Here is a 72,089-nt window from a genome sequence, read left to right on the forward strand (position 1 = left end):
CAGCACATTTTATTCAAAGTGGCTTGCTAGTCCTTTTTGTTGCTGCCAAAAAGACCTGGTAGACACTGACAAGGAAATGAAATATTGTGCAGGCCAAATTTCTGACATTCATTTCCCTCAGACATTAATTTAGTACAAAGGAGAATAATCTGCTGTTCACAAAGAAGAAAAAAAATACCAACACATTTGAAGCCAAATCCTTTCACTTAAAGGTTATATGACTGAACATAATTTTCTCAGGAGGGAATTTTGTTGTTTGAAATGTCTAAGACAAGAATCATCAGAAGAGAGAGTTGGCTGCATCTTGTTTATTGTAGGTCTTTGGGTAGTTAGGGGCACCAGATAAAGGAGAAAATTCCATCTGTTTGGAATCAGAATCAATTTTTGACACAAGCTGTCAAAAAAAAAAAAAAAAAAAAAGGCAGAGGAAGAAGCCGAACTACCCCAGAGGAATATAACATTGCTAAACCAGTTTGAAGGAAAATTAGAAATTATACCTGTATTTAATTAAATGCAGGCCAGAGGAGACAACCAGTTCAGGTCTTTGAAACAAAGTTAGAAATAAATAGACCTTAACCATCAGAGATTATCAAAGTGTTTTTTGAAGGTGAATTACAAAGACAAAGGGAGAAAGAGATGTTGAATATTTTTATAATGTAATTTTTAAATTCAGTCTATTAAAACTTCTTTCTTTAACTAAAATGTAGAGGTTGAATAAGATTAGAGGCATTTTAAATTAATAACAGAGGTGGTAACAAAGAGCTGGTATAAATTGCTGAGGAAAACTGAATGAAGGACCTAGATTACTTACATTAGAAAATTATGTGTCTTTTGGGGTACCTGGATGGCTCAGTGGGTTAAAGCCTCTGCCTTCAGCTCCAGGTCATGATCCCAGGGTCCTGGGATTAAGCCCCACATCGGGCTCTCTGCTCAGCGGGGAGCCTGGTTCCTCCTCTCTCTCTGCCTTCGCCTCTGCCTACTTATGATCTCCATTTGTCAAATAAATAAATAAAATCTTAAAAAAAAAAGAAAATTATGTTTTTAATAGTTAAACAGCAAATTCTTATATAATATTGTCCAAAAAAGCAAAATAAATGTGACTTTATAAACAAACACTTTTGTTGAATATACACAAACACATATATGAGATACAGAATTCTGTTATATTAAACTCTTCTGCAATTTCCTTGATACCAGAACAAATATTCTTATGTTTAAAAAAAGATCTAGTTATATAGATATTTTCTACAGAATTGGGACTTTAGAATAATACATAACATTTTAATTTTAGGGGGTAAATAAAGTCCTATTCATTACAACCGTTCTTTTACATCCAAATTACGAAAGGGAGAGTACTGAAACATGTACCCTTGAGCTAAAGTAACTGGATTCAAATCTTCTGCCTGCCAATTTAGCCACATGTCTTGGGCCTTCTAAACCTTAACCAAGTGAAAAGATCTACCTTATCTCACAGGCTGGTTGCAAGAATTAAATGAGACGATATGTATAAAATGTTTAGCATAATACCTTTTAAAAAATTAAAGCACTAATATGATGATAAAGACCATTTACTATTTATTCCAATGAAAACAATATGAGATTCAAAAACTTCCTATCAATGGAGGAACTGTTATAATTCTGATTTATTTAGTCATTTTAGAATAATAGGAAAAAAAACCCTTCTGTGCATTTCAATTAACTTCTCAGATTTTCAATAGGACTGCCTTTAAAAGACATATAATCTGACAATGAAATTATATCTATTCCCTCAAATACAAAATATTTATTAAGCAGCTAATGTGTGCCAGGAATTCCCTAAGTACTAGTTATGCCACAAGGAACAAAACAGATAAATCTCTTATTCTCATAGAGTACATATATTAGTGGGAGAAAATATATAAACCAGAAATTAGGTAAATACATATCATGTCAGATATTGATAAATACCGCAAAGGTAAATAAAGCAGAAATGGGAAGTAAAGCCAGCTGGGAGGGTGATTTTAGTTTAAAATAAAGTAAAATAAGATAAAATAATTAAAATAATCAATGAAAATAATTTAAAAATTTCAGAAAGACTAGAAAAGACATTTGAGCAAAAAATAGAAAAGGTGAGGAAAAGGTGAGGCAGTAAGCCGTGAGATGGGGGAAGTACTCCCCACATATAGGATACACCAAGTAGATTGGATGTGGGTATAAAAGAAAAAGAGCAATAGAAAAGATTTCAAAGTTTTTGGCCTAAGCAACTAGAAGAATGGTAGAAGGAGGATGTGAAAACATTGACGGATCATTGTGTTTAGAGATTAATACTAAATATTAAGCCTCGAGGTGAACATTAAATGGATTATTAAAGATCCAAGTGGAGATATTAGAAATACAGCTAAAATAAATGGAAAAGTCAGGGAAAATTTTAGGCTGAGAATAAAAATTTGAGAGAAACATATATAGCTAGATAGTTAAGTAGCTAGTTAGAAAAAAAAAAATTAAGTGATCCCTGTCTTTAAATATTTCATTTTTACCTTGTTTTTCATTGAAATCTTTCAAATTCTTGAAAACTCAAGACATATATTTCACTTCTTTGGGAGCTTTCTGTGTCACAGAGTAGTCTGAATTAAGTTTTCCTCTTAGATATAGTATTTGCACATCTCTCTGTCATTACAGTATTACTCTATATTGTAATTAGCTTTTTATTTGGTATTTTCACTCTAGTAGACTGAGAGTTCCCAAAAGGAAGAACTTACATCTTAATCCTCCTTGCAGGCCCAGTGCCTAAAGAAGGTATCTGGCAGATAATTAGTATTCAATTCAAGACTGAATATAGTAGTATTTTACAACTAGAAAAACATTTTCATGAGATTTAATCAGTTAAATATGCAAAACTGGTAAAAGGGGGCTCAACTTTGTACAATGGTAAAGGGTATGAAATCTTTTCTAAACAGTATGAAATTCTACAGAATTTTGAGCAAGCGTTTTAGATTTTACAAGCCAATTCTTATGGTTTGGTTGAGGATGGACTGGAGGGAACACAAGGTAATAATTTACTTGGAGAGATAGCTGAAATTGCCAAAAGGATATGGATGCTGTTACACTGGGGATACAGTTCTATATCCCAGCAGAAAAGAATCTGCAGATCGATGTAGTTAGCCATTAAGGCATTTACTTTGGAAGATTTTAGAATGAGAAAAATTGGCCAGGGACTGATTTACATAAAATAAGTTAAATGCTATGCAAAAATAAGTTTAAATAGAGCTCAAGGAATATAACAAAAAGAGACTCTAGAGATAGAAGAGAATGACCAAAAGAAAGTTTTAGCACAAAAGGAAGATAAAGGAGAAAGAAGTGAACTAATTTTCAGACAGATAAAAACATAAAGAAACAAATTATTGAAATTTGGGAATAAGTTGGTCACTGGAAGTCTTAGAAAGAAGATCTCTTTTTTTTTTTTAAGGTTTTATTTATTTATTTGAGAGAGAGACAGAGAAAGTGTGCAGGAGTAGTAGGTGAGGGGTCAGGGTAGAGGAAGAAGCAGACTCCACACTGAGCTGGGAGCCCCACACAATTATCCAAGCCAAGACCCTGAGATCATGACCTGAGCCAAAGTCAAATGCTTAATGGCCTGAACCACCCAGATGCCCCAAGAAGATTTCTATAGTAATAAATTGAGGGTGAATGGGAAGATTTAGAAAGGAAAAAAAAAAAAACAGTATTTGAATATGGCACACCATTACAATTACAAAGAAAAGAGAGATGGATGTGATATTAATTGAGGGCACGGGGCTTAATTAAAGTTTCTGGATTTTTTTTTTTTTTTTTTTTTTTTTTTTTGTCTATTTAATGATGGGAGCAATATGAGCAGGTGCATTTTCCAAAGGGATTGATCTGTCAGAATCATTTGATACTGTTTTGGATGCTATATTACATTTAGTGACAAAAATAAAAATGTTCATAATTATACTTTACCTGAATTTTGGGCTTCCTCTGGGAAATGAGTAACTCATTTCTGCCATTACCATATGTGGAGGAAATTTCAAAATTTGATGTTTCTGAAATAATTGTCTCTATGTCTCTGGGAATCTGGAATGATACTTGTTTGAATTAATGGGGCATCTGCTTTATAGTTAATTCTATATATTATTTTTCATGACTCCCTAGATAAAACCTGCATTTTTTATACTAAGGTGGTTAATAATGCAACGAAATACTTCTTGGAACTTAAGAAAAGCAAATTTTATTTCAAATGTTTTAATACTCTGTAATCCATAAAATAGTTGCAAAACAAACTCTTTAGAAGAGTATAATCCATTAATCAGATTAATTAGTCCATTGTAGCCAAGGGCTATTCCAGAGCAATATTCGTCTAGCTGTGTGTGTAATCCCTGTAGCTACTTTGAGTACTTCTGATATAGTAGCTTAAACAAATCCCTTCTCACAAATATTTATGTATGTTCAGATGTTCTAAGAGTTTACAAAACAAAACAAAACAAAAAATCTCTCTGACTAGTCAAACTAAAATATAAAGCTAATGTAAATGCACTCCCCCAAATTATTAGTATAACAAAGGCTATTCTAATAATAAGACAACAGATAATCTCTTATCCTATATTTACAAACAACATAGCCATTTAGGCAGAATAAACAATAAAATCAGGTCTGTGTTGTATGTGAGTCTATGTGCTAAAGTAAATAATAATTATGATTTATAACATTCGCCAGTTTCTAAGGAGTTGGTACTAGGAATGAGAGAATTCTTCCTTTTGCTGGAATTCAGTGGTGACCATGAATATTCAGGTTTTTAAGGAGATTTTGGAGTACAATAGATTTCTCTGTGTAACAAATCCAGGAAGCAACTGAGTTTGCAGGGGGAGAATTTAAGGCAAAATATATGGCTACTGAGAGAAATATTGACTATTGAATTGAGAAGGGGTCAAAAAGACAGGAAATATTGATCCATAATGCAGCCATGGGAATTTGGATTGGCAATGCCACCTGGGGAAATGGGAATCAAGATTCAGAGTACTTGGAAAATAGGAAGTGACAGAGGTCCATCTGTTGGCATATATGACACCATGACAGACTTTGGAATGGGTAGAAAGTAGAACAGGTATGTAGATATATTCACACACTTTTTTAAAGATGTTATTTATCTGTCTATTTATTTATTTATTTGAAAGTGACAAAGATAACCAGCAGGAAGAGGGACAGAGAGGGAGAAGCAGGTTCTCCTCTGAGCAGGGAGTCTGATGAGGGACTTGATCCCAGTAGTCTGGGATCATGCATGACCTGAGCTGGAAGCGGATGCTTAACTGACTGAGCCACCCAGGTGCCCCAAAATACAATTTTTTGAAAGTGTGCACTTTATTCAAATTATACCATTTGAAGGCTGACAGTGAACAAGTCCTATGATTGTACTTCATTTTCAATTTATAAAGATGTGGCTTATTTGTCTCTTGCTCTGTTAATGAGACCAACATTAAGATGGAATCCAGGACAAGTATGAAGTGAGTAAGTCATGGCTTCCCCCTGGGTTTTGCATCCTTTATTAGTGTACCAGTGCATTTGAAACAAATGTAAATAACACTTGCCTGAATTACAGGAGACTGGTAATGAGGTCCTGCTTCTTCTAAGCTTTATTTTGAAATTGTCATTCCTATTTTTCCTATGTTAGATTTTCGAAATGAATATAAGTACTCTATAATTTTAATAAATGTTGAGATATATTTTTATTCATCTAAAATATCATTTACCAGAGGGGCGCCTGGGTGGCTCAGTGGGTTAAAGCCTCTGCCTTCAGCTCAGGTCATGATCCCAGGGTCCTGGGATCCAGCCCCGCATCGGGCTCTTTGCTCTGCGGGGAGTCTGCTTCCCTCTCTTTCTGCCTGCCTCTCTGCCTACTTGTGATCTCTCTGTCAAATAAATAAATAAAATCTTTTAAAACAATAAAATAAAATATCATTTACCAGAGCTCCTTTCTACCTGGTTGGATGGGGTGTTGCCTTGTTCGTGAGTCACTGAATAAAGCCAATAGGATCTTTAAAATATGTCCTGTACTTCCTGTGTACTATGTCGAATTTTGTAATGATACTCACATTTCTTCTCTAGACTCTATGGTCTATGAGGGATGTTTTTCTCTCTCTGGTATCTCAGTAACAATCAAAACACCTATAACTATAATTACTACTTAATAAGTATTTATAGATTAAATGGACAAAGAATTATATTAAATACCCATAAATGAATTCTTTTGATAAGGACTTCTACTTTTCTATGGTACCAAAAGAAAGTTTTGTCTTTCCTTAAAACTTATCTAAGCAAATATTTTATATGAAACATTTTACTATAACAAATCATGAAAAAAGTGTAAATATAAATGATAATAATACTTAACATCAATTGGGAATAAACTTTGTATCAGACTCTGTATTATTATTCTCTACAACCCTATGACATAAGTTCTATTTATGTCTTCATATCCATGTGACATATGAGACATTTAAACAGACAAACTGCGCAAGACCACCTGACTAGTGACTGGCAGAAGAGAGATACAATCCCTGGAAGTTTACTTCTGAATCATTTTCTTTTAACTTCTTTTCTAGCCCCTTGTGATTTTCCCCTAAGGAGTTCAAAATGTTTAATACGTGATGGTGTATTTATCCTAGAAAAGTGTGAAAATACTATTCATTAGCTCATGCAACAACTGTTTATAGACCATGTGTTAAATGTACATGCTGTGTTACCCACTAGATATAAGCACCATCAAGAATAGATGGGCTTTGCCCCTGAAGCTGCCTGTCCAGGACCAGAGCCAGTGTAACATGATGACCAGCATTGTTTGTTGGCTCTGGAAAAGCTAGCCCAAGTCCTTCACTCAGTTCCATGATCTTGGGCTAATAACTTAGCCTCTCCCTCCCTTGGTTTTCTCATCCACTAAAATGATCACTCTGTGAGATTAAGTGAGTTAATTAATATAAAATGTCTAGTACAGAGAATTTCAGATAGCAAACACTGACTTCCCTTTGGTAGGAGGCTCAGTGCTAACCAATTTAGGTGCTCTCAAATAAAGGAGCTAAGTTGTCTATGAGCATTGACTGAATAACCTATCCTGGTCTCAGGATAAAGGTGGCAAAGAGCAACATCTATGGCGTGAAAAATTAGTCCAGGAAAGCCAGCCTATGCCTGCCATGAGATAAAATGTGTTACTGTGACTATGACCATAAAAAAGAGAGCAAGATTTCATATGAGAAAAGAATAAATTCTCTAGGGAATCCTTAAACAATGGATGACCTTAGACCAACACATTTCAGAAAGGTATTCAATCAAGAGTTGACCTTTCCCTTCAGTCCACACCAATATGAAACTTTGAGGTTAAATAAAAAATGGAGAGATATATGCAAGTAACATCCTGTTCTAAAACTCTCCAGATAATAGACTTTCCGTACCTGGTTATAGCTATATCAATTTATTTTCCTGTCTATTTCAGTTTTAAAGTTATTATATAAACCAGAAATAAGAGAACAAAAAGATACTATACAAAAACAAGAGAGTAAACAAGGCAAAAACTACAAAAAAATCACTTTTATTCTTCATTTTCATATTGTTCCCATTATCTAAAGAAATTAAGATCTGCCAAAGATTTTTATCAGTTCAGGTGATATCCATAAACATACTGATGCCCATACTATCATTTTATAAAGATAAAGAAAATTATATTTATGTTATTGTGCAGACTCTTTTTAGCCTAATTCTATTAAGGGAGTGTTAAATGGCTATGCTCCTTGCATAGACCATTCAGTAAACAATTGGTTAAACACAGAGGGACAGCTGTTGGCTGAGGTCCTCTTATTAAACCAGAGTAAAAAAAAGAGGAAAACCAAAGAAAGTTTAAACAGTGATTACTGACAGATTGTCAACACTCAAAGACTGTTTTAAGCTAATTGTTCCAGGACACATAGAAGAGCCAGCAGGGGAAGGGCAGCTAGGGAGCTGGCAAGAGTCTCCTTGGCCTTGTAGGAAGATGGGGGAAACAGAAGTGGGTCATAGTGTCATACCATCAAGACATGTTGAGACGTGTACCCTGAAATAGGTTAAATGGACAGTTTCCCTCCCTAAAGACTTTATCACAAGGAGCCAACATGGCCCCCTTTTCCCATGCCAACCACCACAAAGGGATTGTTTCAAAACACAAAGAACTGCAAACCTTTCTAAGGAATGGATAATGTCCACACAACACATTTCTAACATTCTTCAGTTCTTTGAAACCAGGGCCTGAGCCCAGACAAGATTAGGCATTTCTTTGTGTGTATGTGTATTTGTAGGGCTGGGGAGGAATGCACAATAAGTCTTCCTCAGCTCTGTGGAACAGCTTCTTTCCTCATCCAAGACCTTCTAAACTCTAAAGTTTAGAGGCTTGTCTTATGCATCTGAAATGATTAAAATATCTGTATCAACCTTACTCTACCTGCAACAGACATACATGCCAAAACCTGTGCTCCATTTTCCAAACTTGAATTGCAGAGAGGTTCTATATGTTAGATAGATCATATATACTAGAATGTGTATTATTAAATAATTTTACCACTCATTGTGCTTACTATTATACTATTCACCAATTATGACACATGTACAGTAGCTCAGTATTTTAATACTCACTGTACTTGTGGCTGTGCAAACTGACTCTCCCATAGACCTCATATTAATTCTATTTTGTTTGGCTTGTGTTCAGGGCTCCCTATTTGTTTCAGTCTCAGAATAATACTAAAGTAGTTGTTAAAAGTTATGTCTCTGTTGGTAGTTTGGCCCATTACTGCATATACTTTGTAATTTAAGATGATGCTATTAAAGATGCTTGATATTTCCTGCCTTGTACTTGCTTCATCAGCAGAATACATGTTTGACCTAACTATAATAATTCTATCCTTGCTAAATTGTGTTTCAAATAATTGAAAACATATGTGTCTAAGAGGTGACAAGAATTAACTTTATTCTCCAGAAACGTCTTAATTTAATTGCTTTTAAGACCCTTGTCTCATTGGACATATTAAGTTATTTTACTTAATTGCTGTTACAGAGACTCAGCTTCCTTTTAGTATATATTGATGGATTTTCATGTTTCCTCTATGTGACATCTTTTATCAATGTTATCTGTGTCATCATTTATCATTGAAAATTGAAGAATTACAACTCTGTTTTGGAATTTGTAGAAATTAAATATTAACTTTGGTTTATAATTGTGTTAGGAGATGTGAAAAAGAAATAAAAAGCATAGAATTTCAAAATGTTAATTCTAGTTTAGTAGCTTAAATGAATTTTATTGAGAATAAACATGTTTATAAATTTTATATATATGTGTGTGTGTGTGTGTGTGTGTGTGTGTGTGTGTGTGTGTATACACCAAACACATATATGCTTGCATGAAAGATGGCTTTTAAATATTAGACTTAGAAGTTAAGTATTAGGCTTGTGATTATAGACTATTTGAAATTTGTGAGAAGTTTCAAAGTAAGAAACCACTGAATAAAATACTGTGTGTACATGTCTATGTTTTAAAGTTCAAAGTTAAACTGGCTTAACTCTGTAAAAATAAGTCGTATCTGAGATTTGTTGATCAAAAAATGCTGATCCTAGTAAGAAATGCTTTTTAAAACTTCCTAACTATGTTAACTAGTGAAAGAGTGAAGCAAGGGAATTAATATGGCCTTTCCAACAACATGAAGTTCTGATTTTATCCTGAGGGAAATGTGGGGTCAACTGTGGGTTTTGATTCTCACATCATTCATATCTCTGCCAAATGTCATTTCCTCAGAGACATCTTCCCTGACCACATGATCTCAAATGAAAAATTCTGTAGTTCTCCATCTTCTTGTCCTCCTTTGTTTTCCTTCATAGCACTGTTACTGCCTACCATTATTTTATTTATCTATATTTTGTACCTGCTTGCTTAATATCTAACTTTTCCACTTTCCCATTAGAATTTAATCTTCATGTCACCAAGAAATTTATTTTCTTATTTTTGTTGTTATTATTATTCATTCCTATATTCCCAGAGCCCATAGCAGTTACTGGAAAATAAACATTTTTGAAGGAATAAATACTAGTATAATGAACACATGAATTACGTATGATAAGTAACAGTTCATCTATCTAAAAAGCACACAGGCAACATCACCTAAAGTAGATAAAATCTGAAGTATAGATGCATAGTCACAAAACAGTCTAAAATACAAGAGGTATAGTTTTATTCTCTAATGTAAATGCTTTATGAGTATTGAGGGAGACCTTTGCCTTTTCCATAAGGACTTATTTACTTCTAATTACATGTTAATCTGATTTATTTGGTGGTCTTATTTCTAGGCCTACATGAAGTTAGAAAAGCAGAGTATCAGTGAAACAGAAATAGGGTCCACTTTGCAGCCAGAAGAAGATTTTTGGAACTCCAATTAGATCACATTGCTCCCTGCACAGAGTCGAGTCGTGTCCCAGCAAACTTCATATTCTCCTAGAACCTGTGAATATGACCTTACTTGAACATGGGATGTTTGCAGATATATTCAGTTTAAGATAAGGTCATACTGGATTAGGGTGGCTCATAAATCCAATAACTGGTATCCTGATAACAAGAAAGGTTTAGAGACAGACACACAGAGGGAGTCATGTGAAGACAGGGAGAAATAGAAGTGATATGTTACAAGCTGAGAAATGACAAGGATTGGAAACAACTACCAGAAGTTAGGAGGGTATAAGGATAGATTTTATTCAGAGGGAATATGGCTCTGCTGATAACTAGACTTCAGATTTCTAGCATCCAGAACAAGAGAATATATTTCTATTGTTTTAAGTTATTTAGTTTGTGGTTATTACAACAGCTTTAGGAAGCTTATGTAGTTCATTGTTTAAAATGCTTCAGAAGCTTATGATTATATTGGCAACAGTATTGAACAGTACAACATATCATGTGTGCTCAGTAAGTGTTTGAAGGACACAAAATAATCTCACAAAAGTAAAGGAATTGGTAGATATATTAAGATGTGCATCAAGTCAGCAGCAGAGATCCAGGAGTCTTGAGAGGAGGAGGTTCAAATTGCTTTCACTGTCTGTGTTCCTGAGATATATCAGTTAGGATCCATTTGATTTTGGTTACAGAATACCAGACCAAGGTGATCTTTAAATGTGAGTCATATTTATTACAATAGAAAAGTTTTCCATAGTATAGTATTTCCATTATTGGTTGTTCTAGTGACTCAGAGGTATCAGAGTCCTGCTCAAATTCTGTAAAATTTTATGGGCTTTTACCCTCATTGTTTGAAAATGGACGTTGTAATTTTAAGTATTATGTCTTCATTCAAGATGTCAAGAAGGTGATTCTAGGCTTGCATTTGTGTGAATGAGTGTGTGTGTGTGTGTGTGTGTGTATGTGTTAAGTTGAAGAGAAATATTCTATAATCCATCTAGAACCATTTCTTACTCAAATCTCTTTGGCAAGAATTTTATTACATACTTATGCTTTAGCCAATCATTGGCAATGAGAATAAGATTATGAAGTTTGTGTTGTATCCATGAAGACTCACTAAATGGGGCTAGACAGCTACTTGGCTTCTTCTGAAGGATAGTTTCACCTGTGTATTGGTAAAGAGATTGGATTCTGTTAGCAAGAGAGATTTGGGTGTAGCTATTAAGTAGCCACTTAAGTCCACAAACTAATTTTGTGGAGTTTATGGAAGACACAGAGACCATAGCAATATACAAATGTTTTCATAATATGATAATGCATATCATTCTCAGTTTATTCATAATTCTTATTAAAACAATGAAACTCCTCCCAGAAAATTAATCAGCATTTTTGACTTCTGGAATACAGACTTTCACTTCAAGATCTTTTTTTGTACAATAATAACAGAGAACAACATAAGACACAGTGTCCTTATCCTTACATAAGTAAGCCTGCTGGGTGACCAGGGTTTTTTATTTTATTTTATATATGTAATGTTTACTTCATTTCAGAAAGTGGCCAACACATAATAGATATTTATTCCAACATCAATGTAGTTTTCCTTTTCTCAAAAGCCTGTGATTAAAATATTTACAGATTATTTCGCCAAATATATAGGAGTATATTTTAGCTTTAACAGCAATGTTCTTTAATGATTTTGATCTCATAACTATTAACAGGATTAGAGAGGTACTCAAATAAAATTGGATTGGAAAACATGAGATTATAAATTCACTAAGTTAAAAAAAATTAGAATAAAATCATGAGCTGAAAGCTATACTAGGACAATGTGCTTATATGAATGTAACAGTTCAACATCTGAATCATTGCACTGGTCCTTGTCATTACCAATAGGATAAGATCTCAGTTTTCTAGGAGCACCTTGTTGGCACAGTCAGTTAGGCATCTGACTCCTGATTTCAGCTCAGGACATGATCTCATGGGTCATGAGACCGAGACCCATGCTGCACTCCCAGGTCAGTGGAAAATCTGCAGCAGATTTCCCCACTCCACGCCCCTCCCCACAACTTGCTCACTCTCTCTCTTTTTCTCAAAAAAACAAACAAATAAATAAATCTTTAAAAAGCAAGAATATCTGTTTCCTAAAGTTGTTGAGTCCAGAGATGTTGCAAAGCATGTTTCCCAAAGCCTTGGAATTCCTTGGAGTTCTATAAAGTTAGAGTAAAATTAGGGAATCAATAAAATAGGGCTCTAGAGAATCTCCAAACTCCATTCACTGAGGCAAATCAGATTTTTTTGGCTTATACCCAGTAACATGTAAGAGTTAAAAAAGAAGGAAGGAAGGAAGAAAGGAGGAAAGTTGAGTGGAAATCAAGGAGAGGTCGAGGTGTTGTTTGTTGTTGTTTGTTTGTTTGTTTGTTTGCTTTTTAAGAATAAGGACTTTTGTGACAAATAGCTAAGTATTGGTTAGCAAGGTATATCTATCTATCATCTATCTATCTATACACACACATATATAGATATAGATACAATATAGCTGGGGAGTATTTTTATAAGTATATTCTCCTAAAATAGAGATTTGGACACAGAAATTTTATTGGGAAGTAATCTTTGGAATAACACTTTAAAGAAGTGAGGGAAGCAGAATTGGGCAGAGACAAAAGTTGAAAGGCGATGCACTTATAACAAATGCCCCAGCAGATCCCTGGAGAAACTTTAGAGCTGAAATGGTTCTTTGAAAGTGTCTCATTGAGGCAAAGGGCTAGGGTTAGTTCTTCTAGCTCCGCTCATCCTTTGATGCTGGCTGCTCCTGTGCAGGTGCCCTAACCTTGGGTGAGGCAGCTCTTTAAGTGGAGAGAAAGCCTTTGGTCAGCAACAACGACCCAGGCAGTTGGGGGAAGGAGTGTCTTGGTCCTAAAGTTGGAATTAGGGTGTGTGTGTTGGGGGTGTGTGTGTGTGCATCACAGCATTCACTTCATCTGTTATTAGACTTAATTATAGGCTCAGAAAATAAAACAGACTATTTCACTATCCCACCTCCCTACACATGCATATTTGCACAGGGTTACATTCTTTCTTCTCTTTGCTTTTCCCTGGTAGACCTAGCTGAGAAACTCGAGGTTTACTACCTGAGATGGAGTTGAATGGTAATTGTAGAAACATGGAGAGGAGAAAAGAGTAATTAAAATCTCAGTCATGGGGCGTCTGGGTGGCTTAGTGGGTTAAAGCCTCTGCCTTCAGCCCAGGTCACAATCTGGGATCGAGCCCCGCATCAGGCTCTCTGCTCAGTGGGGAGCCTGCTTCCTCCTCTATCTCTGCCTGCCTCTCTGCCTGCTTGTGATCTCTGTCTGCCATATAAATAAATAAAATCTTTTAAAAAATAAATAAAGTCTCAGTCATGTGCTAGGCAAAACAGTTTTGTTTTGTTTTGTTTTCTGTTTTTGCATTTCTACAAGTTTCTTAAACATATTTTCTTAAGGAGCAAACAATATCTGCAAGCCTGCCTGGAGTTCCTTCAGCAATTCTTTGAAACACCTGATTTCACAGACAAGCTACTTGTATTAAAACATTAAAACATTTCCTTTGATTTCCATCTTGGCTCTTAACACAGAGGAGAATTCAAAGCAGCTGATATAATTCTACCAACATAGGTCTAATAATGCCAATTTAAATATTGAGTCACACAAATAAAGGGTTTTCAGATTAAAATACAAGAGGCCCAGTTAAGTTTGAAATTCAGATAAATAACAAGCGTTTTTCTATTATAAGTATGTCTCATGAGCTATTTGGGACATATATCTACTTACCTATTTCAAAATGGTATTTATTTTTACCAAGAATTCAAATTTAAACAGCATGCTATATGCTTATTTGCTAAACCTTGCAGCACTACACAATTAGGAAGTAATACAGGCTGAATGGACCTGGCTTGCAGTTTAAAATCAAGCAGCAAAACCTACAGAGAGAGAGGACTTGACTTTATAATTGAATTATTGCCTAAGCCTCATCTATTATTTAAGAAATGCTGTACCTGAATATTGAACTGTTGTAGCCCATGTTTTGAAGCTTGAGCTAGCTAAGTGCTTCTGGCCATGCTGTCTATAATAAATATATGTCCCAGCAGTCCCTATTAACTTCTTAGTCCATTCAGACTACTACAACAAAGTACTCTAGACTGGGTGGTTTATAAACAATTGAAATGTATTCCTTATATTTCTAGAGCTTAGATGTCTGAGATTAGGGCATCAGTATGGTCAGGTTCTTGTAAGAGTCTTCTTTCAGGGTATTGTTTTTGTTTTGTTTTTAGGCTCCTCTATGTATCCACAAGATGGAAAAAGAACAAGAGAGCTCCCTGGGACCCTTTTTATAATCCTATTCATGAGGGATTCACTCTTATGACCTAATCATCTTACAAAGGTCCAACTCATAGTATCATTACACTGGGGATTCAACATATGAATTTTGGAAGGACATAAGCATTCAGTGCATTGCACTTAGGCCCCCAAAATTTATTTTTATTTTTTAAAAGATTTTATTTTTTTTAATATTTTATTTATTTGACAGAAATCACAAGTAGGCAGAGAGGCAGGCAGAGAGAGGAGGAAGCAGGCTCCGCACTGAGCAGAGAGCCCAATGCAGGGCTCGATCCCAGGACCCTGGGATCATGACCTGAGCCAAGGCAGAGGCTTTAACCCACTGAGCCACCCAGGCGCTCCAGGCCCCCCAAATTTATAACTAACACTCTCTTCTAGCCTTCAATTATGCTTCTTGCCCTGTCCTCTTTGTCTTTGCTGAGTCTCCCAACCCTGCAAGTTGCCTGAGGTCCTCATCTTTGCTTAAAATTCCACATATACCTCTCTGTATAGCTCGCAATCTTGTCTGCACATTGGAATTACCTGGAGAACTTTAGGACACTATTGATGCCTGTGTCCCTTCCTCAACAATTCTGATATAAGTGGTTTGGAATGCCTCCAGCTATCCCTAATGTACAGCCCAGACTGAGGTTGTCCCAGTGATAGAGATGTTGCTAGTCTAGGGAACTACCACTCTATAGCAATAGCTACTCAGCTGAGAGGAAAGCCATGTCAACATACTAGGTAACTTAAAATATCTTTTCTACACCTCAATTCAATTGTAAAATCCTCATTAACCTAGTTTGTACATAGTACCAAAGTGAAAATGCATCATCTTCCACCAAAGCCCAAGGTTCAGGTCAAATATCTAAACTCATCTAAAGCCTATTTTTTCCCCCTCTCCTTTTTCCCTCCACAGGTTCCAAATAATTTGAGGAATAACACAAAGAAAACTCAACTCAGGAACAAAATATTTTTGACAAACATCATGTTAAAGGACCTGAATTTACTTCTTGTACTTGGTCCATGCCTGCTGGGTAAATCACCCTAACTCTCAATTATTAAGTTGGTACATTAACTTCACATATTAAAAACTAAATTAAAAGTCAGTTTTAATTAGGATATTGATTGATGCACATCCAAGATAATCAGATCAGATCACCAGAGTAGTAGTCTGAGTAAAAAAGTTAGTTGGGTTATCTATACATATGATATGCTATGCTATACTATACCATACTATACTACACAATACTAATGCATTTCTAATCAATCTTGGACAACTTAATGGATCCATCTCTACATTAATCCTATAAATGTCAAATTAACTAGAGTACTCATTTAACCTGAAGTAGTCTGCTTACTGCCTTATTCACCATAATAAATAATTTTAAGCTTCCCTAAGGAGTGGGATTATTTAACTTTACTTCTGGCACCTTGACTAGATTGATGATAGTAAATATCAGTTGGATTAATTGTAATGCTATATGACAAATGCCACCACCAAGTCAGAGACATAAGGATACCTCTATGATTTCGTATATTATGGAAAAAATCTAAGAGAAATAATAGAGGTGCCTTCTCAAGAACAGGTACCATCTTATGTAAATGAAGAAGGAACAAAAGATAATGTTTACTCCTTTAGACGATATCAAGTAGTTGGTAGCCCTGGAGATAGACCAGTGCATATATGAGGCTGTGCTGTGAGGTAGGGCTACAGCCCATTTATGAAGTATCTGATAACCATTCTAAGGGACCTTTGTGTTCCTCAAGCAAATGTTACATAAATAGGGATTTCCAAAAGGAAAAATGTATGCATGCTTATTTTTATTGCACTGGTAGACTTCTATGTAACCCAATAAATTTCACTGCCTAAACTTGATCCTGCTCTGATTGATAGCTACATTTAAAGCCACAGATCTAGTAACCAAACTCTCCTTGATCTTTGATCTGTTCATCTGAAAGCAACCTGGATTTGAAAAAAAAAAAAAATAGCTTCTTGTTAGGAGCTTTAGATCTTTCTTTTACTTTCTTAAAGTAAAATAATAATAATAGTAATAATTATAAACAATAAAAATTCTTATGACATATCTAAAAGCTGGCTAGACAAATTATAAGCAGAAAGACTGTAGAGTTTGAGTATAAAACTAGCTCTGCCTTTATCTGATTTACTTCACCTCTTTGTGTATCAATTCCTTCATCTGCAAAATGGGACCATAATAGTTACTTACCTCATAGACCTTGGAAGAATACATGAGTTAATCTATGTTAAGTACTTCATTTGGGGACTGGCAGAGAATAAACACTACATAAAGGGTATCTGCTGTTAATGGCAGTGGCATTTTCTATAGACTTTCTACTTACAATAAGCTTATTCTAATAGTTACTTACATTTCCAATACAATGGACTCTGTACAAGTCAATATTTATGTACTTAACTTTGGATCTAATAATCTCCTGTTTTGTTAGAAATTAAAATTATGATTTTATACTCTATTTGCAAAAGTATTTGATAACAGAAGCCCATTTAGCTGAAGCCAGGAAAGGGAAGGTTGTTCATCTAGGAAAAAATAGTACTTTTCTACATTTAAAAGCAATTTATATTCAGGAAACGTTTGGTTCATGGTAGGCTAAGTCAGATGTTATGTTCAAAGCATGATAAGGATTGGATTTGTTTAGCAGTCTCCCTTGGCCTGCCATGTAGAAACCTCATAGTATTGAATGCATATGATTAGTTGAGAATTGGAACAAAAACATTCTCTCAAAAAATAATTGTAAATTCTATGAGCTTTACTTATAGATACCTTGTGCCTAGTGCAGGGAATCTTAAAAAGAATATTTATGTCACATGGCATTATGTATAATTTTTATAACAGTGATATGATTCTCAAACATTATTTTTTACTTGAATTGCCACCAAATTCAATGTAAAAGTATCTTATATATATATAAATTAACATAATTAATTATGTAGCTATAGTTATGACAGACAAAAATGTACAGAGATATATTATTTATGAAACATCGGCCTTTTTAAAAATATTTATTTATTTATTTATTTGACAGACAGAGATCACAAGTAGGCAGAGAAGCAGGCAGAGAGAGAGAAGGAAGCAGGCTCCCTGCAGATCAAAGAGCCCAATGCAGGGCTGGGTCCCAGGACCCAGAGATCATGACCTGAGCTGAAGGCAGAGGTTTTAACCCACTGAGCCACCCAGGTACCTGAAACATCAGGCTGTTAACCTCCTTATGTTACTTCTAGATTCTTCTTTTTTTTTTTAAGACTTTATTTATTTATTTGACAAAGACCCAGCGAGAGAGGGAACACAAGCAAGGGGAGCAGGAGAGGGAGAAGCAGGCTTCTTGCTCTGCAAGGAGCCTGATGCCGGGCTCATCCCAGGACCCTGAGATCATGCCCTGAGCTGAAGGCAGATGCTTAACAACTGAGCCACCCAGGTAACCCACTTCTAGATTCTTTTAAAGAGAAGGAAAATTAACCTGTATATTTAAAGAAATAATTGATTGAGATTTATTAATTGAGTAAAATGGAAGTATTCATTATTTTCCTATTTCACTTGTGTTTTTCAACATTACTATTGTTAATGAGTGTACTTTTGGTGTAAGAAATGTGGTTTGTTTTCTTTTTTAAATTCAGATGAACTTATGTTTGGAGATCAGAAAACATGTCTAAATGTCATGGATAATTCACACTGGAAGTTGTACTTTAATATCCATTGTTTGTATCTCTGAATTTAGAATGCACCTAGAGGATTCAATGATATTATTTAAATTATGCTTGGAAGTATTCTATGTAAATTAAGGACTGAAAGCTTTAAAATTATTACTACACTCTAGTTTTTTTTTTAATAACAATTTTGTGCTAGTACCATGTCAGAATATATATAGTCTTCAAAGAAGACAGCACTTAGATCTGTTTTTCTCATAAACATATTTTATATTTTGAGAAAAAGAATTCATTTACTGACACAAACATGAGCCAACAAAAAATTATTATGAGTATTCTCGTTTTCAATAAATATCATTTTAGGCTAAAGTAGATTTTGCAAAATTCTAGAGTGTAAATAACAATTCTTAAGTGTAAAAGCAAAAGATATATGGTTTGAGAAGAAAAGCAGAAGTAGAAACATATGATACTTTAAAATAGTTTCTTTGAATTCCAAACATAGTAACTATCTTTCCTTCTTTTGAAAGTCCACATACATTGTGCCTTTCTTACTCTTCTAGGCATATTCCTCAGCAGGAGCTTGCACACATTCTTCTTATTAAGCTCATTAGTATCCTTTCGTATATGATTTGCTAACTAACATGATCTTATGGTGGAAAACCTGTCACAAACAAGTGACTTTCCCTCTGCACTCAGAAATATTTCCAAAGAACCTCTGGTGAATTACATCTAAGTTTCAGACATCCGCTTGCCAAATGCCATCTGTTTTGACATATAAAATTCTCTAGGAACCCTGAGAAGGAGGTAATGAAGGAATCCGACTTGTTTTTCATAACCTTTTATGGTAGTTTTTTTCCTTCTGACTTAAAAAAAGAAATGGTTATCCTTGAAAAGAGACAGACAGACAGTCTGGGAAGATAATGTACAGTGCTTTAGTCATTCCACCCGTATACCTAATTCTTTATCCCTACAGATATTTCTAACCAAATATAGTAGCTTTGGATTTCCTTAAGGGAGACACCAAGCTCTGTAATTTTCTCCTTTTACTATTTCTCATACTCTTCTTAATTTTTCAAATCATTATGAGATTCTAAAGCACTTTCTTCACTTTATTTTACAGTTTATTTTGTTTCTAACAATGACACTGATATCCTGTTGCAATCCAGAATAAAGCAGGCCCTGGAATAATTTAACAAAAATTAAGATGGCAGATGAGAAATATTTATACTATGCTCCTCTACTGGGAGGTTATAATACAACTAAGCCTATGAACAATTCTGGTTTTATTTTTAAGAATGGGCCAGCATTTCCCCAAATACAGAAACAAGATTGTTATCTTTCATGTAGTAACAATCTATTTATGGGATATAATTTCCCTTGGGATTAACACTGAGAAAGGCTGAATCAGACCTAAAAGCCAAAATTCTTCCCACCTTTGTGTAGCTTTTCGGTGCACTTAGGATCAATGGTTTGTCTGCAACTTTAAAACCTCTTTTACAATACCTTGTCTTCAGAGGTCCTTCCTACTGGAAGCCTCTGGCAAAATTGAGGGATTTGCATAAGAATTTCAACTTGATTAAAACAAAATAATTTTCCTGACTTACACACTTATCTTAAAATTATAATTTATTTATTTGCCTTATTTTAGAAGTTCATTATCTCCTACTTGTAAATGGGCTCCGTAATACAAACTTTTGTACAACTTCTTGTATAACTTTCACAACTTCAGTTCATGCTAGAACTCAGATAACAGTTTTTTTAATGACAATTTGGTTATGTCATGTTCTTTCTTCTTGTATGGAAAGCCTTCATATTTCTTGTTCTTTTAAAAATTATATAAGGATGCTAATGTGAACTTCCGGTTTTAACTAAAATGCTATGAACAATCTCATTCTTTAACCACCTCTGAAAATTACCCCGTGCATATTATGTTTTTTGTGTGTGTGTGTGTGTGTGTGTGTGTGTGTGTGTGTGTGTGTGTGTTTTGTCTTTTGCAACAGTACTACCTTGAATTTGGTCTTATTTTATTTGGAAATCATTTTCTCTTACTTAGACCTGTGTTCATGATGCTCTAATATCTAGGTTTACAAATATTTTTATGTATTTTTCATTTGTTTCTATCCCTGTCCTGCAAATCTTTTCCCTTTATTTAGTTTCTGTTACCATGACTAACCTTTTAGCATAATTAATCCTGCTGACTAATGTTAGTAAAAATAAGATACAGTGACTTGAATGAACTGATACACTTATTTCTTTTCCAATAGAACAGTATTATAGAGGTGAACTATCCAGACCACTTACTTTTGGATGAAATTTGGTGACTTTAATTTCCCTTGTCTCTCTGTCCCCAGCTACGTACTTAGAATAAACAAACTGCTTACTGAAAAGGTTAGGGCAAGGATAAAATCAGCTAATGCATTTAAAAGAATCTAGAATTGTTCTTAGAGTGTAGTAAATATAAATATAATGTTATTTATTTATTTATTTATTTATTTATAGATTTTATTTATTTACTTGAGAGAAAGAGAGTGAGAGAGAGAGCATGAAAGGGGAGAGGGTCAGAGGGAGAAGCAGACTCCCTGCTGAGCAGGGATGCCAATGTGGGACTTGGACCCCAGGACTCCAGGATCATGACCTGAGTCGAAGGCAGTTGCTTAACCAACTGAGCCACCCAGGCCCCCTAAATATAACTTTAAATTATATTTAAATTAAATATAACAAAGTGTAAGTTACAATTATTATTATTTGGGTATATTTGTTATACTTTTCCTCTATTTGACTCTCATTCTCTTAGAAAAAATTTTTTAATGTTTTATATAATAATAAACAAATTTAGGATGATTTTATAGTTTTAAAATATTTCAATAGTTGATACTTGGCTATTTCTGACATTACTGATTAACCATTATCTTTTCCAAATATTCTGCTATCAACTCTTTGTAGCTAGATATTGTGATAATATCTAAATTTTGGAACAATTCCTGGCAATTTGTGGGGAGATTAGTTGGAAAGGAAAGGCACAGAGGCAGAAGTATGTGAAAGTATACAGAAAGCAATAATCCAGTCTCAAGATGAGGTCAACTTTAACAAGGACATACATTTTCTTTTTTTTGCATGTTTCAAATATTTAGCAAAATTAAGACTACATTTACATGCATACTGTCTGAACTAATATACCTTCTGTTATGAATGAACCTTGAAATTGTGAGGTACAAAGACATACATTTGATTTAGTAATTAGGGAGAACATTTTGGAAAGATGCTATTTCACCAATTGATTATAACTCTTCATTACACATGTTAAAATCATTTATTTTAACAGTACTATTAGCTTGCTTTTATTGAATATTGAATTCCTGATTTCTTATAAATAAAAGTTCAAGAAATTTATCCTTAACTAGTTTTTGAAATTATCTTTGACATATGGCAATTTCTATGAAAATGATTTTATTTTAAATAAATAAAAACCATGGGCCTATGATTTTAATCAGATTATTTCTGAGAAAATATATATTTGTTTTCTATCTTAAATAATTTAATAATAAAACTTCCCTATTTTAAAATATGATAGACCCTTCATTTTAAAAATATATTTAAGTATATTCTTCATAATAATTGTTACTTCACAATGATTGATGAGTTTTTTTCAGCACATTCTTTAATAGTTTGATGTTGGCTATTAAAATACTCTTATTCAGATAGTATTCAAACTAAGATAATCCAATAACAGTATTAGAATTAGAAAATAGAAGAAAATAGTTTAATTGCTAGGTAGCTACCAACACAAATGCTAAATTAATCTGAATTCTGTCTCAACCAATTGGCATAAGAATTTTGTATGTATATTTGAGTATAAAAACTTTAAGATTTAAATGGATATATTTCCTGCTTGTTAGGAAATTAATAAATTATTACATTAACATTCTTAATGAGGCAAAAAAATTTGGACATGGCATAAGTTGTGCTTGTCTTTTAAAATACATTACTGATTTTTTTTTTTTGTAGGTTTCTATTGGAGAATTCTCATCTATTAGCAAAGAGCAGGGAACATAAAGAAATTTCCAGTAAATTTTTGTTTTGCATAACATATTACAGATATATTTAAGGGAATTACAAATATTGCTACATACAGAGATTATAACTCAGTCTTTAAATATTTGAAAAATTCCAGCTCTCGATATGAAGTTTGTCTCAGGAAGGCAATAACAGCCTAAATCCAAAATTATAGGCTTTCATATGTCAGGGTGTTGATCTATTTTTATGATTTGGGGACATAAATGCTGTTTCTACCTCTACCTCTTAGACAGGAATGCCTGCTTCCTTCCCCAGTTTAGGGAAGTTCTCAGCTATGATTTGCTCAAATAAACCTTCTTGTCCCCACTCTCTCTTCATCTTGAGGCACCTTAATAATTGATATTGATTCATTTTATGGCATCATTGATTTCTCAAAGCCTCTCCTTATGGGCTATTCATTGTTTGTTTGTGTGTGTGTGTGTGTTTCCCTCTCTTTTCTTCAACTTCCTTCCTTTCCATCAACCTATCTTCTATGTTATTTTCTCTTCTGCCACATTTATCCTGTTAGAGCATCTAATTTAGACTGTATCTCAGAACATTTTTAATTTCAGACTGATTAGATTTCATTTCTACATGAAGAGATTCTCTAGTGTCTTTTATGCTTTTTTCAAGCCCAGCTATTAACTTTGTAATTGTTAGCCTGAATTCCATCTCTGACATCTTACTTAAATCCATATGGATTAGATTTGTGGCAGAGAGAATTTCCTCTAGTTGTTTCTTTTGTTGTGAATTCCTCTTTCTAGTCATTTTGTCCAGAGAAGAATGGATGAATGAGTAAGCAAAATCAAAAATATCAATCACAACTCAGGCAAAATATGCACTGGACTAATCTGAAGAGGTCAGAAACAAAAACAGGAAAGAAAAGAAAAGAAAAGAAAACAAAACAAAACAAAAGGCTGGTGGCGGGAGGGAAGAGAATATAATCTCACAGAGTGGAAAAATCAGGGTGATCCACTTGTTCTTAAGTGTATTTTGGTCTGTGTGTTAGAAGACACTAAATCCCCAAATCACAAAGAAAATTGTATATATATATAAATAACTGAGTAGAGTGAAAGGAAGCCAAAAATGAAGATTATATCTATAAAGTATAGATGTAAAAAATGAAAGGTAAAGTCAGCTTAAAAAAGAGAGAGAGAGAGAGAGAGAGTTGATAAAATAAGAAGCTAGTTAAAAAGGGAAAAAAGAAAAAAAAGAAATGGAAAATTTTTAATTGAAAGATAACTGAATCATGAGAAAAAAGCCTTCACACTCTATATACTATTTTCCCCTAGTGCTGGAGTTTTACAGTCTTGTGGGAGCCATAAACTTGTTGTGCACCTCTTCTTCCAGTTGGTCTTCTGGGGGATGGGGGGTACTATTGTGCTGCTTCTCAGACATTTTTGACTGGGCAGCATTGCACTGCCCCTTGCAAATAATAGTGAGGCTTGCATTTTTCAGAGATAAAGAGAAAATCCTGAATGCAGCTTTAGACAAGAGGTTCCTAACCTACAGACTAACATCAGACCTATCCACAGAGACCTGGCAGGCCAGAAGGGGCTGGCATGATATATTCAGGGTAATAAATGAGAAAAACATTCAATCAAAGAATACTTCATCCATCAAGGCTGTCATTCAGAATGGAAAGAGAGAAAGATTTTCCAGGACAGACAGAAACTAAAAGCATGTGTGACCACCAAACTAGCACTGCAAAAAATATTAAGGGGGATACAATAAGCAAAGAGAAAGCCCAAGAGTAACACATGCCAGAAATAAGCAGAGACAATCTACCGAAACAGGGACTTTACAGGTAATAAAATGGCATTCAATTCATATCTTTCAATACTTAGTATGAGTGTAAATGAGCCAAATGTTCAATCAAAAGACACATGGTATCAGATTGGATAAAAAAAGCAAGACTCATTTGTATGCTGTCTGTAAGAGACTCATTTTAGACCTAAAGACACCTCCAGATTGAAAGTGAGGGGGTGGAGAATAATTTATAATGCTAATGGACATCAAAAGAAAGCTGGGGTAGAATCTTCATATCAGACATATTAGATTTTAAACCAAAGATTGTAGTAAGGGATGAAGAGAGACACTATATCATACTTAAAGGGTATACCCAACAAGAAGACCTAACAATTTTCAATATTTATGCTCCTAATTCGGGAACAGACAATTATATAAACAAATTAATGACCGAAGTAAAGAAACACATTGATCATAATACAAAGAGATTGTGATTACTCCTTGCATATTTTCAGATCACAGTGCTTTGAAACTTGACCTCTATCATAAGAGGAAATTCAGAAGGAACACCAACACTTGGAAGTTAAAGGGCATCCTACTAAAGAATGAATGGGTCAACTAGGAAATTAAAGAAGGATTTTTAAAAATTCATGGAAACTAATGATAATGAAAACAAAACTTTCAAAACCTTTGATATACAGCAAAATCAGTTCTAAGAGGGAAGTAGATAGCAACAGAAGCCGCTCTCAAAAAATTTGAAAAATCTCAAATACACAAGCTAACTGTAAACCTAAAGGAGCTGGAGAAAAAAACAGCAAATAAAGCCTAAACCAAGCAGGAGAAGAGAAATGATAAAGATTAGGAACCAATGAAATAGAAACCAAAAGAACCAGTAGAACCAATAAAACAGATCAATGAAACTAGAAGCTGGTTCTTTGAGAGAATTAGTAAGATTAATAAACTAGCTAGACTTATCAAAAAGAAAAGAGAAAGGACTCCAATCAATAAAATCATGAATGAAAGAAGAGAGCTCATGACCAGCACCAAGGAAATTAAAAAAAAAAAAAATTTAAGAACATATTATGAGCAACTATATGTCAACAAATTAGGCAATCTAGAAGAAATGGATGCATTCCTAGAAATTTAAAAACTACCAAAACTGAAACAAGAAGTAATAGAAAATATGAACAGACCCATTACCAGCAAGGAAATTTAAGCAGTAATCAAAAACTTCCCAAAAAACAAGAGCCCAGGGTCAAGTGGGTTCCCAGAGGAATTCTACCAAACATTTAAAGAAGAAATAATACCTTTTCTACTAAAGCTGTTTCAAAAAATAGAAAAGGAAGGAACACTTTCAAATTCATTCAGTGAGGTCAGCATTACCTTGATCCCAAAACCCCTGTCAGAAAGGAGAGTTACAGACTAATATCCCTGAGGAACATGGTTGCCAAAATACTCACCGAGATCCTAGCCAACAGGATACAACCGTACCAAAAAAAAAAAAAAATAATAATAAAATAAAAAAAAATACAGCCGTACATTAAAAGTAGTATTCACCATGACCAAGTGGGTTTATTCCTGGGATGCAAGGGTGGCTCAACATTCACAAATAAATCAACATGATAGATCACATTAATAAAAGAAAAGACAAGAACCATGTGATCCTCTCAGTTGATGTAGAAAAAATATTTGACAAAGTATAACATCTTTTATTGTTTAATACTCTTCAAAGTTTAAAGATAAGGGAACATACCTTAATAAAAATGAAATCTATGATAAGCCCACAATGAATATCATTCTCAATGGGGAAAAACTGAGAGATTTTCCCCTACCGTCAGGAACAGGACAAGGTTGCCCATTCTCACCACTGTTATTCAACATAGTACTAGAAGTCCTAGCCTCAACAATCAGACAACGAAAAGAAATAAAAGACATTCAAATCAGCAAAGAAGTCAAACTCTCTCTCTTCACAGATGACATGATACTTTATGTGGAAAACCCCAAAGACTTCACCCCATGCAGCAATTCAGCCAAGTGGCAGGATATAAAATCAATGCACACAAATCAGTTGCATTTCTATATACTAACAATGAGACTGAAAAAAAGAGAAATTAAGGCATCAGTCCCCTTTACAAGTGCACAAAAACCTATAAGATACCTAGGAATAAATCTAACCAAAGAGGTAAAGGATCTGTACTAAAAAAACCTACAGAACACTTATGGAAGAAATTGAGGAAGACATAAAAAGATGGAAAAACATACCACGTTCATAGCTTGGAAGAATATTGTTAAAATGTTTGTGCTACCCAGGGCAATCTATGCATTCATGCAATTCCTATCAAAATACCATCAATATCTTTCACAGAGCTGGGACAAATAATTCTAAAATCTATCTGGAACCAGAAAAGATCCTGAATCCCCAGGGGAATGTTGAAAAAGAAAACCAAAGCTGGGGGCATAACAATACCTGACTTTAAGCTATATTACAAAGTTTGATCATCAAGACAGCATAGTACCGGCACAAAAACAGACACATAGATCAATGAAACAGAATAGAAAACCCAGAAATAGACCCTTCATGCTATGGTCAACTAAACCTTGACAAAGCAGGAAAGAATATCCAATGAAAAAAGGACAGTCTTTTCAATAAATGGTGCTGGGGAAATTGGGCAGCCACATGCAAAAGAATGTAACTGGACCATTGTCTTAAACCATACAAAATATAAACTCAAAATGGATGAAAGATTTAAATGTGAGACAGGAACCCACCAAAATTCTAGAGGTGAAAGTAGGCAGTGACCTCTTTGACTTCGGCCACAGCAACTTCTTGTAAGACACGACTCTAAAGACAAGGGAAACAAAAGCAAAAATGGACGATTGGAACTTCATCAAGATAAAAAGCTTTCTTACAGCAAAGGAAACAGTCAACAAAATTAAAAGTTAACCCACTGAATGGGAGAAGATATTTGCAAATGACATACTAGACAAAGGCCTGCTAAGCAAGATCTAAAAAGAGCTTATCAAACTCAACATCCAAAAAACAAATAATACAGTCCAAATATGAGCACAAGACATGAACAGACACTTCTCCAAAGAAGACATACAAATGGCCAACAGACACATGAAAAATGCTCCATATCACTTACCATCAGCAAAATACAAATCAAAACTACAATGGGATACCATCTTACACCAGTTAGAATAGCTAAAATTAACATGTTAGGAAACAACAAATGTTAGCAAGAATGTGCAGAAAGAGGACCCCCTCTTACATTCTTGGTGGGAATGTAAACTGGTATAGCCACTCTGGAAAACAGTATGGAGGCTCCTCAAAAAGTTTAAAATAGAGCTACCCTATACCCAGCAATTGCAGTACTGTGTATTTACCCCAAAGATACAGATGTAGTGAAACAAAGGGCCACCTGCATCCCAATATTCGTAACAGTGTCCACAATAGCTAAATGATGGAATGAGCAAAGATATCCTTCAACAGATGAATGGATAAAGAAGATGTGGTTTACATATACAATGGAATATTACTCAGCCTTCAGAAAGAATGAATACTTACCACTTACATTGATGTGGGTGGAACTGGAGGAAATTATGATAGGTGAAATAAGTCAATCAGAGAAAAACAAATCATATGGTTTCATCTTATGTGGAATATAAGAAATAGTACAGAGCATCATAGAGGAAGAGAGGGAAAATGGAATGGAAAGAAATCAGAGAGGGAGACAAACCATGAGACTCCTAACTCTGGGAAACAAACTGAGGGTTGCTGAAGGGGAAGTGGTTGGGGGGATGGGGTAATTGGGTGATGGACATTAAGGAGGACATATGATGTGATGAGTACTGGATGTTATATGCAACTGATGAATTACTGAACACTATATCTGAAACTAATGATGTTTCAGATATGTTGTTCAGAACTAATGATATGTTGACTAATTGAATAAAAATAAATAAAATAAATAAATATGAAAAATTTTTTAAAATGTAGGTTTATGATTTTTAAGCATCTTTGTTAGGGAAAAAAGAATAAAGTCCAAGAAAATATTTAATATGCCATTCTCTTCTCCTCAAACTCAACACACACAAAACAGACAATCATATTAAAAAATGGGCAGAAGATATGAACAGACACTTCTTCAATGAAGACATACAAATGGCTATCAGACACATGAAAAAATGTTCATCATCACTAGCCATCAGGGAGATTCAAATTAAAACCACATTGAGATACCACCTTACCCCACTTAGAATGGCAAAAATTAGCAAGATAGGAAACAACATGTATTGGAGAGGATGTAGAGAAAGGAGAACCCTCTTACACTGTTGGTAGGAATGCAAGTTGGTGCAGCCACTTCGGAAAACAGTGTGGAGATTCCTCAAGAAATTAAAAATAGAACTTTCCTATGACCCTGCAATTGCACTACTGGGTATTTACCCCAAAGAGACAAATGTATTGAAAAGAAGGGCCATCTGTACCCCAATGTTTAGAGCAGCAATGGCCACGGTCGCCAAACTGTGGAAAGAACCAAGATGCCCTTCAACGGACGAATGGATAAGGAAGATGTGGTCCATATACACTATGGAGTATTATGCCTCCATCAGAAAGGATGAATACCCAACTTTTGTAGCAACATGGAAGGGACTGGAAGAGATTATGCTGAGTGAAATAAGTCAAGCAGAGAGAGTCTATCATATGGTTTCACTGATTTGTGGAGCATAACAGATAGCATGGAGGACAAGGGGAGATGGAGAGGAGAAGGGAGTTGAGGGAAAATGAAAGGGGAGGTGAACCATGAGAGACTATGGACTCTGAAAAACGATCTGAGGATTTTGAAGGGGCAGGGGGTGGGAGGTTGGGGGAACCAGGTGGTGGGTATTGGAGAGGGCACAGATTGCATGGAGCACTGGGTGTGGTGCAAAAACAATGAATACTGTTACACTGAAAAGAAATAAAAAATAAAAAAAATTTAAAAAGACATCTTTATAATAAAAAAAAAGCCATTCTCTTTTTCAACCACCTGAATTTTATTCTGCCCAAACTGCTTTTAAAAACTGAGATGTCTTTGTATTAGATCAAACTACAGATAATTCAAAATTATATGCTTTTTGGACAGTATAATAAGGGGTAGATTGGGGAATTTAAAAAGAGGATGATATTTGCCAGAAATACTCTAATCAGTACATGTTTACTTATGGCACTAGGGATAAGTTCACCAACTAATTATTTTAATTTCAAAATTAGATTCCACATGTAAAACACACATAACTCTCTTTGAGTAGCTTTCTCCATTTTCACGTATTTTATGTCCAACAGATACCTTTAATTTATGTCACAAGGAACATAGCAATAAATAGGTATGCACTTTCTAGATTTCCATATACATTTATAAATTGACCAACTTTTTAAAAATAAATTATTACCATTTTCTTTTAATTTTTAATTCCAAAAAATGAAGCTGTTTTTCTTTCTACATTTCACCTCACACTTTAGCTATTTTTCTAAGAACATCTTTCTAGAATTTATCTGCTGTAATTTGTCGAGAATGACCAGCAATCCCTGTACCAACAGATGAAAGATTACTCCAAATTTTGCTGCGAAAGAGAGGCAAGGGAGTCAATGCTCAGAGATGAAGACCCTTTGCTCTTCTTTGCTCCCACTTTTATTGATCTTTCAAAATAATCACAAATCCTTACCACTCTTTCTCAAGCATGTGATGTGTGACAAGGGATCTTACTGAAACTGGGAGAATCTGCTTATAGGAAAGATACTAATCTGTGTGTTCTAAGAGTTCTGCTAAGCATAGCCTAAGGGACAATCCATACATCTCTTAGATAACAGGGCAGCTGTTTGGGCTAAGAAAGCTCATGAACAAAGTAATCATGTTGACAGTGACAGGATTATGCATAGGCACAGTAACATGGATGTCTACTCACCTAGGAAAACCTGGCTGTATAGTTACTGCTGAGTACCAATCTTCCAGCAGTCCATGATTTAGCACCATGCTCCAGGTTGATCAGCCAGGTACCTAGTGGGAAGTGGACTACATTGGACCATCATGAAAGAAGCAACATTTTGTTCTTACTGGAATGGATACTTACTCTGGATATGGATTACTTTCCCTCCATGCAATGCTTATCTCAAAACTCTAGGCACTTATAGGATTTTTTTATCCACTGTATTGGTATTCTATACAGCATTTGTTCTGATAAAGGATCTCACTTTACAACAAATAAAGTGACCACAGTCATGGAATTCATTAGTTTTCTCATGTTTCCCACTTTCCTGATACTGCAAGCTTGATTGAAAGGAGGGGTGGCCTTTTGAAAACTCAGTTACAATGTCAGGTATGTGGCCAAAGCTTATAAGGCTAAGTCAGTGTCCTACTCAAGGCTGTATATCCTCTAATCAGTCAGTAACACGTATGCTGTTTCTTCCAACACACAGCATTCACACGTCCAGAAATCAAGTGGTAGAAATGGGAGTGGTACCTCTCACCACTACTCCACTACTCATAGTGATCCCCTGGCATAAACTTTGCTAATAAGACACTATGGTCTTATTTTATGTTGGTATAGAGGTCTTAGTTCCAAAGAAAGGAATACTTCCACTGGGAGACACAACAAGGATGTGAACTGCTGAACTGGAAATTAAAACTGTCACTGTGCCATGTTGGGCTCTTCATACCTTGAATCCAAAGACAAAATGTTGCTACCTTACTGTCTGGGATGATTGATCCAAATTACCAAGGGGAAATTGAGCTGGTACTAAAAAACTGGAAATAAAGGTATTTCTTGGATATAGAGAATACTGTAAAGAGTCCCTTAGTAGTACTACAGACTCAAGTTGTTTGATTCATATGATTCAAGTAAACTGAAATCTACAATAAATTCAAGCAGAACTGTTAGTGGCCCTTTAGGAATGGAAGTTTGTTTTTTCTTACCAGGAAAGAACCATAATAATCTTAGAAACATGCTGAGAGGAATATGGAATAGATAGTAGAATATAAGTTTTAAATAGCAGCTATGACTATGACCTGTTGTAAATAAGGATTATAATAGTTCTATTTTGTTGTGAACCTGTTTCTGTGTGGGTGTGTGTATAAACTATTTTGTGTATAAACTATTTTGTTTTCTTCTTTCTCTTATCTCTTCATCATCTAACATAAAAAATAAGAGTAAACTCTACATTGCAGTATTGAAATTATAAGATATAAAGTAGAGGAGTGAAAATCCCTTTAGGACTTTGTATCCTCCTCTGGGGAAAGAATCATGTTTTTGGTTGGATGCAGGATAGTTGTAATGTCCCAAGTAGAATTATAATTTTTATTGTCTTTATTTGGAAATTAGTATGGTTGAAGGAGGTGTGTATGGATGCTAAATTCACAAGGGTGCGCTATCATAGTCATTTCTATATGTCAATTTGGCTCAATAATTGAGTTGGATACTCATATACCCATAAGCAGTAAAAAATCTCATTTTTCTAAATCTTAAGTTTTCACCCATTTAAGGACTTTTCTCTAAAATCTACTCTGATATCTAGGTGCAGGTCAAAACAGAACAGTGAAGAAAAGGGAAAACAAAGAAATTTCTGTGTCACAGAACCGAAGTGTGTAAAATACTTAAAGATGAAAGGAAAAGCCAATTATGTCAAATTCTGTTGAAAATTTGGGCAAAATGAAGATAGGTCTTTGGTGATCCCCCAAAGGAAAAAAAGAAATTCAAAAGAGTGATGAATGCAAAATCTGGTAAGAATGTGCTCAAGAAATCAGGCTTGTATATAGTGATATTTAGGGGAGTTTTACTCTAAAACAGACAATAGCGTAGTAGTTGGGGTGGGTGATGGGAAGGATCTGGGAAGGGATTTTAAAGGCAAGATGTTAAACTTGCCCTTGTTCTTATTGAGAGCTATTGATGCATGAAAAAGTGGATCACTGATGAATCAAAGCCATTGATGAGATGGAAGTTAGTCATTCCACTAAGGAGCACAAAGAGTTTAAAAGAAGGGAAAGCAAAGATTATGGGTACAGATGTAGGCAGGTTATTAGATAATGTAATGGAAGAATATAAAAGTTTACTTCTGTTAGCTTCTTTTTTTCCTAGTGAAATAAGGAGCAAGATTTATCAGAGAGAAGAAAAGAGGGAGTGAGTATGTATGTGTGTCATACGTTAGAGAAAGGAAGGCTGTGAAATAACTTTCTGAGAGAAGTTAATATATAGGTTAGGTACAGTGAAAGAAAGGTTGGAAAAGAAAGGGAATACTATATCAACATCATTTATATCTACAATTTTATTTTAGGTTTTCTTTTTAAATATATATACACACACACACGTATATATATGTATGCATGTATCTATATATCTATATCTATATCTATCTATCTACCTATCTATATAATTTTAGAAAGAGAGAGAGAGTGGAGGGTCAGGACAAAGAGAGAGGGAGAGAAAAATCTCAAGCACACTCCGCACTGAGTTCAAGCCCAATGTGGGGCTCAATCTCATGACCCAGAGATCATGACCTGAGACAAAATCAAGAGTCAGCTTCTCACCTGACTGAGCCACCTAGGTGCCTCTGTCTACAATTTTAAATTAAATTACAATGATTAAAATATCTAATTTTGGTTAAAAACTTATATTAGATAATATAAAATGAAGTTTTGAAATAGAACATAACTTGTAACACTTGAAGATTATACATTTTAATGTAAAATCTATTTTGTTATATTTTTAAAACAATAATATGCTTTACTTTATTGAATTTTTCAGTGCCTTATCTAACAACTTTTAAACTAACTGCTCTTGTGGGCAATATGCCAAACCACTTACATTTGTTGACTCATTCATAGCTAGCTGAAACTCTGAATTCTAACTATCCCCAGTGGTAGAAGTTTAATCATTTGGATCACTGCTTGCTCTGCAAACAAACTGAGCAGAAATTGAAATTATCATCCTCCTAAACCCAAGAAACATTCTCAGGGGCATTGACCTATTTTAAGTTTCCTGGGTAAACTGCACTAGACTACATTCTCAACTCGGACCATGCTGTCAAAACACAGTGCTGTCCAGTGTATTTTGCAAGTTTTCACACGGCCTACAACTACTGCTTCTGAAAGAAAGAGAAAGGCTGTGGCGTCATTACTCCCCTACCCCACAGGTTTATTTATTCTTCTCAACAGATAGAAGCATTTCATTCAGTATTTATTGAACATATCCTGTGGGCACAATACCAGGAAACTGATGATAGTAAATGAGCCAGATTATATTGTTAGCAAGCAGATGTTGGAGCATTATTTGTCACCTGTGACTAGTGGGGCGCTTGACTTTAGCTGATGTGTGAAAATTCAGCAAAGCAGCTGGAATCCTTTATGTGAATGTGTGTGAGCTTTTTGCAAGGATGTTAGTAAAAATGTAGTTCATTGGAGATTGGTTTCCTGGTATATAAATTCAGAAACTCATAACCTCATATAACAGAGCTCTGTTTTCATCAATTACAATAAAGACATCCATAGACATTATGGGAAATATTTATGTATTATTTTCTCTATATCACCACTTCTCTCCTGAAAATGAGTTTTATCCAACACAAAGATGAGCTTACAAAATGAAACCTGAGATGAAGCCAGGTTACCACTGTAAATACCGAATGAATTTTTCTAAATTTCTTTTTATCCATGCCATATGTTATTAAATTAGAGCAATCAAATGGATCCTAAAGATACTGCCTCTTCAAACATTGTCAAAATATATTCAGTTCTACAAAAATAAAGCCTCTTTGTGAATCAAATAAAGCAACTAATTTCCCATGAATATGGAATTCTGGTTATCCATAAATACTGACTTAGGGAGACAACTTTGATTGGCTCTGAATCATCTTTGTAATTTTGGTTATTTATCTTATGCATCCCTATTTTCAGCAATGGCACTTTTTCTTTAGTTTTCTCTTTCACACCCTCTGTCTCTCATCTTTTCCTTCCCACTTGTTCTTCTGCCCTCCCTTTCTATCCCTTTCTCTTTCACTCTCTCTGGAAGAAAAAGAAATTAAAATAAAAAAAAAATAAACTGCATACTCCTGAGATATTAATCTGATTAATACTTATCCAAAACCATAAGTCTGATCTCCATCCCCTCTCTTGCAGCCCAAACTTTCTCTGTCAAACTCAGTAAAGGACAGTTTAACTTTTGGATTACTCAAAACTAAAATTCTAAATTCATCTTGCTAGACTGGTCTTTTTGTATCAGCTCCTACACTCAAATTATCAGCAAATCTTGGCTCTATCTTCCCAGTATTTCTGATTCCAACAACTTTTCCCCCAAATATGCCAATACCATTCTTGTTCAAATTCCCATTTGTCTTATTGTTTGCAGCTATGCCTACACTAGTCTTTTTTCTCTTATCCTTGTCCTTTTCAGTTCATTCTCTGTATGTTAGCCAAGGAAATTACTTTAAAATTAAAATAAGATCAGTTTACCCTTATTTTACACTTTCCAATGGTTTTCCATCTCTTAAATTGACCTATGAGAAGCTACATGCTTGGTTCTTTGCTATCTTTCTGATCTAATTCCCTAGCAGTCTTCTGCTTGCATCCTCTACCTTAGCTGTGCTTGCTACCTTGCTTCTCTTTGCTCATGTTAAACATACTCTGAGATCAGGACCTGAGCCAAAACCAGGAGTCTGACACTTAAGCAACTGTGCCACCCAGGTGCCCCAGATTATATTTTTAATTGTCTAAAACCAAATCCATTTTATTTAGCAACTGCATTTCTTATCATTTTAAAGCACTGGGCATAACTTCCACATTTCATCTACTTATTAGTAGGAAAATAACAAAAAATAAATAAGTAAATATCCCAGAGATTTTGTTAAAGAAAGAGGTTCTCATTGCAACTGTCTGAGTATTTCCCGGTAAGCTAAAGTGGAAAGAAAAGATGTTGGTTGCCTCAGGTTTTAAGTTATTCATTTAGAATAGCATATGAACTAAGACAGCAGATGAGAGAAAATGAATGTAACAACTATAAATAAAAATACCACAAGAGAGTTTGTCACTGTGTTTTATGTGTCTCTATGAAATTTTGCTTCTAAATAGAGTATAGAGGAAAATACTCTCAACATCATGAAAACACAATTAGACATGGACCAGAAAATAACCTCAATAACCTGAGTTCTTTCTTATCATTGCATTATGTAAAATAATAATAACAATAATAATAATAATAATTTGGAAGTTCATTTATATAGGACCTAAGAGCTTAAGTCATATCACATGGTCTGGGAACCTCATTCTCTTAGAGAAAGGACACAGAACAAAACTATGAAAAAGCAAATAAATGAAATCCATAGAAGGAAAAGAAGTAGCAGTCAGTCAAAGGAAAAAGATTTTGGAATCAAGTAAAATACAATTTCACATGTAATTTTAAAAAATGACATACAAATATTAAACTCATGTCAATGATTATCAACATATTAATCAAGGAACTATACAACTGAAAAAGGTGTTGCAAAGAACATTTTGAGTTTCTTGGTATTTAGAGGCATTAAGAAATTGCTGAAGTAAGATTACTAGATTGGCTGGCTATAAACTGTTTAATGTTGTTATTTAAAATAGAGTTATTTTGGGGTGCCTGGGTGGCTCAGTGGGTTAAGCCTCTGCCTTCGGCTCAGGTCATGATCTCAGAGTCCTGGGATCGAGTCCCACATCAGACTCTCTTCTCGGCGGGGAGCCTGCTTCCTCCTCTCTCTCTGCCTACCTCTCTGCCTACTTGTGATCTCTCTCTGTCAAATAAATAAATAAAATTATTAAAAAAATCTTTAAAAAATTTTAAAATAGAGTTATTTTATACTTTGATGGGGGCAGCTCTGTACTTACCCCTGGAGATGGTTGGATGTCTGGTTCAATTCCTGGCTAAAATAAGGTCCATCTTACCAACTAATCATTTGTGATGTACATTTAAAGTCTGAAACTCTTCTAGTAGCAAGGAGAGTTTGTTTGTGGATGACTCTCACCTTGTATAAGAAGTTGGACAACTTGGCTTAACTAAGTGACCAGAGGGACATAAAGTACATTATTGGGAACCTTTGTCTGGAGCTCTCTAAAACAAAGATTCATCATCACAATCTTGAAAATTCCATCCAAAGATGTACATCTCTGTGTAATAAAAAGGACTTCAGGGAGTATAAGTCTTCATAGCTCTTGGACCCCCTCCAAAGGTTGCTAAGCTTACTTTCTTTTGCTATCTTATGTTTCCTTTTATTACAAGCCCTGACTATATTATCTTTTTTTAAAGATTCTATTTATTTATTTGACAAACAGAGATCATAAGTAGGCAGAGAGGCAGGCAGAGAGAGAGGGGGAAGCAAGCTCCCTGCTGAGCAGAGAGCTCAATGCGGGGCTTGATCCCAGGACTCTGGAATCTTGACCTGAGTCGAAGGCAGAGACTTTAACCCACTGAACCACCCAGGCACCCCAAGCTTTGACTATATTCTATAGAGTCCCAAGATCCCTTGCAAATATTCAAACCTCTGTGATATTTACAATTATACAGAGAAGTTAAAAATTTAAAAAAAAAAGAACCCAAAAGACAACAGAACAACACCAAAAAATATGTATCCTTTGATGTTATCTTTTCTATGGGAAAGAAATTCCTGGAACCCTACTAAATAACAACGTAACATGGAAACTTTATAGTTATCTTGGCTCTAATTGGATAGTAAATAGCAAATCAATATATATATATATATATATATATAGTTCTACAGAATGAAATAATTCTTCAGAGTGCTTGTTAAACAATTCCCTAGAATGGGATGGAAAGCACATGCTGTATTTTAAATGACTTTCTTAATAATGACAAAAGTAAAATTTATATGATCTAGTAGTTACTGTATTTGTTCATTTTAAGATACTATAGTGATAATGCTTTCTTATTAATTTTTTTATAGTGACACTTGTTTTCCTTTATACTTTTAGCTACTATATAGCTAGAGATAAAATATTTTATCTATTTATTTGAGAGAGAGAGAGCATGAGGAAGGGAGAGAGGCAAAGAGGGAGAAGCAGTCTCCCTTCTGAGCAGAGTCCAAGGCAGGGTCTTGGATCAAGATCTGAGCCAAAGGCAGATACTAAATCAACTGAATCACCCAGGCACCCTTTGGAGAGTGTTATTTAAACAACATAGCTAATAATATCTAGGGCAATTTACCTGATCTGCTATAATTAAAGATATCTCAACTAGGAACTGAGATCCTACAAAGAAATTACACATTACGCTTATGCTTATCTAGATACATTTTAGCACAAGTGTATTTATCAAGGTTGAACAGTTCAGATGGCTTACCTAGTGCTGAATGAAAAAGCTCTGAGTGTCCTTATTTATTTATTTATTTATTTATTTATTAGTATTGGAAATAATACAGTGAGCAACCTGGGCATTCTGCTAGTCTACTATATTGCTAGAGATAAAAGGGAGAAAAAAGATTAATATGGAAGCTTAATGTGGAGTTAAGGAAAGGGAATTTTCTTTCAGAGTTTCCATACTCTATATACTTATATATATAGACATAGGCATACACATTATACATTTATGCATCTATATGGAGCGTCTGCATTTGTTTGTCATTTAATAAAATACAAAATTTAAGATATGAGATACATGTAATATATGTCCACACAGCTTCCAATAGTGAAAGTTGGACACTCAACACAAGGTAGCAGTATAAATTTAAAAAGTAAGAAAAAGCTTAGATCATAAAGAAATGACATTGCTAGTGTGAGACGTCTTTTCAAAACTCACTATTTTTAAGGAAGATTTAAAGTCGCTTTATACATAGCATTGATGGAAAGCAATCTCCAACAATTCAGTTAGTTCCTCTAGAATGATATGTGATCTAATCACATAAAAATCTTTTATACAAGTATATACATATTATAAAATATTTTAGTATAACTGATTTATTGTTTTTTATATAATTTTAATATAGACTGCCATTTTTTTAAATAAAAATGCAAAATATGATCTTTGATATAAGAGATTTTAAAGGTCATAGTTTATTTCACAAGATATATTTTGAACATAATTTCAAGCTTTTCTTTTATATAATTATGCTGAGAGAAAGTATTTATCTCCAAGCACACTGTATTATAAAAGGAATATATTATTATTTAGGTTGCTGCTTTTTTTCTGATGTTTTTAGCCTTCATAATTATGACTAGTTATTTCAGAAGTTGCCAGAGTTTAACTACCCGTTTTGTTGCTAATGGCATAGAGATCTAACAGTCCATAGTTAACCTTGTTCTATCAAGAATATTTTTAAAGGATTTGCATAAAAGCTTAGTCAGACATTTCTTGCAGAATCAAAGATTGATTTTTAAACTTTAATTTAAAGAGAAATAGTTTAGCTAGAAAATGTATTCTGTTTAAACTCTCTGGAGATTTTATTACAATAATTATAGACTCTTTTTTTTTTGTATATTCATCTCTAAAATTAAATTCTTTGTAATTAAGTGAAAATGTTGTGCTGTGGTGTTTTCTAACTGTAAAAACAATCAGGTTTCAAAGAATGAAGTACCTCATTAGAGCTAAAATATAATGATCACCTGAGTATTTTTCCAACAAACTAATTTTGCTTTACAGTTATAACTTACCACATTTATTGTGATATCTTTATCACATAATGAAAAGTAAGCATTTATATGCTTATTGCTGACAAGTTGGAAAATGAGCATGAGCTCATAGTCCTAATGTGGAGATGTTCTAGAGGTCAGAGGAAAATGTAAAGACTATGAAGAATTACAGTAAAACCAGTGAGAAATATCTGAGAAAAGAGAAGTCATTTTTAAAAAAATATTTTATTTATTTTTTGTCAGAGAGAGAGAGAACAAGTAGGCAAAGTGACAGGCAGAGACAGAAAGAGAAGCAGGCTCCCTGAGCAAGGAGCCTGATGCAGGACTTGATCACAGGCCCTGCTATCATGGCCTGAGCTGAAGGCAGCCTCTTAACGGACTGAGCCACCCAGGCATCCCAAGAGATGGCAATTTGACCCAATGAAGAAAGGAACTGGCAGAGCTGAAAAGAACCAGTCTCCAGAGTTGAGGGACAGATGAGGTAATGAGCAGAAATTTGAGGGTTTTTTTTTGTTTGTTTGTTTTTGTTTTGTTTTGTTTTGTTTTTTTCTCAGATGTGGACACATTCTCCTGTACAAATTATTGTGCACTCACCACTGCAGAACAGAAAACTATTACTACCAGAGCCATATTGTAGGTTACATCTGGGTGAGTCAAAATCCTAGTTACTTTGGATATGGAGTCAATGACTACAGGTAAAGGCAAGTCTGAGAGTATCTTTTTCATTCACTTCTCAACATTGTTCAGCTGAGTGACAACATAGGAGGGAAGCTTGCAGAAAGATGCAGAGAATAAGCAGAAGGCAAAAGAGGTGTCTTAAAGGTCAAGTTTCTGATGTTCTCTAAGTACTTATTATTTTTTTTAATTTTATTTTTTATAAACATATAATATATTTTTATCCCCAGGGGTACAGGTCTGTGAATCGCCAGGTTTACACACTTCACAGCATTCACCATAGCACATACCCTCCCCAATGTCCATAACCTCACCCCCCTCTCCCAACCCCCCTCTCCCAACCCCCCTCTAAGTACTTATTATTAACAAAAACAAGACAAAAGTAAACAAAATAACCTGATACCTTAATGGAAAATAAATTCATAGGCAAGAAACAGATTTTTTTCTTGTTCTAGTATGGTAATGTTAACTCAAAGAACACATTCTCCCTATTAATTACAATTTAAAACTTAGGACAAAATGAAAGAAATGAGACTTAAATGTCAATCAAAGCTGGCAGACTTTTGGAAGGTTGTTAACTTGGAGAAGTAATTCTCAGTGGGAAGTTTTCCTTCTTTCTTTCTTTCTTTCTTTTTTTAATAATGTGTCGTGGGCTCCACTCTAATGGTTCTTTTTTAAAAAAGGCAGATTTATTGAGGTATGATTGATACACAAAGAAATGCACGTACTTAGTGAGTATAATTTGATGAGTCGGAAATATGTAAATAACCATAATACTATCACCACAATCAAGATACTAAACATACCCAAAACTTCCCATAGTTTCCTGTATCTTTTGCTTTTTTGTTAATTTGTTTTTAGGTAAGAATACTTGAAATGTATCCTCAGATTTTGAAATGTGCAATACCATATTGCTAACTATAGGCACAATGTTGTTCAGCAGATCCTCTTACATAGCTAAAGCTTTATACCATTTGAGTAATAGCTCCTCGTTCCCCCCACCTCCAGCATGTGGAAACCAGTATTATATCCTCTTCTTCCAAAAGTTTAATTTCTTTAGATATCTCAAATAAGAATCTGTCTTTCATGTCGGTTTATTTCACTTAAACTAATGTCCTCCAGATTCATTCATGTTGTTAAAAATGGCAGGATTTCCTTCTTTTTCTTAAGGCCGAATCATACTGCATTGTATACCAAATTATCTTTATCCATTTATCTGTCAATAGATATAGGTTATTTCTATATCTTGGCTATTGTGAATAGTGCTGCAGTGAACATAGGGATGCAGATATTTTTTGAGATTCTAGTTTCCAATTTTTTGAATATATACTCAGGAGTGAGATTGTTATTAGTTCTATTTTTAATTTTTAAGAAGTATCTATATTTTTTTCTATAACTGCTGCACCATTTAACTGCTGCACCATTTTACATTCTCATCAACACTGTACAAGGTTACCAAGTTCTCCACAATCTTGTGAATATTTCTTATCTTTTGTTCTTTCAATAATACCTGTCTAAACAGATGTGAAGTAAGATATTATTTTGATTTGCATTTTTCTGATAATTAATGATGTTGGACATCTTGTAATATTCCTATTTGTCATTTGTATGTTTTTTTTGGAATACACTGTACACTGAAAACTACAATGTACACTGAAAACTACAAGACATTGGTGAAAGGAATTAAGGAAACACAGTAAATGTATATATATATCCCATGTTCACAGATTGAAAGGGTTACTATTGTTAAATTAATATAGCCCATCAATTGAGAGGACCATGTGGTTCTTCTCTCTTTTCTTATTAATTTGTTCTATCACATTGATTGATTTGCGAATGTTGAACCATCCTTGTAGCCCAGGAATGAATCCCACCTGGTCATGGTGGATAATCTTTTTTTTTTTTTTTTTTTTTTAAGATTTTATTTATTTATTTGTCAGAGAGAGAGGGAGAGAGAGTGAGCACAGGCAGACAGAATGGCAGGCAGAGGCAGAGGGAGAAGCAGGCTCCCTGCAGAGCAAGGAGCCCGATGTGGGACCTGATCCCATGACGCTGGGATCATGACCTGAGCCGAAGGCAGCTGCTTAACCAACTGAGCCACCCAGGCGTCCCGGTGGATAATCTTTTTAATGTGCTGTTGGATCCTGTTTGCTAGGATCTTGTTGAGAATCTTAGCATCCATATTCATCAGTGATATTGGTCTGAAATTCTCCTTTTTGGTAGGGTCTTTGCCTGGTTTGGGGATCAGGGTAATGCTGGCTTCATAGAAAGAGTCTGGAAGTTTTCCTTCTGCTTCAATTTTTTGAAACAGCTTCAGGAGAATAGGTGTTATTTCTTCTTTGAAAGTTTGGTAGAATTCCCCAGGGAATCCGTCAGGTCCTGGGCTCCTGTTTTTTGGGAGGTTTTTGATCACTGCTTCAATCTCGTTACTAGATATCGGTCTATTCAGGTTGTCAATTTCTTCCTGGTTCAATTTTGGGAGTTTATAGTTTTCCAGGAATGCATCCATTTCATCTAGGTTGCTTAGCTTATTGGAATATAACTGTTGATAATAACTTCTGGTGATTGTTTCTACTTCCTTGGTGTTAGTTGTGATCTCTCCCTTTTCATTCATAATTTTATTAATTTGGGCTTTCTCTCTTTTCTTTTGGATTAGTGTGGCCAATGGTTTATTGATCTATTGATTCTTTCAAAAAACCAGCTTCTCGTTTCATTAATATGTTCTACTGTATTTCTGGTTTCTACCTCATTGATCTCAGCTCTAATCTTGATTATTTCCCTTCTTATGTGTGGAGTTGGTTTGATTTGTTGTTGATTCTCCAGTTCTTTAAGGTGTAGAGACAGCTTCTTTAAGGTGTAGAGACAGCTGATTTTTTCATTTTTTTGAGGGAGGCTTGGATGGCTATGTATTTCCCCCTTAGGACCGCCTTTGCTGTATCCCATAGATTTTGGACCGAAGTGTCTTCATTCTCATTGGTTTCCATGAATTGTTTCAGTTCTTCTTTGATCTCCTGGTTGATCCAAGCATTCTTAAGCAAGGTGGTCTTTAGCTTCCAGGTGTTTGAGTTCCTTCTGAACTTTTCTTTGTGATTGAGCTCCATTTTCAAAGCATTTGTGATCCGAGAATATGCAGGGAATAATCTCAGTCTTTTGGTATCGGTTGAGTCCTGATTTGTGACCCAGTATGTGGTCTATTCTTGAGAAGTTCCATGTGCACTTGAGAAGAATGAGTATTCTGTTGTTTTAGGGTGGAATGTTCTATATATATCTATGAGGTCCATCTGGTCCAATGTGTCATTCAATGCTCTTGTTTCTTTATTGATTTTCTGCTTCGATGATCTGTCTATTTCTGAGAGAGGCGTGTTAAGATCTCCTACTATTAATGTATTCATATCAATATGACTCTTTATCTTGATTAACAGTTTTCTTATGTAATTGGCTGCTCCCATATTGGGGCCATAGATATTTACAATTGTTAGATCATCTTGGTGGATAGTCCCTTTAGAATTATGTAGTGTCCTCTGTATCTCTGACTACAGTCCTTAGTTTAAAATCTAATTTATCGGATATGAGAATCGCTACCCCAGCCTTCTTTTGAGGCCCATTGGCATGAAAGATGCATTTGACAAAATCCAGCATCCGTTCCTGATTAAAACGCTTCAAAGTATAGGGATAGAGGGAACATTCCTGAACTTCATCAAATCTGTCTATGAAAAACCCACAGCAAATATCATCCTCAATGGGAAAAAGCTTGCAGCTTTCCCGTTGAGATCAGGAACATGACAAGGATGCCCACTCTCACCACTCTTGTTCAACATAGTATTAGAAGTCCTAGCAACAGCAATCAGACAACAAAGAGAAATAAAAGGTATCCAAATTGGCAATGAAGAAGTCAAACTCTCTCTCTTCGCAGATGACATGATTCTTTATATGGAAAACCCAAAAGACTCCACCCCTAAACTACTAGAACTCATACAGCAATTCAGTAACGTGGCAGGATACAAAGTCAATGTACAGAAATCAGTGGCTTTCTTATACACTAACAATGAAAATACAGAAAGGGAAATTAGAGAATCGATTCCATTTACTATAGCACCAAGAACCATAAGATACCTGGGAATAAACCTAACCAAAGAGGTAAAGGATCTGTAATTGAGGAACTACAGAACATTCATGAAAGAAATTGAAGAAGACACAAAAAGATGGAAGACCATTCCATGCTCTTGGATTGGAAGAATAAGCATTGTTAAAATGTCTATACTGCCTAGAGCAATCTATACTTTTAATGTCATTCCAATCAAAATTCCACCGGTATTCTTCAAAGAGCTGGAGAAAATAACCCAAAAATTTGTATGGAACCAGAAGAGACCCCGAATCGCTAAGGAAATGTTGAAAAACAAAAATAAAACTGGGGGCATCACGTTCCCTGATTTCAAGCTTTACTACAAAGCTGTGATCACCAAGACAGCATGGTACTGGCATAAAAACAGACACATAGACCAGTGGAACAGAGTAGAGAGCCCAGATATGGACCCTCAGCTCTGTGGTCAGTTAATCTTTGACAAAACAGGAAAAAATATACAGTGGAAAAAAGGCAGTCTCTTCAATAAATGGTGCTGGGAAAACTGGGCAGCTATATGTAGAAGAATAAAACTCGACCATTCTCTTACATCATACACAAAGATAAACTCAAAATGGATAAAAGACTTCAAGGTGAGACAGGAATCCATCAGAATCCTAGAGGAGAACATAGGCAGTAATCTCTTTGATATCAGCCACAGAAACTTCTTTCAAGATATGACTCCAAAGGCAAAGGAAACAAAAGCCAAAATAAACTTTTGGGACTTCATCAAAATCAAAAGCTTCTGCACAGCAAAGGAAACAGTCAAGAAAACAAAGAGGCAACCCATGGAATGGGAGAAGATATTTGCAAATGACAGTACAGACAAAAGATTGATATCCAGGATCTATAAAGAACTCCTCAAACTCAACACACACAAAACAGATAATCATATCAAAAAATGGGCAGAAGATACGAACAGACACTTCTTCAATGAAGACATACAAATGGCTATCAGACACATGAAAAAATGTTCATCATCACTAGCCATCAGGGAGATTCAAATTAAAACCACATTGAGATATCACCTTACACCAGGTAGAATGTCCAAAATTAGCAAGACAGGAAACAACATGTGTTGAAGGGGATGTGGAGAAGGGGGAACCCTCTTACACTGTTCTTGGGAATGCAGGTTGGTGCAGCCTCTTTGGAGAACAGTGTGGAGATTCCTCAAGAAATTAAAAATAGAACTTCCCTATGACCCTGCAATTGCACTACTGGGTATTTACCCCAAAGAGACAGATGTAGTGAAAAGAAGGGCCATCTATACCCCAATGTTTATAGCAGCAATGGCCACGGTCGCCAAACTGTGGAAAGAACCAAGATGCCCTTCAACGGAGGAATGGATAAGGAAGATGTGGTCCATATACACTGTGGAGTATTATGCCTCCATCAGAAAGGATGAATACCCAACTTTTGTAGCAACATGGACGGGACTGGAAGAGATTATGCTGAGTGAAATAAGTCAAGCAGAGAGAGTCAATTATCATATGGTTTCACTTATTTGTGGAGCATAACAAATAGCATGGAGGACATGGGGAGTTAGGAGAAGGGAGTTGAGGGAAATTGGAAGGGGAGGTGAACAATGAGAGACTATGGACTCTGAAAAACAATCTGAAGGGTTTGAAGAGGTGGGGGGTGGGAGGTTGGGGGAACCAGGTGGTGGGTATTAGAGAGGGCATGGATTGCATGGAACACTGGGTGTGGTACAAAAACAATGAATACTGTTATGCTGAAAATAAATTTAAAAAAATGATTAAAAAAAAAGATGTAGAAACAGTTAAGAAAAGTTCCTTTAGGATGACTTGAAAACAGAAATAAATCACTACAGTGTTAAAAAAAAAATGAATATAGCCCATACTGCCCACTGTGATCTACAGATTTAATCCTATTCCTCTATTCCTATCAAAGCTCTAATGGCATTTTTTGTTAAAAAAAAAAAAAAATTTGTTTCTTTGTTTATTAGAACAGAAAATAACAATACTAAAATTCATACAGAAACATGAAAATCCCAGAATAGTCAAAGTGATCTGGAGCAAGAAAAAAAAGCTGGAGACATCATACTTTCTGATTTCAAAATATATAGATACAGTTACAGAAATTAAAACAGTATAATGCTGGCATAAAGATAGACACATAAACCAATACAACTGAATTGAGAGCCCAGACATAAACCCATACATATAAAATCAGATGATCTTTGGCAAGGTTACCAAGAATACACAACAGGGTAAGAAAACTCTCTTCAACAAGTCATGCTGGGAAAACTGAATATATACATGCAAAATAAGAATAGTAATGAAAAATTGGATCCATACCTTCCAACTCAAAATAGATTGAAGACTTAATTGTAAGACCTGAAACTCAAACTTCTAGAAGAAAAAACAGTGAAAAGTCCTCTTGTCCTTAATCTTGGCAATGATTTCTTGGATATGACATACAAGCATCAAAAAGTAAAAATAAACAAGTAGGACTACATTGAACTAAAAACCAACTGTATATCAAAAGAAATAATCAACAGAATGTAAAAGCAACCTATAGAATGGGAGAAAATACTGCCAAACTATATATTTGATAAGGAGTTACTTACCAAAATGTATCAAAGACTCCTAATGCAAAAAAACAAAAACAAAAACAAAAACAGAAACTTAACAAATAGGCAAAGGATTTGAAGAATAATTTCCATTTTATTTTAGACTTCTTGTTTTTCTGATAGGATAGGTATCAATTTCAGTAGCATGGGGGAGTTGGCAGACTAGATAGAGAAACTAAAATATAAATCTGTCATTCTGAATAAGGAACAGAAAACATATTGGGCTGAAAATATTGGAAGAATCTTGGAAGAATCCTTGGGGAAAATGTTCTCCAATTTTGTATATGGACACACACAAATCTTATCTTCACCCCTGAGACACCTGAGGCACAGAACAGACCCCAAGGCAAGTATGGCAAAGGCTTTAAGAACTGAAATGATATTTGAATCACCTGCATGTAAGTCATGCATAGAATAGAGCCAAACCAGTATAACAAAGGCTTGCCTGACTGAACTGAAATTACAAACATGGCCAACAGAAAAGCAAAGCTTATGGTCAGAAGTTCACTAAGTATATAGACTGCTAAAATCAAAGCAACATAATTTTCCAACATATTATGATAATACCCAGTACGTACACAACATAATGAAAGTATCCTGGATATTATACAAAATTACATGACAATGGACTAGGAAAATGTAACCAATCCTCAAGGAAACAAAGAAACAGTCAACAAGACTCAACTCAAGATGACCCAAATGCTGTAATTATCAACAAAGAATTTAAATCAGTTGCTATAACTATTTTCTTTTTTTTTTTTAAGATTTTTATTTATTTATTTGGCAGACTGAGATCACAAGTAGGCAGAGAGGCAGCCAGAGGGAGAGGGAGAAGCAGGCTCCCCGCTGAGCAGAGAGCCTGAGGCGGGGCTCTATCCCAGGACCCTGAGATCATGATCTGAGCCAAAGGCAGAGGTTTAACCCACTGAGCCACCCAGGTGCCCCGAGAAATTACTTGTGCCCCTGCTATAACTATTTTCAAAGAAGTAATGAAAACACACTTGAAATGAATGAAAAAGAAACTGAAACTCTTTTTTAAATTGAAATGGAAATTTAAAAACTGAAAAATGCAAAATCTGAAGAAAATTAAAAAAAAAAAAAAAAAAGACTCTCTTGATGGGCCAAACAACTGAATGGAGATAACAGATAAAGGAATCAGTGAAGTTGAGGATGAAAAGTGATAAAGGCAAAATTAGCAAAGTCCAAGGGGTTATTGACAACAACAAAACATCTAACATCTATAAAATTAGAGTTTTATAGCATTTTTTTAGACATTGCACTCAGACTGCTACAAAACAAACATAAAGAGAACAATCTTGGAAGTATCTAGGAGAAAAATAAATGCAACACACAGTTGAATAACAACTTGAAGGACTTCAGATTTCTTATAGAATCCATAGAGGCCAGAAAAACCATTACAAATGCTTTTAAGATATGGAAAGAAACACAAAAAACAACCATAAATCCAGAGTTCCATTTTCAGTAAAAATATTTTTCAAGAATGAGGGTGATTTACACAAGCCTAAAGAGAACTCAGAAAAGAGAAATTGTTATCAGCACATGTAAAGGCAAAAGGATATTTTGAGGTTTAAAGGAAATCATTAAAAAAAGGAAAATATGGATCTCAGAATTGAAAAAAGAGCAACTGAATTGGTAAATAAGTGAATGAATCCTAAAAGCTATTTTTTCTCTTAAGTACTTTAAAGTGTATATGATTATTAATTAAAAATATAACATCATCTGAGGGGTTATCAATATATTTAAATATTACATATTTGGAAACTATTACAGAATTTTAGTGAAGGTAGTGGGAAGGGGTGATTTGATTGCGTTTCTACATCTTATATGAAGTAGTAAAATATCGATCCTAAGTAGACTGTGAAAAGTTTGAAAAGTTAGATATGTATGTTGTAATACTTAAAGCAATTATTAAAAAAATACAAAGAAATGACAACAAAAATTAATAGATAAATTAAAATAAAGTACTAACAATACTAAAATAGTTAAACAATATGAGAAACAAATGATCAAAACAGAGAGAGAAAAATAGTAATAAAAATGGTAAACCCAAATCTAATCATACTGATAACTATATTGAATATTAGTTATTAAAAACTTTAATTTTTGTAGAGCAGTTTTAGGTTCCTAACAAACTTGAGAAGGTGTAGAGATTTCAAATATACCCCCTGTCTCCACGCATGCATAGCCTTTTCTATTATGGACATAGCACATCAACAACGTAGTAGAACTGTTAAAATTGATGAATCTACATTGACACATAATAATCACCCCAAGTATATAATTTATATTAGGGTTAACTCTTGGTGTTGTATATTTTATAGGTTTAGACATATGTACAATGGTGTGTTTCTATTATATTATAGTATAGTATCATTATAGTATATCATTATACTATCATTATACTATAATACAGAGTTTCACTGAGCTAAAAATCCTGTGTTCTGCTTACTCATCCTCCCTCCCCCACAACCTCTGGCAACCATTGATCTATTTATTGTCTCTATAGATTTGTCTTTTCCAGAATGTGATATAGTTGGAATCACGCAGTATGCGGCCATTTCAGATTGGCTCCCATCACTTAGTAATATACATGTAAGGTTCTTCCATATGTTTTTATGATTTGATAGCTCATTTTTTTTAATGCTGAGTAATATTTCATCATCTGGATATGCCACAATTTATTTATCCATTCACCTACTGAAGAATATCTTGATAGCTTCAAAGTTTGGATTATAAATAAAGCTGCTTTAAACCTCTGGATGCAGCTTTTGATGTAATCAGTGTTCAGAATTTTGGACTTTGTAATAAATATTTAGCGAAATATTAACTTTTTAGATTTGAAATAAAAACAGAGATTGACTAAATGAATAAAAAGCATGACTTAATTATAATTGATTTAATGTGGAGAAATTGGAACTCTTGTATTTTGTGGTGGGAATGTAAAATGGAGAATAGTTTGGCAGATTCTCAAAATAACAACAAAATGCTACAGTGTGTCTCAGCCGCTGTTCTCCTAGGTAAATCTAAGAGAAATGCAAATATATCCACACATAAACATTAATGTTCATACCATCATTATTCATAACAGCCAAAATGGAAACAATCAAAACGTCCTTCAGCTGATAAATAGGTAAATACAATGTGACATTTTAATACAGCACATGCAACAATAAGGATGAACTCTAGAAGCTTTATTCTAAATGAAAAAAATCCAGTCATAAAAGATCACATCTCTACAATTCCACTTATCTGAAATACCCAGTATAAGTAAGTCTACAGAGACAGAAAGCATATTAGTGGGTGCCTGGGACTTACACAGAGGGGAGGTTGCAGAATTGATGGAGTGACTGATATTGGGCACAGAATTTTTGAGATGATAAAATGTTCTGAAATTGTAGTGATAGGACACAACTCTGTGAATGCACTAAAAGCCATTGCATGTACACTCTAAATTGATGAATTGCATGGTTTATGAATTATATGTTAATATCTGTTTAAAAAATAAACACACTGAAAGCAAACAATAAAAACTTGAAGTGCAGGGGGCACCTGGCTGGCTCAGTCAGAAGAGCATGGGATTCTTGCTGTCAGGATCATGAGTTTGAGCCCCACATTGAGTGTAGAGATTACTTAAATATAAATAAGTAAATAAACTTAAAAAACGTTGAAGTTCATGTGACATAAATTATTTGGTCTACTTAATGACAATCTGATATGAATATTGGCAAACTAGACTCCATGCAATAACTTAGGAGATCTGCAAAATAATAATACTTCATGCTTGGTATGAGGGACTTTGCATTTATACTTCAGTGGAAACTCACAGTTCCAAACATCAATATTCCTTATTAACATTTGGATGACGATTTTTAGATGTGCTATCATTCATATTATGACTTTTTTGTCACTGATTTCCCAGGACTATCTATATAATAAATAGTATTCAAATCCTAGTTTTATCAATATTAAGGCATTTCCTGAATGAGTAAATATATATGTACACTTCATAATTTCCTTTGTTGTAATTTAAAATACAGGAACATAGAGTTGAAACTAGATACTCTTTATCAGGCTTCACAGTGAAGGTATATAAATTATGTGTATAGCACCTTTGACAGCAGTAATTTTTTTTCAATAATTTAGTGTAGCATACTAGGTTAAGAAGCAGCGTATTTATTGCTAGACATCTCCAAATATTTAATTTCTCCTTATGTTGAAGCAACTATGGTCCTATAAATCTCATACAAGCAGCTCCCATCTGCTATCTAAAGCAAAAATCACATGTCTACTCTCAGTTCTACAGTAGAAAGCCTCCAATATTTGTAGGTAAATAAAATGTCCTTATTTATTTTCTAGAGTAAATGCATCATTCAAAAATATTACTCATATAAAGTGTTTTTAAACACCTAAATATCAATTTAAAATCCCCTGGACTACTGTCATTTATTTATTCATTCTTGCATTTACTAAGTAATCTATCCATCTCTCCCACTATGATTTCCTCCTAATAGCCAGCCATCATGCATGCATTGACGGAGCTTCAACAAAAATCCAGGTTAACTGAATAACTACACTAATTAAAGGGAGTTCAAGATACGTGATTCACAATAATTTTTCCTTTAAGAAAAGGAGCTGCTTTATAAATGATTTCTGGTCTTATTGCCTTCTTCGGAATATTTTGACATTGACATTAAAATGTTTATCAACTTCTACTTCTGAGTAATTATATGATTAAGAGTTAACATGCATTTATAAACTAGACATCTAGAAAGTTTGGGCCAACTATAAAAATATAGACAAAAATGATACATTTATAATAGATTTAATGATGATATATAATAAATTAATAAAGTCATATAATTGGCATAAAGAAAAAACATAAATATCTATGAATTTATCTTGAAAAATATCCCTCTCTGATATCTGTGTAGTCTATGCTTCTGTTATTGTTTATTCATATGTTAAGACTTAGTTTTATTTCTCTTCACTTTGAGGTTGGAAGATTTCAACAAATATAACACATTGAAGATATAAGAATAAAAGATTTAGATAGAACACATATAAAAAATAGGATAATAAGTATCATAAATTTCTATGTTTCTATTACTAAGCTTTAATAATAATCAATTCATGGTTAATAAATATAGTTTTATACATACCAAGCCCACTAAACCTCCAATATCATATTGCTTCACCTATAAGTATTTTAGTGTGTATTTCTAAAAGCTAAGAACCTTAAAAATGTAACCACAGTAACAGTCATAATTAAAAATAATAATACCTTTTATATCATAAAATATTTTATACTCAAATACACATGCAAATGTGCTTGTAAAATATTTTCCTGTTTTTGAATTTATGATTTTTTAAAATTTGAATCAGGTTCAAAATAAAATCTGAAATTGTTCTTGGATGATAAGTCTCTTTAGGCTCTTGTAATACACAGCTTCCTCCTCTCTCATTTTTCTTTTTCTTGTAATTTATTTGATGAAGAAGCTAGGTTATTTCTCTTATAGTGTTACCATGACCACAACCTCTTGTTTCTCTAAGTTTACTATGAATTGCAACTGATCAATATTTGATTTTGATATAGGAAGGCATATAGTTATTATGATTTATATAATTAAACTGTATATAATGTGCACATGTGATTATAAGTATTTTATTTAAAACACATTTGAATTGTGATTCAGTGTCCAAAACTGATTCTTCAACTGAAATAATTATACTTTGCCCTTGAATATTTTTCTGTAGATCTGTGGCTTCTAGTTATTTAGAAAGAAAGAAAGAAAGAAAGAAAGAAAGAAAAGAAAGGAGAAATAAAGAAAGAGAGAATGAACAAATGAACACATACATCAGGGGAAAAAAGGATTACTGAAGACATAGCAGCTGGATTTAAATTCCCTTTTGAGTAATATATTATAATAATTTAAGTATATGTACATTTACTCATTTTCTAATTAAGCATCACTTAAGCAAATAGATACATTATACTCTCTACTGTCTAATTATCAATAGTTAGACACTTAAATAAATTGTTTATAAAATAATCTCCCTGATTTAACCTGAAATGATTCACAGTAGCCAATAAAATTTGGAGAAAAGTTCTATAGCTTCTAATGTAATTCTATTCATAGTATGAAATACAATCAATTCAAGGGAAAATTAAGAAATTCACTTGAAATGGTGCTTGGGTAACTCAGTTGGTTAAGTATCTGACTCTTGATTTTAACTCAGGTCATGATCTCAACGTTGTGAGATCAAACCCCATCAGGGTCTCCACTGCTTGAGGAGCCTGCTAAAAATTCTCTCTCCCTCTCCCTCTGCCTCTCCCCTCAAACCCTCTCTCTCTCTTAAAAAAAAAAAAGTTACATTGAAGATCCTTCTTTATACTGATCTTCATTCTGTCAAATGGTAGGTAAATATACTATCATTATTATTAATTACATAAAATACATTATAGCAACATTAGAAAGAAAATAAAAATAAATATCCTCTGGTTCCACTCCATAGTCAATCAAGAACTTTCTTCCGAGTTTTCTTTTAGTTTTTTAATAAATGTAAAATATTAATTATGAATTACCTCAAACTTGGCAAATCTGGATTTCTGTAGTCTGCATTTTTTATTTAATATTATATCATTAGTAGGGTTGACAGTATAGCTGTAATTAAGAGCTTTGAATTCAGGATTAAAAATACGATCTTGTGGCTTAAAACTTCTGGATCTGGAGTTTCTCATTGAAAAATAAAAATAAAAATATTATCTTGTGGCAAACTATTAAACTATACATAATGGATGTGGTAAATATTGGATGAAAATAAGCACTAAGTAAATTATAGCTTCTAAAATAGTATTATGTTTATTTTATTGTTATGTTTATTGTTATCATAATCAAGAGTTGCAAAAAATTATTTTGAATGAGTTAATATACTACACTATGCTTAATCATGCCCCTTAATCAACCCTGTTTTTTTTTTTTTTTTTTAAGATTGTATCTCTAAGTAATCTCTTTACCCAACACAGGGCTTGAACCTACAGCCCCAGGATCAAATTCTATAATAAATCCTTTTTAATATTCTCTCACTGAAACACCCAATGTAGCATTTTAGTCAACAAGTTTTGACAACTTAACAAACCCACCTTTGTTGAACTACTTGTGTCCTTGTGGGTTTTGGCCAAAATGTATTGACAGAGTCCTGTGAACTGCATTGTCCATCAGGGGCAACATTTACTATATCCTTGGTATCTTCTCTGAACCATTCTTTCGTGTAGTAGCCAAATTGAAAAGTCATAAAGTCATAATCTCCCTTGAGTGCACCACTTCCTCTGCAGCTCCTTCAAATGTTGACAGGATTTTCTTCCTCAGTATTCATGTCAGTGAGTTTCGAGTTGAAAAGCTATCTCATTGCTCCATATTGTTACTTGCAGACAATTCTTCCCACCTCCATTATTCTCCTCCAGCCACATATTTATCACATCCACCATATCTCATTGTTACCACTAACTGCTAAACCCTGAATCCTCCTATACTCCTTACAAAATTTTCATTTTCTGGGTCACTGTAACTATTTGCAATATTTCTGTCTTTAGTTTTTAGCTACTTCCATACTTACATGAATGGTTTCTGTCAAAATTGAGGTCTCTCAGTACCTCAAATGTCTCTTTTCCATGAATTTTCTATGTATCTCAGCTTCTTGCTCCCATGATCATGATCTAGACCTTATTATCACTGTAATCTCAGCTTCAGGCATTCTGCTCTCAGACCACTGTCTTTTATCTTTCTAGTCATTGTCTGTAGTACGGCACCACTCTCAAACTATACTGGACTTTGGCTAGAGAAAACAGATGACCAAACTGAATATTCTCAGATTAATGCAATGGCCAAGAACTTCAAGTGGACTCCTCATGCTGCTAGACAGTCATCATATATAGTCTTTTTTTTAAAGATTTTATTTATTTACTTGACAGACAGAGATCACAAGTAGGCAGAGAGGCAGGCAGAGAGAGAGGAGGGGAAGCAGGTTCCCTGCTGAGCAGAGAGCCTGATGTGGGTCTCGATCCAGCATCCTGGGATCATAACCTAAGCGGAAGGTAAAGGCTTTAACCCACTGAGCCATCCAGGCGCCCCCATCATATATAGTCTTAAACTATCCTCACTCTAACTTCCTAGATGATTATTTTGCACTTCCTTTTCTCCTCAGACTGTAAATATCTTTCCCCCATACTCACCTCCAGCTGATGCTGTTCTTTTAGTTACTAAAACAATGGAAAGAATCAGAGGGGAATCTTCAAAGACCAAGTGTGTGTGTGTGTGTGTGTGTGTGTGTGTGTGTGTGTTTCCTGTGTAATAAGTTGCCACAAACTTAGTGCCTTATAGCAGCAAACATATTGTCTTACAGGCCCTGTGGCTCAGAAATCTGGGCATGGTTTAACTGCATGATCTGCTTTAGGGTCTCTCACAAGGCTATGCTTGTGTCAGCCAGTGCTGAGGTATCATCTAAGGCTTTTTTGGGGAGAGATCCACCGCCAACCTCACATGGTTGTCGACAGGGTTCAGTTTCTCAAGGATTCTCAGCTTGAGGGTCTCAGTTCCTTGCTAGCTGTCAATCTGAGGCCACCTTCAACTTTTCACCTGGGCCTTACTATGTGATGGCTGATGTAATTAAAACCAGCAAGGAAGAGAATCAATGTTTTACTAGCAAGACAAAACTTAACAATCTTATGGAATACAATCATGGAAGTGACATCCCATTATCTTTGCTACATTTTATTGATTAAAAGTAAATCACAAGTTGTGCCTACATCTATTGAGGAACATTATACAAGGCCATAGATTCCAGACAGCAATTATATTTGTGGGCTATGAGAGTTTACTTGTTACTAATCACAAACATCACTTCTACCTACATCACTTCTACCTACCCGTGAGAAGCTATACTCCTCTTCCAAAAGTTTTCTTTATTTCTTTTTCCAGCTATCAAACCATTTATGTTCTCCATTTTAAAATAAAACTTGAAGTTTTTATCTTTACTTACTGTCTCTAATGTCTCCCCTCATTTTCTTTTAAACCCATTCTAATTATGATTACACTCAATTTTTCCGTGAAATTGCCCTCCATCAAAGTCACCTATTATCCACATGCTGCTAAATTCAATGGTAAATTTTAATTCCTCATTTTATTGATTCAGCAACAGTATTTGATTTGGTAGATGGTCAGCTTCCCCAAAACATTTTTAAAAACAGTCTTAGGATTTCATATACTCTTGGCTTTTCTCCTTCCTCACCAAATAGTCCTTCCCAGTCTCTCCTGGTATTTTCTCTCCTCCAACCTTACATCTTTCATCTGCAGCAAAATCTTTCTGCTGTTATTTACACATCGTCTCCTCTTCTTGTCATCTGCGGTTATGATATTAATAATGCCAAGTATGTGCTTAGGTCTCCCATATAATCTTTACAGTCTAAATTACTCTTTTGAAAAGCAGACCTGGATATTCAACAGCTTACTTAGCGTCATCATTTGCATACCTAATACAGATTTTTAAACTCTCTGTGTCTGAGACTGCAGTCCTGATCTCTTCACCCTACTTCATTCTAAAAATCAGCCAGCTCGCCCAACCTGAGTGGAAAGCAAATAATTTTTGCAGTCATTCTTTTGAGTTCTAGATCTGTCCCATTCCTTCATACCCTATATCTAATCATTTAGAAAATCCTAGTGGTTCTGGGTGCCAGGCTGACTCTTTTGGAAGAGCTTGTGACTCTTGATCTCCGGATTGTCAGTTTGAGCCTCACACTGGGTGTAGAGATTACTAAAATAAATAACTTTAAAAAAAAGAAAATCCTATTTGACCTACTTTCCAAATTTGGACATTTTCACCATCTCTACTGCAATCTTCCTGGCTTATGCTATTACCATCTTTGATCTAGATTAATTCACTAGCTTCATAACTGTTTCCCCTCTCATATTTACAGCCTGACACAATCTAGAGAATATACCTTTAATATCTAAAGCAGATCATATTGCTTTTAAAAGCAGTGCAATTGTTGCCTGTTCCACTCAGAGTAAAAACCAATGTCTTCAGAATGCCTCAGAGATCTCACATCTTGCCTCTTGCCTCACAGGTATGATACATAATAATCTCTTCTTATTCTATAAGCTCTGGTGATACTGAACCTCCTGGTTATTCCTAGAGAAAACCTTAGTGCCTTTGCATTGACTGATGCCTCCATTTGGAATATTTCTCTCCCAGTATTTACCTGGCTCACTTTTAAGACTCTCTTCAAATCTCGATTTCTCAGCAAGGCCTATCCCTGTCAGTCTGTTTAATATTGCAACCTGCTTCCAGCTCTGCTCACATACATGAGCTGCCTTCCTCTATCTTATCTCCCCCCACCCCAGTAGAATTTACAACCTTCTAACACAGTATCTAATTTGCTTATTATATTTAGTGCATGACTCCACCCAAGAGAATGTTAGCTCTAAGAGAGCAGATAGTTTTCTTTTTTGATCACTTATGTTTTGCAAGCACCTGTTATGGTACTGGACACATAATAGTCATTCAAAAATATACCTGTCCATTGAATGAACAAATAAATGAGCAAATGCATGAACTATTTTTGGGTAATGAAATTAGATTCTCTGAATTAAATTTGAAGTACTCTTGTCTTCTGATTTCACAGAAAAGGCAAGGATTATCAAGAGACCAAGTATCCCCCCACTTTACTCATCTGGGAATTAAGTGATCCTAAAGTGTTTCCTACACTTAACTTTTAAGAAAAGCTCTCACAATTAAAGGAGATTTATTTTGACTTAAATTAAAAAAAAAAAAAAACTGCAACAAGGTTTGCCTATATTTTCCATACAGCCAAGGTAGACTTTAACAGATGTTAACCTAAGAATTATTGAAATGCATGTGCAGTGAAATCTGATCTTATACTAGGTTCCTGGGAAAACAAATCTAAGTAGAATTTATGGATGTGCCCTTCATTGTGCAGTGCAGTCTTGGTGAGACAAAGGAAGAAGAGAAGCAAATATAAAATAACAACAAGTGCAGCTAATTATTGTGTTTTACAGGATGTCTTTTCCTATCACCTACTGTTTTATGGAATAGTGTGTTCAGAGTAGAAAGAAAGCATAATTATCTATTTTCTCTCATCTCCTATCGTTCAAAGTTTACCCCACAGGGTGCCAATCTAGGCACTGGGGCATTCTGCTTTTTCGGTTAGTTGCCACGGAAACCACACCTCAAGACAGCAGTGGTTAAGCCTCTGAGGCTTGTGCCAGGAACACTCAGCCGCTTGTTTCGTCTTTTCATCTTGCAGGCCATGTTGGGGAGGTGGATGTGGGATCAGTTTGCTGAAATATACAGTGAGTGAACACTTCAGGGTCCCCACCTTCAGCGACAAAAAAGAGGCAGAAAGCACATACCAAGGAACGACCACTTGTTTCCATAAGTGATTTGAAGGAAAAGTGTCAGGCGCTGTAGCAGACCTCAAGGCACTGCCACAACTGTAAGACCACTGTCATGTATTGATGATGAAACTCAAAACATTCCATCTGCAGCCTGTAAAACTTCTTCAGCTCCAGGCAGTCATCCTGGCAGATCATCAGTAGCATTGAGCAGAAAATCGTTGCTATGTAAATGCAGAGAACTACCTAGAAAGGATACAGTGCATTTCATCAACTAAAAGTTTCCACTCTCATTCTCATAATTCCATCTGTAGGCCTGGGCTGGCTACAGGACCTTTAATTATTTTGAACAGGTTTATATTTAGATATCTATATTAATTTTGTCAATTCTTTCAATATTTCTTAGAGTACTCTGTCACTTTGGTTTAGACAGCAATGAAAATATTATTCAAGTATTGTCAAGTTCATGTGCAACCAATACCAGAGTCACCTTAACCAGATTACCTTATTTCCTCAACTCTAAGTTCACACTCTTGGAAAAATTCTCAAATTAGGCAAAAATGAGATGAAAGTCCTATACAAGGTGGTGAACTCAGTATAAAATATATTTCATGTAGTTGAGGCACCTGGGTGGCTCAGTCATTAAGTGGATGCCTTTAGCTCAGCTCATGATCCCAGGGTCCTGGGCTCAAGCTGCACATCGAGCTCCCTGCTTGGAGGAAAGCCTGCTTCTCCCTCTCCCACTCTGACTGCTTGTGTTCCCTCTCTTGCTGTGTGTCTCTCTCTGTCAAATAAATAAATAAAATCTTTAAATAATATAAAATAAAACACATTTCATGTGGTTTATATCTTAAACCCAATTTATAGCCCTTTAGAATTATTGTACTCCTACATACATTATTATGAATTCCTATGTTTTGTTGCCCCAATTGCACTAGAATCTTTGATTTTGTGCTGCCTGGTATCCATGCATAAATTCTGCAAAGTTTGATGGTGCTTCTCAATGTAATTATGGTTTGGAAATGCTAAAATTCATGGTTCTTCTTTGGCATTTGCCTACCCTAGGCCGCTGCTTAACTCTGGACCTCTAGTTTTCATTTGTTTACCATTCTTTAATGTGGTTTCTATGAAAAATATGCCTGTTAGAAATATAAAAATTGGTAATTTTTTGAAGTTTATCGTCTACCATAGGAGGCAGAGAAGAGAATAAACTTAATAAAAGTGCTAAGTATGTTCATGAAAGCATGTGCAGAGTGCCTTAGAAGGAGGTGTTCAGTCCTGATGAGCGCAGTGAGGAAAATTGTCCTTCAGTTTTGCTAAGTTGAGTTGCTCAATTCACACCCCTAATTTCTAAAGAATCATTTTGCTGCTTTTCTCCTCAAACCCTAAACACCACTTTCTCCTTCCACATTTTCTGCTGAGAATTTAGCTCCATATTTCACAGAGAAAATCCACAGTTCTTACCAATAGCTGCCACTTTGTACTTTGCTAAGGCAATGTTCATTTATCAATCTTTATCTTATTTAACCTATCAGAAACATGTGATTTCTCTTTCATGATTCCTCTTTGTCCTCTTACTTCTCCCTTTCCTCTTCTTCTTGCCTCTCTTGTCCTCCTTCTCCTCTAACTAAGAGCCACTATATTTCTCTCTAATTTGGTTCTCCTTTTTCCTCACTGCCTCCCATTCTCAGCCCTGTTTGTGCAGTCTTCCTTGTCTTAAAATAATAGGCCAAGGGCTCAGGATCAGTATATCTTCTCTCATTCACTTCTGAGATCATTTTATCCATTCCTATGATTTTAAATATTGTTTTCATTCTAAGGGCTCCAACATCATTATGTCCTGTTTCAAAATCTGTGAACTCCAGAATGATATCAAACAGATATCATTGCCCTCTCCATTTACACATCTACCAAACTTACCACACTTGACATGTCTAAAGGCAAATTTTGAAATTTTTTTCTTATAATGTTATACCATTTCAGTAAAAGGCAACTACATTCTCTTATTTGTTCAGTCCATAAGAGTTGGAGTCACCTTTGATGTCTGTTTTTCACTTACTACGTGCCTCATTCATCAAGAAATCTTTTCAGCTATACTTTTGGAATCTAGACATTAACCTTCTCATCATCAAGAGTCACTGAACAAGCAACCATCATTTCATTCACAAATTGTTGCATAGGCTTCTGCTTCATCTAGCTGTTTTTCCCTTTACACCCCACACTCATTTTCCAACACAGCACCCTTTAAAATATCTGTTTTCACTTAGAATAAAATAGAAAAATTTCACTGTTTTCACTTAGAATAAAATAAAAATCCCTTATCATATTTGACTAAGTCCTAGCCAACAATTTTTAAAGTATGGTTCTGACTGCTCTCGATCACTCCTCTCAAACCAAAACGGCGTGCTTCCTGACCTCAAGAACAGTAGTAAGTCAAGCTCTGTTCTGAGGTCCTTTGGGTTTGTTTCTCCCTTTGACTGATTCATTCTTTCTTTTCTATTCTTCTTGGCTGATTACTTGGCCTTCTTAAGGTCCCTAATCAAATGTTACCTTATTCAAAATTACCTACTGCAGGTCTTCTGTCCCTTTTTTAATTGAATTATTTGTTTGTCCTACTATTTATGGTACCACAGGTGGACCTTGAAGAAATTATGCTAAGTCAAATAAGTTAAACAGAGAAAAATAAATATTGTATAATGTCACTTATATGTGAAATATAAAAATGATGAACTCATAGAAATAGAGAGTGGAATTTTGGTTGTCAGAGGTGGGGGGTGGAGGAAATGGGGAGAGTTTGGTCAAAGTGTATAAAATTGCCCTTATAAGATTAAGGTTTATGGATCTAGGCACAGCATGGTGCCTATAGTTATCAATATGGTATTGTATGCTTGAAAGTTGCTAGGAAAAATCTTAAATGTTTGTGCTCCACAAAAAAAAGGGAAGTGATATATGTGTTAACTATTCTTTTTTTGTGTGTGTGTGTTAACTATTCTTATTGTGGCAGTGATTTTGCAATATATATGCATGCTGACTCATTGGAAAATGTGTGATTTTTTTTAAAAAGTAGAAATTCAAATCTTTATCTCATCTTCTATCCTAAGAGTTGTGTGATCATGGGAATCTAATTTAAACTTTCTGAATTTTATTAATTTCCTCTTTAAAATAAAGTTGCAGTTCCTAACTCTAAATTTGAATTTTCATAAAACAGCATGCTCATAAAACACCTAAGGATGTTGAAAACATACTACATAAATCATATTTCTTGTGATTTAATATCCAATACGGTTTTATCTTAGCAAATTTATGAATTTTAACATACTGAGAAGTGAGATTTTATTTTGACTCTCTGACATTCTATAAGGGACCAGAGAGAGAGAGATGTTTAATTCTTTTTTTTTTTTAATTGATAGCTAGAATTTTACCCAGGTGGGTCCTTACCATTAAAGCAAAAATAACATGAATGTCCTGATTCAGTGACTTTTGCTTTAGTTACTAATAGTCACACAAATTATAAGCATATTCATTTCTCTGATGAAAAACATTTAATGACTGACAAGTTAATGAAAATTTGCAAAGATCTCACATCTGACTGAATTGATGGAGAAAATATCAACACCAGAATCAAAATTCCCAAAAAAAAAAAAAAAGTTATAAAAGCTTTGTTGTTTTTACCTCATAACCAATAATCTGACTTTGAAATATTGTACTTTAAAAAACAAAACAAAGGGTGCCTAGATGGCTCCGAGATTAAGTGTCTGCCTTCGGCTGAGTTCATGATCTCAGGGTCCTGGGAATGAGGCCTGCATGGGGCTCCCTGCTCAACAGGAAGCCTGCTTCTCCCTCTCCCACTCCCCCTGGTTGTATTCCCTCTATTGTTGTGTCTCTCTCTGTCAAATAAATAAATAAAATCTTTAAAAACAAACAAACAAACAAACAAACAAAAACCATATCCAGGGAATAGCCAGAAAGCCAGTTTTATGACTGGTATAGAATTAACAAGTAGAAGTGATAGGAGATTGATTTGGGCAAAGGTGAGGGGAGAGATCCCCCAGAGACTTAGGCCCTAGCAAGAAGTTTTATTCTAAGTGTAATGGGAAGGCTTTGTAAGATTTTAAGCCCAGAGATTGCTATGATCCCCTCATTCTTTTTTTGTTATTATTTTTATGTTCAGTTAGCCAACATATAGTATCATTTTTAGTCTTGGTATTTCTTGACCAAAAAGGAAAAAAAAAAAGACTACATGTGTTTTATGGCAAAATAAGATACCCATTTGTTTTCCATGGCATAGGAATCTGAGGAGTATTAAAAACATTACCAGGGGCGCCTGGGTGGCTCAGTGGTTAAGCATCTGCCTTTGTCTCAGGTCGTAGTCCCAGGGTCCTGGGATCAAGCCCCTCATTGGACTCCCTGCTCAGCGGGAAGCCTGCTTCTCCCTCTCCCACTCCCTCTGCTTGTGTTCCCTCTTTTGCTATGTCTCCCTCTGTTAAATAAATAAAATCTTAAAACAGAACAAACAAAAACCCAGATATAAATAAATACATTTAATAGATTAATTGGTAAGTTACATTAGTGAAACTTATCTATAAGTAGGTAAGATTGTTTTTGGTTTTTATTAGGCAGAAGATCATTTGGAGAAGAGAAGATCAGCAGCCTCACAATGCTTTTGATGTGCTTTTCCTCTTTCTAATAACTCAGTGCATTATAATTCAAGTCTTTAGAGTCATATGATATGTTTCAGATTTTAAGTTATCTACATAAATATACTTCAGTGATAATTTGAGGAGACTCATCACACTTGAATCTAGGAGAGAAATACAAGCACCATCACAATTTGGGAAGATGGGTGTCCTTACCTCTTCTTTCCAGTAAATAGACTCTTAGACGTTCTTGTTTACTTTCTTCATCTCCTTTTCACACCCTTCAGATTGCTTCTTTGCACCTTGGAGAATTCAGAGGAGGTAGAGAAAAAAAAAAAAAAAAAAAAAAAATATATATATATATATATATATATATATACGCAGATAGTCAAGAAGAAAAAAGGGAGAAATAAAAAAAAAACAAATATTTTGAATGTGTGGGACTTTGGGAGTTGAGAAATTGGGAAGAAAGACTTAAAGACATCTGTGGAGTCAGGAGAAGTAAATGGGAGAGTAAAAGGAATTTGAAGATTGTTGTTAGGAGGTTGTTTGTTTTGTTTTGTTTTGTTTTCTTTCACAATGTAAAAGAACTTACGTCTTACTGAGAATTTTTCTTTAGTGGTTGAACAGTACTTCTTTGCACTAGGTATGTAATGATCTGAGACTAAATAGCTCATAGTTTGACAGGGCAATATGAAGATAGGTAAATCATACAAGAAATGGTTTTAATAAAACTCCCTCCTCTATTTTAAGAATAATAATGTTACAGGAAAACTCTCATTCAAGAGGAAATGGAGTAGAACATGGTAGAAGAGAAGGAATAATCCTAAATTGTTAAAAGAATATATAACAAAGAATTTTGAACATCAGGGTTATAGTAAGGTATGTGAAAAGATCTCAAGTCTTCTGATATAGTTGAATTTTTTTTTTTTTTTTTTTTTTTTTTACTAAGTCACTGGCAGACACTTCATAGAAAACCTGAACTAAGTCAGTGGAAGCCTTTTTTGACTTCCTGTTGCCTTCATTAGACATTTCTCTTTGACTACATTATTTCTGGCAACATAGGCAAGTACTAAATTAAAATGTGATAGTTGGCATGAAATTTCCCTTGTACTTAATTTTTTTCAAATTGGTCTACCTCAGACTTTTAAAACCTGTGCTCTCTTTAATGACTAGAAAATCTAGTTGAGGTCTTTTATGCTATTTGAAATAATAAAGATAAGCCTCCTTGTGAATAAAAATAAATCAAAATATATTCCTGAGAGAAGCAAATATTTTAGACAAATATGTAAAATACGTAACTAAGTTGTTCTAAAATGGAAATACAGTAATATATTAAGAAAAGCATATATCCTTTCAATAATTTATGATGGAATTCTCTGTGAAGGTATACCTCATGAATTACTTTTGCTTCTCTGTCATTCTGGTTTGGCATTTTAAAACTCATTGAAAATAAACCTTAATAAGAATCTGCTGACACAATTAAGTTGTTTTAGAACTGTTCACTGTGTTTTACCCTCTTGATTTATTACAAACACACACACACACAAATTGATTTCTGTAGATGTCACAAATTCTACTCTAGTGGTAGCAAAGCAGATTGAGAGCTTGTGATGAATTTTCTCATCCAAAAATATTGTCTAAAAAAAAAAGAAAATTTACAATTTAATTAAAATGCTGGACTTTATTACATCAGATAATACCGTTATAATGATCTTGTTATTTTATTTTATTATTTAATTATTAACTTATACATCCCATGATACAAAGCAAGCACACAGAATTATTAATTTTATTATTAACTTATTTTATTTATTATTTTATTTATTTATAATTATTTGAATTATAATTTGTCTGGGCCTTTTAAAATTTTGTGTCATAATTTTAAAGTTAAGCAAAACAGAGCAAGAAGTAACTGGTTTCCATGGACGCTCAAGAGAAAAACACTGAACTTGGCAATCCTTGGTTGCTGGTGCTCTGACTTCAACAACTCAAATCCAGCCTACAATTTCAGGTTTGCTTAGAACAATTTACCTTTGTTTTGTTTGGCAGGGGTAGTTCTTCTTTCAACTATTTAGCTTTAAATATCTTAGACGGAAAGGAATGAAGAAAGTTATGATGATAATTATTATGGTAGTGTGATAATGAGGAGGATGGCTGTTTAATAGTAAAGCAACCCCTCTTCTGTTTTTAATACAAAATGCATATATCCAAAATTTCTTTTTAGAAAAACAGTGTCAATAGTGCTTGTAACTGAATTGATAAAGACCTGCCTCCTTGAGCCATTTGTGTGGCAATTCATTATTAATTTTATATATATAAATATATTATACAACATACATTACACAAAAAATAATTCAAGCTGCCTCGGATAGCCATGGATCACTGTCACATTCAAATAAAAATTTTAATTTATTTGTATTATGAGAATTGTTTTATTAGATAATAATAATGCAGTAATGCTTTCTTCCTCTGGACTTTCTTGTTTAGAACTGCTGCAGGAAAAGAGAAGGAGGAATAGAGGAACTCAGGGTAGAGACTGGAAAAGCTGATCTGGATCTAGGGTCGACCCTTCAAGGGACAGCTCAATATTAATATTTTTAGCTTTCTCCTAAAGTAACCAAGATCTCCCTGTGATTATTTATTCTAAAAATTCTTGTTTGAAACAAAACTTTGTGCCAGGAAGTTTGTTAAGCATTGGAGATTTAAAGGTGAGCAAGCGAGAGTTTTTATGCTTACGGATCTTGCAACTGCATGGAGGAAACATGAAATGAACAAAACCCAGATGGTGGTTCAAACTGAAGCGTCAGACTTATACAGGGTTTAGCCAGGTTAGCTGACTTGGACTATAGTTCTACAAGGTGTATGAGATGATAGGGAAACCAAGATATAAACATAGTGTGTATTAGGTTTAAAATCAAGCATATATGGGTTTAAATCCAAGATCAACTATTTAAGACACAATGCTATGAAAAAAACAAATAAAGCTTTTCACACTAATGTAATATTCCAGTTCTGTCATTTTTTGGCCAAATTAATTATTTTTTCTGCATCTCAATTTCTTTATATAGAAAATGAAGCATTGGTAATAGCAAGAAATCTAACCATATGGTGATTGAGTAAGTTAAAATACACAAAATGCAGGGGGTGAAGGGGAGTGCAAGGTACAGCCTTTCAATTAGGGAATGAATAAACCACAGGGATAAAAGGCACAGCATAGAGACTATAGTCAATGATATTATAACAGGGTTATATGGTGACATACAGCAGTTATACTTGAGATGAGCATAGCGTAATATATAGAGTTGTCTAATCACCATGCTGTACAACTGAAACTAATGTAACATTGTGTGGAAACTATAATCCAATAAAAATATGTAAAATACATTGAACATTGACATATATTACATGCTAACATTTATTATTGTTGTTGTTGTTGCTATTGTTGTTATATTCTTTTTACTATGTAACCTGAGGCAAGTTACTGGACCTGATGAACCCTAGATTTTATAACAAGCAAATGGCATAGTAAAATGCTTAACTAATGGTATTTTTGTTGTTCCAGTTAGCTGTTGCTGTGTAAATCTTAAAATGACAATTCATTCCTATCTCTTGCTGTCCTATATATTGAAGAGGCTCAATTGGAAGGTTATCACACAGAGTTACTCATGTGGGGATACTCAAATATTAGTTGAGGCTACTGTTATGTAAAGGATTGCCTGAGTTGGACATGAAAATGGCCACACACGAGGTGGACTGTTGCTGCTTGCAGTCATCTGAGGGGTATTTGGGACTTCTAAACAGAGTTACTATGTATAGCTTCTCCGTGCAGCATGGGAAAGGCAGATAGACTCCAGAAGGGGACATCTTGTAAGTGGGTGTTCTTCTGAGAGGCTTACAGGAAACTGTAAGCTTCTTAGGATCCTACCTCAGGAGTCCCAGAACTTCACTTTTCTTGTATTTAATTGGTCAGAGAGTTAAAATGGCCAGGCCACATCTAAGCAGAATTGAATTCAATTCCACCTGGCAAAAGGAAGGGTACCAAAGAATTGAAGGTCATCTCCAGTCTATTTCACTCTTTTTTTTTTAAGATCCTATTAATTTGAGACATATATATATATATATATATATATATATGAGAATTTATTTGATATATATATATATATGTGTGTGTATATATATATATATATATATAGAGAGAGAGAGAGAGAGAGAGAGAGACACTACCCAAGCAGGGAGGAGGATCAGAGGGAAAGGGTGAGGCAGATTCCCTGCTGAGCAGAGAGTCTGATGTGGGGCTCAATCTCAGCGTGTAAGGGACAGGTGGGGTTAGGTAGAGAAAGATGTGTAGGGGGCCATGGGATCAGGCTCACAAAATTAAAAAAAAATATATGGGAGATAAAAGGAAACCAGAGACAAGAGAACAAACCAGACTATCCTGTCCTAAGTGGAAGAGGTGAGGTCTTGTTTTAACAGCTACTTGTGACCAATCAGGAATTACAAGACCCTAAAAAGGAAGTAAGCCATTGAAAGTGTTATCACAATAGAAACGTTAAAAATATTTAGGTCCATGATTATCATTCTATAAAAGACCATACCTAAAAGCCCTCAGCGGCAGCCCTGTTGGGACCTCTCTCACTCCTGAGAGCTTTTTTTCTGTATCCTTGCTTAAACTTATATTGCTTTGCTCACTCTACTTTGTCTACACAATTCGTTCTTTGACTCTGTGAGACAAGACCCTATCTCTCCCTTATCATCAGGACCCTGAGATCATGATCTGAGCTAAGGCAGACGCTTAACCAACTGAGACACCTAGGTACCCCTCTACTTCTTGAGAGATCTACCATGTAATAATCTTAACCAACTCTAGCTGCCATCATTTTCTTCATTGTCATCATCACCGTCATCATGCATATTTATTATCATTTCACATTTTGATGAACATTGTGATATAAACATTATTATTTTCACATTCTCAAGATAAGAAAGGAAAAGAATAGAATGTAAGTGATTTAATCAAGGTCATGTTATCTAGTAAGTAGAGGGTCAATTTCCTTCTTTGAACTATTGGCTCCAAAGTTTCTAAAGTACAATATTTACATAATACAGAAAACTAAAATGAAGCTATCATTTCAATATTTCAACTTTTTTTTTTTTAAGATTTTATTTATTTATTTGACAGAGAGAGATCACAAGTAGACGGAGAGGCAGGCAGAGAGAGAGATAGAGAGAGGGAAGCAGGTTCCCTGCTGAGCAGAGAACCCGATGCAGGACTCGATCCCAGGACCCTGAGATCATGACCTGAGCTGAAGGCAGCGGCTTAACCCACTGAGCCACCCAGGCGCCCCAATATTTCAACTTTTTAAAAGAAATCCTTTTCAAATCTTAAGCGAATCATCAAATATTAGAACAGGAAGGAAAGAAGAGATTATGATTTTTAAATTATCTTAGCAATTTGTACTGTACATTTGATTATAATATATTATTTTACTTAATAAAAGTGTTAAGGAAATAGTTAAAATTTATGATAGATATTCCTTAAACATTATATCTTTAAAATAGGAAGTAACAAATAATTTTTTGTCTTGCTTTAAAGCTAACATCTAAATGCAAGCACTGAACATTCCTATGGGTGAAATTATCCACTATTATTAACCTGTTTATATAATTTGTTTGCTGATGTCCAATACTGAACTTTTTCTCTCAAAATTCCAACTTTATAGCCAGTAGTGCATAGCAAGTTTCTAGCATAATTATATATGAATGAATAAATATGGTCATTTCAAGTTAATATCTCAATGGAATATTTGGCAGAATACTACCAAAACTTTAAGCAAAGGCAATGTTTAATTACAAATACAGCTATTCAGTAGCACTCCCAAAAAGCAGAATTTTAGAGGGCCACTGAACAAGAACGCTCAGGAGAGTCATCTTTCTCTTAAAATCTAGGCCTATGTTCTTGCCTACTAATTAAATCATGCCTGTTTCATTTTAAAAGTACAGACATACTACTTGCCCTAAGGATACATTTCATTATCATGTGGAATATGAAATGTTACTCTGCTTCAGGAGATAAAAGCAATTTAATTTGAATCCCTCTGGAAACTAAAACATCAGCATATCTACTCATCTGTAACATCCGTGACTATTATCTTTCAGTAAACTATGTAATACCACCATTAATATTTGTGACATTTTTGCATACTGAGACTAACACAAAGTGATGGGATTGCATCTCACCCCTTAAAGGAAAAAAAAAAATCCTTACGGATATGGTAAGTCATTTTTGCTTAGTAGATTTTTGTTTAGATTACTCATAGTTTTAAAAAGTGGCCACGAGTGAAGAGCAGAAGGTAATCTACAGACAGCCAGGTGTGAACTATTCAGAATCTTAATTTTATTCAAAAATAAAGTCCTTCTGAGATTAAAAAAATCCCATTGTAGTCTCCTGAGCTTTCTAGATCAGTTTCACAGTCCATGTAGGCTTTAACCAATCATAGCATGTTGCCTAATAGTGTTAATGGGAATTCCTTTCTTCTTCCAATTAAACACAGATGTAGATCTAAAATTTAAGAAAAAGAGAAAAACTGTATTCCCCTGCCAAGCTCATAATTTCTCTTTTTTGCACACTACAGGGTCGTTGACAGTACCCAGGAGCTTAACACAGATGCACATTAATTACTCGTTCTCTAATTACTAGGGTACCAATATAACTGCTCAACCATTCATTATACATTCTTCCCAACTTCACAAAACCCCAGAGACATATATATGAAGCACACCACTTGGCAACATTAATTGAACCCTATTAACTCATAAAATTTATGAAAACTGCAGCTATTAATAAAAAAAAAAGTGTTCTTTTATTTAGTCCACCAAATTCACAATGTATAAATGATCATTTTCCTTGCACTGTATATTGTATATTGGACAATGCAGCTGCTCACAGATTGTTAATTATCAGGAATACATCAACAGGATTAAACTAGAATACTGGTTGTTAAATTAGCCAGGCTAATTTCCCATTCTGGAAGTTATGCACAGTGGTAGTTAGCTGTATAAGCAAGTCTAAATAAGATGCTTAGCCAGGACATTAGATTCAAAACAACAACAACCACCACCAAATAAAAAAACAAGAAGTAAACAAAAACTACCTCAGTCATAAACTCAGTCATAACAAATCAGTGCACTCTCAATTTCTTTACTTAGAGCATAATTCAAATTTAAATAATTTTATTAGAAAAGTATCCTTATTAGGGCATTCCATGTTGGAAACAGTGTAATTTTTGTGTCAGATACATTTTTCTCTATCACATCTACTATTGCTGGATCCGATCCAAACCCCAAAGCATGCATTCACAGTGACCTATGTTGCTTTACAAGTCATTTCTGGTTTATCTCCTGGTAATCCACGTGTGAATCTCAATTTTAAACCATCTGGTCTATTTGCCATTCTACCCACATGTCATCCCAGTCTTCACACAGATGCTTCAGGGGGCCTCTAATGTGTTGCATACCCCTTCTTTTGTTTTTTTGTTTTGTTTTTAGTTTCAAGTTTTTATTTAAATTTTAGCTAGTTAATGTACAGCATAATATTAGTTGCAGGAGAAGAATTTAGTGATTCATCACTTACATATAATACCCAGTATTCATCACCCATTAAACCCAGCCCCCACTCACCTCCCCTTTAGCAACCTTCAGTGGTCTCTATAGTTAAGACTCTATTTCCTGGTTTCCCTCTTTCTCTTTCTTTTACCTTCCTATGTACATCTGTTTGTTTTCTGAAGTTCCATATATGAGTGGAATCATATGGCGTTTTTCTTTCTCTGACTGACCATTTTTCTTACCATAATACCCTCTGGTTCTGTCCACATGATTGCAAATGGCAAGATTCCATTCTTTTTGATGGCTGAGTAATATTCTATTGTAGCCTGTGTATACCACATCTTCTTAATCTATTCATCAGTTGATAGACATTTGGGCTCCTTCCATACTTTGGCTATTGTTGGTAATGCTGCTATACACATCAGTGTAATTTAGTGTCCCTCAAATCAGTATATTTGTATCCTTTGGGTATATACCTGTAGTGCCATTGCTGGATTGCTAGGTAGTTCTATTTTTAACTTTTTCAGGAAACTCCAGACTATTTTCCAGAGTGGCTGCATGAGTTTGCATTCCCACCAACAGTGTCAGAGGGGTCCCTTTCTCCACATCCTTGACAACACCTGTTGTTTCCTGTGTTGTTCATTTTAACCACTCTGACAAGAGTGACATGATATCTCCTTGTAGTTTTGATTTGTGTTTGCCTGATGATGAGTGATGTTGAACATCTTTTTATCAGATATGTCATTTGCAACTCTCTTCTCTCATGCCGAAGGTTGCCTTTTAGTTTGTTCATTGTTTCCATCACTATGAGGAAGCCTTTTTATCTTGATGAAGTCCCAATTGTTTGTTTTGGCTTTGGTTTGTTTATTTTTCTGCATCTACTGAGAGAATAATATGATTCTTATCCTTTATTTTATTAATGTGATGTATCTCACTGATTGATTTGCCAACATCAAAGCAACCTTGCAGGTCAAGAATAAATTCCACTTGATCGTGGTGAATGATTCTTTTAATGTACTATTGTATTCAACTTGCTAGTATTTTGTTGAGAAATTTCTTTCCCATGTTCATCAGGGATATTGGCTTCTAATTCCTTTTGTAATGGGGTCTTTGGTTTTGGAATCAAAGTAATCCTGGCCTTATATAATAAGTTTGGAAATTTTCCTTCCATTTCTATTTTTTGGAACAATTTGAGAAGAATAGGTATGAACTCTTCTTTAAATGGTAGAATTCCCCCGGGAAGTCAACTGGCCCTCATCTTTTGTTTGTTGGGGGATATTTGATTACTGATTCACGTTTTTACTGGTTATCAGTATGTTAAAGTTTTTTATTTCTTCCTGTTTCCGTTTTGGCAGTTTATTTGTCTCTAGAAATTTATCCATCTCTTCCAGATTGCCCAATTTTTTGGTATTTAATTTTTCATAATTTTCTCTTATAATTTTTTCTGTATTTCTGTGGTATTGGTTTTGATCTCTCCACTCTAATTCATGATTTTATGTATTTGGGTCTTTTCTCTTTACATTTTGATAAGTCTGGCAAAGGGGTTATCAATTTTACTCTTTCAAAGAACAAGCTCCTGCTTTCATTGATCTTTTCTATTTTTTAAAGACATTTATTTATTTATTTATTTATTTATTTATTTGAGGGAGAGTGAGAAAGAGCTCAAGCAGGAAGGGGAGGGACAGAGGGAGAAGGAGAATCAGACTCCCTGCTGAACAGAAAGCTGGACACAGGGCTTGATCCCAGGTCCCTGAGAGCATAACCTGAGACAAAGTCAGACACTTAACTGACTGAGTTTCCCAGGCGCTCCTGTTGTTTTGGTTTCTATATCTTTATTTCTGCTCTACTCTTTATTATTTCTCTTCTTATGCTGGCTTTAGGCTTCATTTGTTCTTTTTCTAGCTCCTTCAAGTATAAGGTTAGTTTGTATATTTGAGTGTTTTCTTACATCTTGAGGTAGGCCTGTATTACTGAATACTTCCCTCTTATGACCACTTTTGCCACATCCTAAAGGTTTTGGATCATCATATTTTCATTTTCATTTGTTTCCATGAATTTCTTCATCTCTTCTTTAATTTCCTGGTTCATCCATTTGGACTTTATTAGGATGCTCTTTAATT

The sequence above is a fragment of the Enhydra lutris genome, unplaced genomic scaffold (genome assembly GCF_002288905.1).
Source record: "Enhydra lutris kenyoni isolate GAN:26980312 unplaced genomic scaffold, ASM228890v2 scaffoldscaffold21, whole genome shotgun sequence".
Taxonomy (NCBI): Eukaryota; Metazoa; Chordata; class Mammalia; order Carnivora; family Mustelidae; genus Enhydra; species Enhydra lutris.